At 42.5% G+C, this 71,149-nt stretch overlaps 4 protein-coding genes and 1 long non-coding RNA gene across 8 annotated transcripts; 4 read left to right on the top strand and 1 right to left on the bottom strand.

Moving 5' to 3' along the window:
• The first annotated feature begins 20,027 nt into the window (after nt 1-20,027).
• Nucleotides 20,028-28,259, top strand: asb5b (ankyrin repeat and SOCS box containing 5b). 2 transcript variants are annotated; one of them, XM_030418559.1, is made up of 7 exons: nt 20,028-20,324; nt 24,039-24,118; nt 24,858-24,965; nt 25,149-25,302; nt 25,624-25,758; nt 27,072-27,263; nt 27,369-28,259. In XM_030418559.1, the coding sequence occupies exons 1-7, from the start codon at nt 20,204-20,206 to the stop codon at nt 27,494-27,496; spliced, it is 918 nt and encodes a 305-aa protein (XP_030274419.1). In that variant the 5' UTR covers nt 20,028-20,203; the 3' UTR covers nt 27,497-28,259. The 2 variants fall into 2 exon arrangements, with proteins under 2 accessions (XP_030274419.1, XP_030274427.1); XM_030418567.1 differs by lacking the exon at nt 20,028-20,324 and adding an exon at nt 22,872-23,553.
• A 1,596-nt stretch (nt 28,260-29,855) lies between these two features.
• LOC115582570 (uncharacterized) lies at nt 29,856-30,678 on the bottom strand. Its single transcript, XR_003984189.1, has 2 exons — nt 30,538-30,678; nt 29,856-30,353 (listed from the first exon to the last, which is right to left on the bottom strand). It is a non-coding gene; the product is annotated as an uncharacterized LOC115582570 (long non-coding RNA).
• galnt7 (UDP-N-acetyl-alpha-D-galactosamine: polypeptide N-acetylgalactosaminyltransferase 7) lies at nt 30,304-49,565 on the top strand. 3 transcript variants are annotated; one of them, XM_030418502.1, is made up of 16 exons: nt 30,304-30,730; nt 32,346-32,457; nt 32,701-33,019; nt 35,312-35,478; nt 36,053-36,183; nt 36,389-36,468; nt 38,148-38,330; nt 38,599-38,781; nt 41,289-41,406; nt 41,500-41,622; nt 44,461-44,576; nt 44,844-44,946; nt 45,058-45,156; nt 46,445-46,573; nt 46,755-46,785; nt 47,605-49,565. In XM_030418502.1, exons 1-16 carry the CDS (start codon nt 30,608-30,610, stop codon nt 47,709-47,711), a joined length of 2,124 nt encoding a protein of 707 aa, XP_030274362.1. In that variant the 5' UTR covers nt 30,304-30,607; the 3' UTR covers nt 47,712-49,565. The 3 variants fall into 3 exon arrangements, with proteins under 3 accessions (XP_030274362.1, XP_030274380.1, XP_030274369.1); XM_030418520.1 differs by lacking the exon at nt 38,148-38,330 and having other exon boundaries at nt 30,308-30,730; XM_030418509.1 differs by lacking the exon at nt 38,599-38,781 and having other exon boundaries at nt 30,308-30,730.
• Nucleotides 49,566-50,238: 673 nt separating this feature from the next.
• Nucleotides 50,239-70,611, top strand: saraf (store-operated calcium entry-associated regulatory factor). Its single transcript, XM_030418546.1, has 7 exons — nt 50,239-50,465; nt 64,838-65,016; nt 66,444-66,642; nt 66,727-67,008; nt 67,245-67,398; nt 67,510-67,607; nt 69,646-70,611. The coding sequence occupies exons 1-7, from the start codon at nt 50,399-50,401 to the stop codon at nt 69,669-69,671; spliced, it is 1,005 nt and encodes a 334-aa protein (XP_030274406.1). The 5' UTR covers nt 50,239-50,398; the 3' UTR covers nt 69,672-70,611.
• LOC115582541 (uncharacterized) lies at nt 59,420-61,721 on the top strand. Its single transcript, XM_030418532.1, has one exon. The coding sequence runs from the start codon at nt 59,674-59,676 to the stop codon at nt 60,721-60,723; it is 1,050 nt and encodes a 349-aa protein (XP_030274392.1). The 5' UTR covers nt 59,420-59,673; the 3' UTR covers nt 60,724-61,721.
• Nucleotides 70,612-71,149: the final 538 nt, after the last annotated feature.

Below are 71,149 nucleotides of genomic sequence, written 5' to 3'. Positions count from 1 at the left end.
GCTACTGTGGCGTAGGCAGCACGTCGAAGCGGTGTGTTCAATGCCACTTTTCTGCCGAACGGGTCAGACAAGAGGCAACGGAGTGGTCGGAGAGTGGTCGGATAAGGCAGTTGGACGTCTGGGCGGTGTGTGGGGGCCTTAAAATCTTGGACTTGGAGGGTCGCAGCAGAAGGAACAACATACGCATCATCGGCCTACCTGAGTCAGTTAAAGGCACCCGCTCCACTGAATTCTGCTGGGCTGCTAGTGGAGGTATTGGGGGATCAAGTCCTTACTTCACCACCCGAATTAGACCGTGTCCATTAGGGGTGGGTAAAAATATCGATTCATCAATGCATTGCAAAATATTTTTTCCCAATTCAATATCGATTCATAAAATCCTCTGAATCGATTCGGACAAGCGACCACCTGCTGTACCTCGCCGGACCTCTCGGTCCCCGCCTCAAGCAGCTGGAAGCGTCTTGCCCGCAACCTCGCTCGAGGGTCGGAGGGTGATACGCCGCGGAAACACCCTCGGGGCTGCGGAGGCGGGTAGCCGATGTCTGACGCACCGCTCTTTCGGAGACTGTAAACTCCCAGCGCAGCCGCTCTCACCCTGGCCGCTGCACCGTGTGCCCGCGAGTAGCACTCTCCTCCGGGGAGGGAGAGGGGGGTCAGTGTCAACGTTTTACCCGTCGCGTCTAGCCGGAGGGTGGAGGGACGGCGGTCATGTCTATGTTTATGTCAGACAAAAATGTACCATGCAGTCCCAGAAACAATGGCACTTTCTCAGCTTAACTATGGTTGCACTATTTTATACCTAAACACATTGAGTACCTTTGTTTACATTTCAATTCGAACTAGAACTTCCTAGAGGAAAGATTTATAATTTAAGATTACTTTTTTTTTTTCTTTTCTTTTTATTGGTTTTTCACTTTTATAAACACAAACATTATAAAGACAAACACAAACAAACAAACAAACCAGACAGGGCACAAAACAAAATCAACCCTAACAAAAGAGCGACGCGATATATATTTTTACATATACATAAGGTAACTAAATAAGTAAAGAGATGACAGGAGACAGGTAAATGAAGAGCACATACAATAAATAAATGAAAGGGCAGACAGTCCTCATCTTCCAGGGACAGATAATGAATTATAGCTTCTGTAAAAAGGAATGCAAAGGTTCCCAGATCCTCCAAAACCTGTCCGATTTGTGATTAAGATCATGTGTCAATTTCTCGAGAGGAATAGAGCAGAGATCTGTGATATCCACATGTCGACTGTAGGGACCTGGGGAGTTGACCACCGCAGCAAGATACATTTGTTAGCCAAAAACAATAGAATTATCAACAGAGATTTGGTGTCCGTGTCCAAGAAATTGTCTGGAGTATGGTTAAGTAGACAGAAAGAAGGAGTCAACAGAAACTGTTTACCAGCGACTTCCTGAATTACAGAGTGAACCCCCTTCCAGAAAGTCTGAATGCGATCACATGACCAAAACAAGTGAATAAATGTACCCTTGTGAATCTTACATTTATAACAAAGGTTGGAGGTGCCAGGGAACATTCTCTGGAGGCGGACAGGTGTGTAATAAGTAAGGTAAATAAAAATTTAAAGTTCTGCTCATGTATAGAAATTGAAGTACATTTAGGGAAAACCCCGCTGCAGATCTTGTCCCAATCTACACGGTTGAACGTCACCTCCAGATCACGCTCCCACAACAACTTCAGAGAGTCATAGCCTGAAGAATCAGAGTAAAGTAGCAAAGTATAAATCTTTGAGATCAGTCCTTTGGGAGATTTGGCCAGAACTACTGTGTTTTCCAGCTCTGACAGTCTCATGCGGATCCTGTCTGCCCTCAAGAGAGACCCTATAAAGTGACGAATTTGGAGATACTTATAAAAATCTTTGTGGGGAATATTAAAATCAACCCTGATTTGATCAAATGACTTAACAGAGTCGGAGACCAGCAGGTCTGTAAAGTTTGACAGGCTTGTTTGCAGATGCCCACTCTAACAAACCAATACTCCTAATCTGTGCTGGTAGATCTGGATTCAGAGCCAAGGGAGAACAGAGAGAGAAGACAGGGGGGATATTCAAGTATTTCTTCACATCTCGCCAAACCAGTAGTGTGTTATAAACAATTATGTTGTTCTTGAGATGATTTAACTGATCAATGTTCCTCCTTGAACCGGCACCTTATCGTGGTGGAGGGGTTTGAGCACCCGAATGATCCTAGGAGCTATGTTGTCCGGGGCTTAATGCCCCTGGTAGGGTCTCCCAAGGCAAACAGGTCCTAGGTGACGGGTCAGACTAAGATCGGTTCACTCGCCCCTGATGAATATAACAAGACCAAGGACGTGCACGTCGCCCGGATCGGCGTCACCGGGGCCCCACCCTGGAGCCAGGCCTGGGGTTGGGGCTCGCAGGCGAGCGCCTGGTGGCCGGGTCTCTGCCCAAGGGACCCGGCCGGGTGCAGCCCGAACGAGCAACGTGGGCCCGCCCTCCCGTGGGCTCACCACTCGCGGGAGGGTTCAGAAGGGGCCGGTGCAGAGGGATATGGGTGGCGGTCGTGGGCGGGGGCCCCGGCGGCCCAATCCCCGGATGGTGACTCTAGCCATGGGGACATGGAATGTCACCTCACTGGGGGGGAAAGAGCCTGAGCTGGTGCGGGAGGTTGAGCGGTACCGGCTAGAAATAGTCGGGCTCACCTCCACGCACAGCCTGGGCTCTGGAACCCAACTCCTTGAGAGAGGCTGGACTCTCTGCTACTCTGGAGTTGCCCGCGGCGAGAGGCGGCGAGCTGGTGTGGGCTTGCTTATAGCCCCCCAGCTCAGCCGCCATGTGTTGGAGTTCTCCCCGGTGAGCGAGAGGGTCGTTTCCCTGCGCCTTCGGGTCGGGGATAGGACTCTCACCGTTGTCTCGGCTTATGGGCCGAACAGCGGTGCAGAGTACCCGGCCTTCTTGGAGTCCCTCGGAGGGGTACTGGAGAGTGCTCCAACCGGGGACTCCGTCGTTCTCCTGGGGGACTTCAACGCCCACGTGGGCGATGACAGTGTTACCTGGAGGGGTGTGATTGGGAGGAACGGCCTCCCCGATCTGAACCCGAGTGGTGTTTTGTTACTGGACTTCTGTGCTAGTCACAGTTTGTCCATAACAAACACCATGTTCAAGCATAAGGGTGTCCATATGTGCACGTGGCACCAGGACACCCTAGGCCGGAGATCAATGATCGACTTTGTGGTCGTGTCATCTGACCTCCGGCCGTATGTCTTGGACACTCGGGTGAAGAGAGGGGCTGAGCTGTCAACTGATCACCACCTGGTGGTGAGTTGGATCCGCTGGCGGGGGAGGAAGCTGGACAGACCTGGCAGACCCAAACGTATCGTGAGGGTCTGCTGGGAACGTCTGGCAGAACCCTCTGCCAGGGAGATCTTTAACTCCCACCTCCGGGAGAGCTTTGACCAGATCCCGAGGGAGGCTGGGGACATTGAGTCCGAATGGACCATGTTCTCCACCTCCATTGTTGACGCGGCTGTCCGGAGCTGTGGCCGTAAGGTCTCCGGTGCCTGTCGCGGCGGCAATCCCCGAACCCGGTGGTGGACCCCGGAAGTAAGGGTTGCTGTCAAGCTGAAGAAGGAGTCCTACCGGGCCTGGCTGGCCCGGGGGACTCCTGAGGCAGCTGACGGGTACCGGCAGGCCAAGCGTGCGGCAGCACGGGCAGTCTCGGAAGCAAAAACTCGGGTCTGGGAAGAGTTCGGGGAGGCCATGGAGGAGGACTACCGGTCGGCCTCGAAGAAATTCTGGCAAACCATCCGGCGCCTCAGGAGGGGGAAGCAGTCCTCCACCAACACTGTTTACAGTGGAGGTGGGGAGCTGTTGACCTCGACTGGGGACATCGTCGGGCGGTGGAAGGAATACTTCGAGGATCTCCTCAATCCCGCTGACACGCCTTCCATAGAGGAAGCAGAGGCTGGGGACTCAGAAGTTGACCCATCCATCACCCAAGCCGAAGTCACTGAGGTAGTCCGTAAGCTCCTCAGTGGCAAAGAACCGGGGGTGGATGAGATCCGCCCTGAGTACCTCAAGTCTCTGGATGTTGTGGGGCTGTCTTGGCTGACACGTCTCTGCAGCATCGCGTGGCAGTCGGGGACAGTGCCTCTGGACTGGCAGACTGGGGTGGTGGTCCCCCTATTTAAAAAGGGGGACCGGAGGGTGTGTTCCAACTATCGGGGGATCACACTCCTCAGCCTCCCCGGGAAAGTCTATTCCAGGGTACTGGAGAGGAGAATTCGGCCGATAGTCGAACCTCGGATCCAGGAGGAACAATGCGGTTTTCGTCCTGGCCGTGGAACACTGGACCAGCTCTATACCCTCCGCAGGGTGCTCGAGGGTTCATGGGAGTTTGCCCAACCAGTCCACATGTGTTTTGTGGACTTGGAGAAGGCATTCGACCGTGTCCCTCGTGGCATACTGTGGGGGGTGCTCCGGGAGTACGGGGTCGGGGGCCCTCTGTTAAGGGCCGTACGGTCCCTGTACTGCCGGAGCAGGAGCTTGGTTCGCATTGCCGGCAGTAAGTCAGACCTGTTCCCAGTACATGTTGGACTCCGGCAGGGCTGCCCTTTGTCACCGGTTCTGTTCATTACTTTTATGGACAGAATTTCTAGGCGCAGCCACGGCCCGAGGGGATCTGGTTCGGGAGCCAATGGATCTCATCTCTGCTTTTCGCGGATGATGTGGTCTTGTTGGCTCCTTCGAGCCAGGACCTCCAGCATGTCCTGGGGCGGTTTGCAGCCGAGTGCGAAGCGGCTGGGATGAGAATCAGCACCTCCAAATCCGAGGCCATGGTTCTCGACCGGAAAAAGGTGGCCTGCTCCCTCCAGGTGGGAGGAGAGTTCCTGCCTCAAGTGGAGGAGTTTAAGTATCTTGGGGTCTTGTTCACGAGTGAGGGAAGGATGGAGCGTGAGATTGACAGACGGATCGGTGCAGCGGCCGCAGTAATGCGGTCTTTGTATCGGTCTGTCTACGTTCCGACCCTCACCTATGGCCATGAACTTTGGGTCATGACCGAAAGAATAAGATCCCGGATACAAGCGGCCGAAATGAGTTTCCTCCGCAGGGTGGCAGGGCGCTCCCTTAGAGATAGGGTGAAGAGCTCTGTCACCCGGGAGGAGCTCAGAGTAGAGCCGCTGCTCCTCCACATCGAGAGGAGCCAGCTGAGGTGGCTCGGGCATCTGTTTCGGATGCCCCCGGGACGCCTCCCTCGGGAGGTGTTCCTGGCATGTCCCTCCGGGAGGAGACCCCGAGGAAGACCCAGGACACGCTGGTGTGACTATGTCGCCCAGCTGGCCTGGGAACGCCTTGGGGTCCTCCCGGAAGAGCTGGAGGCAGTGTCCGGGGAGAGGGAAGTCTGGGTGTCCCTGCTCAGGCAGCTGCCCCCGCGACCCGGCCCCGGATAAGCGGATGAAAATGGATGGATGGATGGATGTTATTGATAAAAGGAAGAGAGTTAAGCCTTCTGGGATAGCAACATAGGGATTCAAGGCCCAACCATAAGGAGTCTTTCCTGTTCATAAACCAATTTGACATAATTTTAAGTTGTGCTGACCAATAATATAATTGTAAATTGGGCAGGGACAAGCCTCCCAGATCAGTTGGCTTGGTAAGTAGAGAGAACTTAACTCTTTGGTGTTTATTATTTCAAATATAGCGAGAAATATGAGAATTCAATGACTTTAAAAAGGCAGGGGTCAAATAGCATGGGAGATTTTGAAATAGGTAATTGAATCGAGGGAGAATATTCATTTTTATAGTGTTGATTCTCCCAAGGAGAGAAGTTGGTAGGGAGGCCCATTTTGTCAGATCATTCTTAACCTTTTGGATTAAGGGTGAATAATTAATTTCAAACAGATTATTTAAATCAGGAGTGACAAAGATACCTAAGTATTTGAAACCCTTCCTGGACACTTGAAAAGGAGACTGTATTGGCATATCCTGGGGGATATTAAAAGGTGTAGCGACCGACATTAAGTTAATCTTAGACCAAATTTTTCTAATACCAGAAACAAAAAAGACCATTCCACTCGGTCAAAGGCCTTTTCGGCATCGAGGGAGACTATCAGTTCAGTTCAGTTCAGTTCAATAAACTTTATTTATCCCATACGGGCAATTCAGGTTACAGCTCCCAGTTATATTAAGTTAGAAAAGAAAGAAAGAAAAATCAGAGTATCAGAGTAAATTCACTGGACATGACATGGTCTCCCTGCTTCAGGATGCATTTTGCTTTCTGGACCACACGTTTTTTCCAGAGCACACTCAGATCTGATAACTGGACTCCAATAATTTTGGAGCGGACTATCAGCGCTGGGTTTTTGTGGGTGCCAAGATACTGAACAATATCAAGAGCACGGCGTACATTGTCTGTGCCATATCTAGATTTTACAAACCCTGCCTAATCTGGGTTTATTATTTTCGGAAGGATCTTTTCCAATCTACGAGCCAGTGTCTTTGCAACAATTTTGTAGTCCACACTGAGTAGACTAATAGGCCTAAATGATGAACAATCCAAAGGGTGGTCTTAAAAAATTCTAATGGGAACCCATCTGGGCCTGGACACTTCCCATTTGGCATAGACTGGATTGCGGCCAAAACCTCCTCAGGCGTGAATGGAACGTCTAAGCTGGAGCGATCCTCCTCCCCAAGGGTAGGCAAAGGAATACTGTTCAAATGTGAGGCGTTAGCAGCGGCGTCAGCTTCCTCTGCACTATACAGAGACTTATAAAAATCCCGGAAAGTGCTATTGACAATCACTGGATCACATGTAACATCCCCATTCTGTGTTCTTATCATGGTAATTGAGCAATTGTTATTTTGATTTTTCAGTTGGTGGGCAAGCAGACGGCTAGACTTATTACCAAGTTCATAATATTTCTGTTTAGTATAAAGTATATACGTATATAAGTAAGTAAGTAATAGTTTCTGGACATGACGAGTATGATCCATATTAAGTTCAGTCTTAGCAGCCACTAGCGCCTTTAAGTTTGCTGGTGTGGGTGACTGTTTATGTATTTGCTCCAGCCTAATCACTTCTTTTTCAAGGTTTTTTCTGTTTACCTCTAAGGCTTTTTTCTGATGAGAACTAAAGGAGATAAGGTTTCCACGTAAAGTGGCCTTAGCCGCGTCCCAGATTGTGGCAGAGGACACCGGAGAGCTTTTATTATCGAGCCAAAATTGCGATAGGTTGTTCCAGACAAAGGTGCAAAAAGAGTCGCTATTCAAAAATGACGTGTTGAATCTCCAAGTGGGAGTTTTAGGGATGTTAAATACTGGATTAATGTACAGATGTACCGGAGCATGGTCTGATAAAACAATAGGATCTATACAGCAGGTAAGAACAGACTGTAACAAGTTTTTGGGAATAAAAAAATAGTCTAGTCTAGAATACAAATTGTGAGGATGTGAATAAAACATGTATTCCCCACTTTGGGATTTAAGTGTCGCCATATATCAACGCATACATTTTTAGGAACGGCAGACGACTTAGGGTTAGATATGTTTGCAGAGGAGGATTTATCCAGAGAAGCATTCATTCTACAATTAAAGTCACCAGCTAAAAAGCCCAGGCCATTGCAATGATGGTTAAACATCAAAATCATTTGTGACATAAACTGGGGAGAATCATTATTTGGGGCATAAATATTGAGAATAGTTATATGTTGTTCAAGGATCGAACCCGTAATCAATATAAATCTCCCTTCTGAATCTTTTTCTTCGTGTTCCAAGATGAAAGGAAGGTTCTTATTTATGAGAATAGCTGTGCCTTTCTTATTCTGTGAATGGGAGGAAAAGTAAATTTTGCCTACCCAGTCCCTTTTGAGGTTCAGATGTTCTGTATCAGATAGCCTTGTTTCCTGCAGTAATGCTATGTCAGATTTTTGTTTTTTCAAATATGTTAAAATCTTCTTCATCTTAATTACATGGCCCAGTCCCTGAACATTCCAAGTAGTGAGTTTAAGTGAAGCAGACATAAAAGCCACGAAGCTGGAAAGTCACTGAGTAACAGGTACTGAGTGTAGAGGAATTAATCAGGGTATAAGCAATTATAGAAAAGAGTGAACCTGGACTCCGGTCATCTAGCAAAAAGAAACTAAAGCACACAAAACTTAAACAGTATCGCTTACCCACCCCAATCCTGTCCCCAAACGACAGGAAAAAACTGCCCCAAAAGAAGTCACTGGGCATTCCAAGCATAGTCCAAATCCTAACTTAACAGTTAGATCACAGTAACAATTTAGACACCCGAAACAGTGTCCATACTCCAGGCTAACTAATGAGCACCACGAGAAACACCCCAGAATGATGGGTTTCCGGATTATACTTGGACCACAACATTTGTGCAAGGTGTACTTTAAATTAAGATTACACATTAAATTGACACAAGGGCATATGAACTGTTAAAGCTAAATTAAAAATGCAAGTGCTATACTTGTAAGAAAACATCATAGAAAATAAAAAGCATTGTAAAGTGTGAGATCAAACTGAATACAATGCAAAATGATCAGTTTTTATGCATTCCGAAGAGGAAACTAAAATCACCTTATTTCTAAGGGAGAGAGCCACAAATTAAATCGGCACCCTTGTATAAACTGTTGTCTCAGAGCCCATGTGGTGGTCACAAAAGAGTGCACATTGTTCAATGGGGGCTTAGTGTAAATATGAGATTCATCCTTCTCCGTTACAAATGGTAAGAAATTACCTCATTTAAGAGTGTCCAGAAATGCAGCCGCGGACTCAGGGGTGTCAAAAAGGCGGGTTTGACCTTCATGGAGACACCGGAGGCGCGCTGGGTAGGCAAATCCATGATATTTATTATGACGAGCCAGCGCTTTCCCCACGGTGTCAAACTCTCGCCGCCTTCGAAGGACCTTCGAAGGACCTCTGCAGACAGGTCAGGGTAGAACCGTAACTGGGAGCCGCCATGATGGATGTCACGTTTCTTCATCGCTGCTCGGAGCACAGCCTCTCTTTGAGAATATCGTAGAAACTGGACCAAGACGCTTCTCGGGGGCTTGTCTGGAGCCGGAGTGGGAGCCAGGGCTTGATGGGCGCGCTCGATCTCCAGCGGGGGATAATCAGCAGGCAGGCCGACCAAAGTCGGTAATGTTGTCTGGAGAAAGTCCGCAAGAGGGGTGTTGCCCTCCGTTTTCTCTGGAAGGTTGATAATTTTCAAGTTTTTACGTCGGCCACGGTTTTCTAAGTCGTCGATTTTCAGCTGCAGCTGCTTCACAGTTTTTTCCATGGTGGCTATGCAGGTGCCGTGGGCGCCGTGGTTGTCCTCCGCCGCGGAGACCCTCTCCTCGACCTCATCCATGCGCTTTTCCAGGTCCGTCACTCGGTTAGAGAGAGCCGAGAGAGAGCTCTCCACCGAGATGACAGATACTTTTATTTTGGTCAGTGTACCGTCAATGATGTCCAGGCGAGCGCCAACTGATTCATCCATGTCGTTCACCGACACCCGGGAGGCCACAGACTTTATTTCAGCCACGATCTGCTCCATAGTTGCTTGGTCAGATAGCATTAGCTCCGAGGTGCTAGCATCACCTCGGTTAGCCTCGCTCAGGACAAATGAGGCCACTTGTTGAACAGTTTTCTTCTTAACGGCAGAGCCCGACGGTGAAAAGATAAGGATGTCCTTTTCTCGCTGCGGTCTAGGCATCTCTGAAGTACAATTTGGCTGATATTATTGAGTTTACTTGGAGAAAGTAAAGGATTTATTTGAAGCCTGGAGCGGAGAAAAGTCTCAAGCGTCCATCTTGATCCGGATCAAGTGACCGCCCCCTAAGATGACTTTTTTTAATAAAAAAATTATCAATCTTACTTTGAGCTGCAGGTAGGGTGCCCTGGTTACAGGTGTCCAAATGTCGAGGTGCGCTCTGGGGTCGTGGAGATAAAGTCTCTCATGAGGGGACGAATGTCCAGGGAGTTGAGAATGTCTGTTTGCGCATGTATCAGCAAAAGGTGTGTGAGTCTTTTCTGGGTCATGGTGCTGCGCACCCATGTCTTCAAAAGACGCCTCTCTAGTTTGGCGAAAAGCGAGCTGGGTTTTTGCTCACTCTAGGGGTGGTGGTGTTTGGCATTTTCAGGGAGGTTTGTGATGCGCAGGTTTCAACCTTGTTAATCAGCTCATCCAAAGCTGCATCATCCCGGAGTGTGGCTATTTGTTCTCTCAGCTCACCTGTGCATTCCAGTGCACCTTGCGCACTTGCTGTGGCACTCTGCAGGCTTGTGGCAACTGCTTCACAGGGCTCAAACAGGGCATGGCAGCATAAAAGACCGAAATATGTTCTCCCTTTTAAAGCCTGATTGTAGAGTCCCCCGATCTATGCTCTGCTGTCCCCCCTGACACTCTTGTCATCCTTCAGCTCGTGCAGTGTAGTCAGGAGAGTGGGATAAGCTGCAGTGACGCGTTTAATGGACATGTCACGGATACACCACCTTGTCGGGCAAAGGCCTTAGATGTTGACAGCAACCTCATCACAGCCGAAAAAAGATTGGTAGAGCTGTTTTCGCTTTGATGACTCTCTTATCACAGATGAGACACCCTGAACAAAGTTCAAAGAATCGGCCACAAAACTCACTTCACGTGCGGCTTCTTGGAGAATCAAATCCAGTGTGTGGTTGCTGCAATGCACATAAAGTGAGTGCGGGTTTAACTCTTTAAGTCGAGCTTGCACGCCTGAAAAACACCCTGACATATTAGCTGCTCCATCAAAACAAAATCCTGCGAAGCATTCAATGGGGATGTTTAGTCTTAAAAAAACATCCTTGATGCAACTGAAAGGAGTTTCTCCAATGCTGTCCCGGGGGGTATAAAATCCCAAAAACGCAGTGTGAGGCTCAAAGCTGCTGTCAACATATTTCAGACTGCAGGAGAACTGCTCAGTGGTGCTGATGTCAGTTGTACTGTCAGCGGTGAGGCCATAAAATCGGCAGTGAGATGAGCGGGCAACAATTTCCCTCTGAATAGCATGAGCAAACTTTTCAATGATTTCATTTTGTATAGTGTCTGTCAAGTGGCCCTCACTCTTATGAGGTTAAAACTGCAGCTTCCCCCACTTGAAAAGGCAGCTTGACTCAGAAGATTCCACTGGAAATCACTCAATGACCACGATTCAGCTTTCTTTCTTTTCTTTCTTTTTATTTGAAAAGTTGCCAAGGCCAATACCAGGTGAAAAACCTTAAACACAAACACAGATAGAAGGTCAGGAAAAATATAACCCAAGAAACCATAATCAATCAACATACCCCAAAATCAGATACTTAATTTTTAAAGTACTATAAATTAATCTTGAAAATAAGTGGAAAATACCCATATTTAAAAACCCCAAATTAATTAACTACATTTTAAAGCAGTATCTGAGAATGATTTTAACCTTACAAATTTTGTCAGCTTTTAGCTTCCATAAATACACACATTATTTATCAAATTACTTTTAGCTTGAATATTCTTTTCTAAAAATACACCACGTTATTGAATGTGTTTTCAACCCACTTGACATGAAATAACATTTAACTTGCATTTTAATCACATAACTTATTCACCACTTTACATTTTCACTTGCATTTCATAACATAATTAGTCCACAATGCAGGCAGCATAGACATAGCTGAAAGCTCACCGGCTCCTTCTTCCTTTGAACCAAGCCTTAGTCCTGCAGTCTCCTTCTCCAAAGTCCAAACCCACCATTCCTCTCACACTGCTCACACACTGCTCTCCCATTGTCCTGTGAGTGAGTGCCTTCAAACCTCCTGATTAGCAGATCATCTCCACCTGGTGCCCTCAATCAGCTGCCTCCAGGCTTAGAGGCGTACTCCAGCATGATGCACTCAGGCAGAGATGGGGTTGGCCTGCAGTTTACCTCAACATCCAGTTGTCTCTTCCTTCTATCCACTTTTTTTCTTCAGGCAGATCATAGGTGCACTCCAGCATCAATTCATAAAGTATTCCTTTGCGTGCTGTGTCGCCCCTGAAGGCAATTCGCTTGCTGCCAAGGAATCGGGTGGTCCTGAGGAGACGCTCCAAACAGTGTTGGGCAGTAGCCTGCTTTTGGCATGAGCGCTGGATAAGCGAGCATCTATGGCGACGTCATCCAAAGCAGCCAACTTTTGTATTGACTCGCTGCGCAATTCTGATCTCTCATGCTCGTTAAATTTTTCAGTGGCTTTACGTCAATTTGAAAAGCCGGCATTCATTTGCATTTTACATCTACCGAGTAAGTGTAAGGCCTGAGTACAAATGGAGTATGCCTGAGGCTCACTTAACCTAGTCTCCATATTATGTTCCCCCTCTCCCCCTACTCAAAGGCAATTTTTGATTAGTCTTTTATTCAGCACAAAGATGACAACACATGTACTGCATAGGAATGTGTGTGTGTGTGTGTGTGTGTGTGTGTGTGTCACGTGATGCCAGGTTATAAAAGATGGTTAGCTGCATGCAAAGACCCTGAGCCTGCATTTTTTTCGACTGCTTTCAGGCAAACAAAACACAAAATATGATCCGTCTCTTCCACATAATGCAACCACTGCCATCTAGCAAACCAAGCCGGTGCCACAGAACGTGAGAACGTTTCATTACCACAACGCCGTGCAGGAAATTTGAAACTTGATGTTGGCTGGAAGGGCTCTTCTAATCCAGTCAAGCTAGGTTGGGTTGCAGGTGCTGGGGCTGGGCCTGCCGGTGCAACTGCAGGCAGAGACGGGCGGACAGTCTCCTCACTCCAATTGCTCTCCGTTGTCGTGGTTTCGGTACTAGTCTTCTTCGGTGGCGGTGGTTTTCCAAAAAAATCCGAAATACGTTTCTGTGCCATATTTCCTCCTAGTTTCTGTCATGTAAAATTAGTCTGCTGCTGCCATGGATGTATGCTGCATGGAGCGAGAGGGAAACCTCTTTACTCGGCGACCACTAGCCCGCCTGACGTTGACAGCGTAACTTCCGTGAACCTGTGTTGATTAGGCCTAAAAATAATTAAGTTAAAATCCAAAATACACAATAGCCTTTCCCCAAATATTCATAATGAATTTATAAATTGTGCAAAATATTTTTAATAAATTTTTTAAAAATCTCACCCAGCACCCCAGCACCCCCACTTCCCGCGGCCATGGAGCGGTCCATTGGATGTCCGTTTCAGCGCCGCAGAGCCTTGACTGGAGTGCGGCGTTGCTGGCCAGTCGAGTGGTCCGTTGGTTGTCCGTTTCAGCTGCGCAGAGCCTTGACTGGAGTGCAGCATTGCTGGCCTGGCAGGCATCTTGGGCTTCAGCTGACTTAGCATCACATGCACAGTGCATTGCCTGACGTTTTTGCTCTCTCTTTGTACGATTGGTTTTCGGCATGTTAACATCCACCGGTAGGTGAATATCAATTGGACTGCAAAAGAAAAAAATATACAGGATTCAGTTTAATATTGGCATCTCAAATGAAAATAATGTTTTGTTGAGAGTTGATGAATTTTTCTGCTGTCTGCCAAGTAGTGCCTGTACCTGCTTTTCAGTGTAAAAATGACCACTTTCTGTCTTTTACACACACACACACACACACACACACACACACGTGAGGTTTTCCAGCCCAAAACATGCCCCGAAACTGTCAGAATGCACAAAAAAAAGCTCTCAAAATTGGATATGGTTCAATGTGTTAACATTGACCAGGGCAGGGGCATGTAGGGGTCTAGGTGAGGCAGTGAGGTTTTCCAGGCCAAAGCATTCCCCAAAACAGCATGAACAAAAACCCCTTTCAAAATTCAACATGGTTCAATGTGTTAACATACTTAAACACTCTGGTTGTCAGGATTCAAGCATTGGCAACGCAATAACCATTCAAAGTTGAAGGGTGGTAACAGCCATAAAAGCTAAGCAGGGTTTAGTGAATTCGAACAAAGAAAGTAACAAAGGGCCATAATAGTTCTGAAAAACCGAACAGTAATTGTAAGCATCAAAATAAAACAGGCCTATAGAAGCCCAACATGCAGTAAGAAAGCAAAAAACTTGAGAAACATGGCCATGATTTAGCAAATGCACCTTAGTTAGCTGCTAGCAACCCCGCCGGATGAACAACGTTAGCCACGCAGTAGACATGCTAGCAAGAAGACAAACCAAGCAAAACATAAGGCTAACTTTCGAACTGAGAAAGTAACAAAAACAGTTTAGAAAAAACGATCGGTAATTGAAAGCAAAAAGGGCCTATAGAAGCCAACATGCCAGTAAGAAGGTAGAAACGTGAGAAACAGCAATGTTTTAACCTTATCAAACGCACCATAGCTAACGTTTGCTGCTAACAATCCCGCCGGATGAAGAGCGTTAGCAGGCAGTGGCAATGGATCAATAATGTAAGCAAATTGTAAACGCACCAGCATAAAGTAAAGCCTGGAGAAACACTTTGAGACAACTTACAGATGTGTAACTTACAGATGAGTGAAGACAGTATCCAGACATCCAGAATGTGTAGGGCTAAGGGAGTGAAGATTTTATGGCCTATCGGCTAAAGCCGGCTAAATCCCGCTCCAGCACGCGCCGCAGCAGGTATAAATATGCGGTCACGTGATTTGGACGCATCGGCGCGTGTCAACTCAGGAGATGGGGTGTGGGTGGGCTCTGCAGTGATTGGCTCTGGTGCTCACGTGGCTATGGTGGCTACGTTTGACAATGCTAGTGGAATTGTTAAAGCATTTATTAAAGCATTTATTAACGGTATCTTTGTAGTCCAAACAAAGCCGCATTGCACACCCTTAAACCACGCAGCAGCCATGTTGAAACTCTCAGGTCAGTCTGATCCTGATCTGCAGAGATATTTGAGACATACACACACACACACACACACACACACACACACACAGAGACAGACAGAGATTCCTTGCTTTTATAGAGAGATAGCTTAATATAAAAGAGGTCATTGTGTCTGGCAGAAAAATCACAATTGTCTAGTTCATAGTGGCGGACACAAAATAGTTAATACAAACAACTTCAATGTCTATATATATTTAAATGTAGGATAGATTATAGTGTTTGCCGCAAAGTACCACAGTCGACTCCTTAGTCTATATACACAGTATTTAATAATATATATGCTGTGTACAAACCCTAGCTCTGCACAACACAACTGATGGTTTCAAGCAAATTAAGAAGGCAAGAAATGTATATATATGTATGTGTTGGGCCTTGCATTACACGAGGCCCAGTTAAAGAGTGTTTATGCAACAATAAAAGGGAGATTTAGGTTAAATTTGGCTATCAATAATAATTAATAATTATTTGGGATAATTATTAATTATGATAAATAATATGATCCAATTTGCATTAGATCACCCCGGGGCACCACTCTTGAAGAAGGGAAAAGATAGCAATTTTACTAAATCAGTCTCATAAAAGTGTACTCAACTGTTTATAACTCTGGTAAATAATTAACTACAACCAAATTTACCATAACAGCTAGAAATGGTTGAGGGATTTTGGAGTTCTTGACAGTGTAGAGATTGGCAACATTCACTCTTGTACGATATTAAATAGACAGCAAGAAGGTTCAAAAAGTCTTTTATTTAACACACAAATGAATGTACTATAAGTGTGTGTGTGTGTGTGTGTGTGTGTGACATGATGCCAGGTTATCAAGGATGGTTAGTTGCATGCAGAGACCCTAAGTCTGTGTGAAGCATCATTTGACTAACGTCGAATTAGCCGTCTGGGAAAGCAAACTACCAATAACTTGTCCTGAGGTCACAATAACACCAAAACAGTGAACAAACACATAAATTACTTTACATCAACCAGGGTTTAAAGTCCTGTGCTTAGCCGTGCTATGCTCTGCTATCTAAGCCCAGTTCAACGTTTCCAGTCTTTGTAGAGAAGGTGCTGGTGGTTGCAGGAGAAGGTTGGGATTCCAAGTTGAACAATGCTGTTCTTGCTGTGAAACTGGCCGCTCCTTTCCTTTGCAAGGATAGCAGCTCGGTGCTAACATGCTTAGTGTTCCTCAGATTGTTGCTGCAGTGAGGAGAAGTTCTTTGGGCCCGCTGCCAATGCAGCTTGTAGTCCTTGTAGTTCTGTTGGCCCAGAAGAAGAGATCTTAAATGCCCACTGGGGGAGGTGGAGAGGAGCCCTTGAAGATCCTGAGTTGAAGGAGTAGAGGGCGTCTGAGTGGGACTTGAACCGGCGATAGCGGACCGAGCTATCGCCGCCCCTAAGCACCAGCAGCTGCAACACAAAGCTTGCCAGCTAACTTCACAATCTGAGGAATACCAAGCAAGATAGCACCGAGCTTCTATCCTTGCAAAGGAAAGGAGCAAACCATTTCCTCCTCTGCCGACTGTCATCAGTCCTTGCACAGCAAGAACAACATTCAAAATTGGAGATCCAACCTTCTGCAACCACCAGCACCTTTTCCTCAAAGACTGGGAACATTGAACTGGGCTTAGATAGCATAGTATAGCACAGCTAAGCACAGGACAGCTCTGCTTGATGTAATGCACATGTGTTCAATTTATGTGTTTTTTTCACTGTTTTGGTGTTATTGTGATCTCAGTTCAGGTTATTGGTAGTTTACATGCCTAGACAGCTAATTTGACGTTAGTCAAATGATGCTTCAAACAGGCTCAGGGTCTTTGCATGCAGCTAACCATCTTTTATAACCTGGCATCACGTGACACACACACACAGACACACACATTCCTATGTAGTACATGTGTTGTGATCTTTGTGCTGAATAAAAGACTAATCAAAAATTGCCTTTGAGTAGGGGGAGAGGGGGAACATAATATGGAGACTAGGTTAAGTGAGCCTCAGGCATACTCCATTTGTACTCAGGCCTTACACTTACTCGGTAGATCTCTTTTTACAAACGGCCCAAAACATGTGAATCAACACCTCCTGGAAGAGACATTAAAGTTAAAGTTTTTTGCCAGTGACAGACGCTGTTTTTTTAGCAGAAATGTGAGGAAGAGTCAGTAGGACAGACAGGAGGACAGACGCTTCTCCACATACAGCTGTGGTATTTGTTTTCCTCATACAAGTTGCCAAAGACAGTTACAGTTACTACGTTACTTTTGTTCGGTCCTGTAACGTTGCTTTGTGGGACATTTCTCTGTATTTAGTTGAGTGAAGGACCTGTGCAGTTATCAGACTGCACGACTGACAAGCCTTCACTCCGTGCGTTCGGATTATCCGTTCACACTGGGACGGCACACCATAATGCGGCCCTGATACTACCTCCAGAGGCGGATCAGCGCCGGAGCCAAATTTCCCCCCTCTCTGCATCTGAAACTTTCACACAGAGGAGGGTGCGGAGAATTGGCACAGGATCCCCGCATGCAAACGGCAGTGTGAAAGAGGCTAATGATAACATCTTCAGGCCTTCTTTGGACACTTTCAGTTTAGTGTGTCTGAGTTCAGCAAGCAGCGCTCCAAAGTGTACGGGCTCTTACGGCAAAAGCTTGATCACCCTTTCTCACTAATCGTGAGTTACCAGCAGGAGACCATATGCAGATCTCACTGGTTGTGAGAGCACATACCAGGTTAGTAAATCCGAAATATATTTAAGTACGCCGTTCAAGGCTTTAAAACTTACGGGAAGCCAGTGTAGTGAGGCAAACAGTAATGTGGTCATTCTATTTTGTCCATGTCATGAGCCAAGCAGCAGCCTTTTGGATCAATTTAGGTAGGTTCTAAAATGAGTTAGTGAAATGGCAAAACAGCACAATGACTTGGCTGGAATCATGGCAAAAAAAAAACTTAAGTAGACACTTTGGGTCCAAGCGGTTGAAGTAGGCCTGTTAAAACAATGGCAAGTGCAAGTCTTTCTGGTTATATTCTTACAATAAACAAAGATATAATAACATGCTGTGCTGTATATGCTCCCCCTCTTAGTTACTGCCTTTGTAATTCCACTGTATTTTGCCTTTATCACAATAAGGTATACACATCTCAATTAACCATATAGATCTAATAACAAAACTTAATCAAACTAGATCAAGGCGAGGTTAGTGTCGAGCTTGTTCACTCGACAGAGAGAACTTTTTAATCGTTCACCAAAAATAACAAATGGGAACCTGTTAGATCAGAAGTAGGTTTCTAAAGAGTCACAGTGCTGAGGAGGTGAGTTGTGATTTGTGATTTAAATGTGGACAGGCTGGAGCAGTCTTGAATGTGTTTGGGGAGAGAGCTCCAGATATATCTAGAAGTACAAAGAGCACTGCCATTAAAATAAATATGAAACAATTAAAGGCAATTATGGGAGTTAGATTGCTGTTTTTCAGTGTGTTGATGACATTCAGACAGGGGCTGCTACAGTTTGAACTTCTTTAGGAAGTGGCAGTCAGTAGCTTGAGTCCATGTATACAGCAGGTGCTGCTCAAATTACACTGTGTTGCATATGTTTAGTGGGTGGCTACACCTACTACTTAACAAGGCTTGCTGAAAGAGAGACTGTTCAGTTAGACTGATATGTAGGGCTGATAGTTGTTCTTGGATCTGTGGTGTGTCTGGTTCAGTCAGTCCCATTTTATATTGGATCAATATATCAGGGACCAGATAAGAGAAATGATGTGGTCAGATATGCTTTAAATATGTAAGCTTTATGGGGTGATGTGGTAACATCAACTGCCCTGGAATGTGGCCAAGACCAAGGGGAGGTAAAAAGTGGGGAAAAAACAGACCCTAACAAGCCCAATTTCTATTCTAGTAGCTAAACAGATTCTTCACTCAATAGAATAAAGAGAAATGTCCCACATAGGCAACGCTACATGACCAAACAACAGGTCTTTGGCAACTTATATGAGAAAAAAATTACCTCTGTTATACGTGGAGTAGTGTCTGTCATCCTGTCTGTCCTACCAACTCCTCGTCACATTTCTTACCGAAAAGCAGCGTCTCTCCCCAGCAAAAAACTTTAACTCACCATGTCAGGATCTCAATTACAACACATTATAACAGCATCCATATAATTCATCCATATAAAAAAACAGTCAGCAGGTACATGTTTAGGTTGACAGGAGGACACCGCGGGAAACACGTTAAAAAAAACACACAGATCTCGTCATGATCTGTACCATCACGCCTCTTTTGGATCCACTGTGTTGGCACACTGTATGAATTGACACACTGGTGCGGCTTTATGCCAGGGCTGATGGTCGTGTGTGAACAAACAAATGTGGAGAATTGGCGTGCCTTTGCGGTGGAGATAATGCAGAGTCTCTGTGTAAAAAAGGGTTACTGTTAGACAAAGTGCCCGCTTTAATGTTCAATTGGGTTTAGGTCAGGTGACTGTGTTGGAAAGTCTATGACAGTTGGTCAAGTCACCTTTAAAAATCTATGATCACACCTAATATTGACTATATGAAAATTCTGTACAAAACTAAAGGTATATGTGTGTGATTAGCTCAACTGGAATCTGCTGATTAGTCAGATTTGATGAGATATAATCCTATGTGAAACACAAAGAGTTAAAACAGCAATATGTAGGGTGATCTGAAAGGTATTTTTGATGGTATACAATTACAATAAATTGGTAAATTTAATGAATAATTAAATGAATAATCAGTTCATCTGATTGTTGCTTACTGTTTTAGCTCTAAATGAGATAATAATAAAAACTCCGAAATATTTATTTCCATCAGTCAATGAACAATCTGTTCTTAGAGGACAATAGTTTCCAGAACACTGTTTGAAGCTGGTAAGGTGGCAGGGTCCGCCACATAAACAAAATAAAACGGTATAAATTGTGTTGTCCTTTAAGGTCAGTTTGTTTATTCAGTTTGTGTAGGCAGAAGAAAAATTGAAGCCAATGAAGATCTTTCTCTTCTCACTAACATTTCTTCACCTAAACAACAGAATGCTCTTTTAAAGATCAGACTGTGTGTGTAGTCTGATATGCTTTCCCTGCTCCGCGACACGCACGCACGCACGCTCGCGCGCACACACACACACACACACACACACACATAAAGGGCTGATAGCTGTGTGGAGCCCAGCTTTTGTCCACTTGAAGGACGAAAATAGTCTCCGTCGTCCACACGTGGGGGCGCATGTGAGATGGTCATGTGCGCTCAGAACAACATCAACAAAGCGGTTCGGCCAATCCGGTTGCTCCGCTCGCTCTCAGCCCTCCCTCGAGCCGCTCCGCTCTGCTGCAGTCGTGTTATTTGGGCGATAAGCGCGTGAGGTCCGGCCCGGGAAACATGCCAGAGGTTGACTCCGGAGCTCCGGAGATGTCCCGGAAAAGAGGCGCTGAGCCCGGACCACTGCCCGAGCAAGTCCCGGAGAGGAAGAAGGCCTGCTGGGGTATTCTGACAAGCCAAGGTTGGTACACTGCTGTGCTGTGATTAAAGCACACGCTGTTTATGAAGCGGGTAGAAAAGATGGTCAGAAGTGGAAAATATTGTGTTGTAGTATATGTTCTGATAAAGTAGGCTACTGTTAATAACATCACATTGTTTAGCTCTCGGCAGCTGTGTGGGCTAAAGCCTGCAGTGTGTCTGACATCTGATGCTCGGTTTGGGGACTGCTGACAGCCTGTTCCTCCCTCGACCCCCAGGTTTCCACGCAAAACTGAAACAAAATAAAAATAAAGATCAGGCCTCTTAACTCTCATCAGAACTACTTAGATTATGTCTGTAGTTATTCAAGCAATTAATGGTGCACAGTGCATTGCTTTCTCTTTTGAATAAGCATTATTTTAAATTGAAATGGGTACTTTTTAATCATAACATTTATAGTTATTAAACTTTAGCAAAAATGAAATTCTTTTTAAGCAGTTGTTTATTGTAAAGTTCCAAGTGATGTTAATAATACTTTACAATTGCTTGATAAAGAATCAAACATTTAATTGTTTGTTAATAGTAAGGTGGTTATTAATTTAAGTTAAATTCAGTATACATTTACCAATTATGAACGATTCTCGTAAAGAATCGGCTAAAATAAAAACAGGTTTCTGAAACTTTTTTCAGAATATTTGTATTCAGAAAAGTCTCTGACAAGAAGCTTAGTGCTAGTATGGCATGGGTTCTACTGACTGTTAATTCCTGTCATACTCCCTCTAATTATATCTTTTTCTGTTTCTCCTTGAGCATTTAAAGTTCACACTATCTGCAATCACTATCTGTTGACCTCGTGGAATATCATGATTAACAGATGCACCTTAACCTTAACCCTGCTGAAAGCTCTATAAACGCAGTGTTTCAGATTTAAACAATGTTGGACAAAGTTGTAATGTGTCTTGGCAGATTAGATTATGGTTGGGGTGCAGCCAGTACTGAAAGCAAATTTTCAAGAGTGCCTTGCCTGACAGCAGGCTCTGAATTGCCCTGCACTGCTGTAAAAGTTAATTCCTGGTGTATGATGTTTAATGAAATGTGTCTGCCAAAATGCAGACTAATAAAGTTCTCATAATAAGTTATTGGATTTAAGTATCATAATATGGTTAGTTCAGGATCATTTAGGTTAGACAGTTCACATGTTCTGACTATGCTCAAATATTTCATGAACAGTGAGGGGAAAAGGTGTGGGGGTGGGTTAGAGACAGAAGCAGAAGAGTTCACTGGGAATAACCAAAGGGAGAAAAGTAAAGAAGATAAGCCAGGCTGTGCTTCATGCTGCTGGAGCCCATTGGTAGATTACATTAATATATTATCCTGGGCTGGTACATGGCATTAAGTGGGCCCTTACTGTCAGCAAGCTGTGTTGTTTGCATTACTGTAGCTCGTACGACAAAGTTAGCTGGTCTTCTTTGTGCAATCTTAGATCCGAACAGTTGTACATTTTTCTTAAGAAGGCCATATTGCATGCCTGCCTCCATATTTGTGTCTACGAGCAGCTGCAATCTTCAGTCATGTTATAAATCATGTATGTCATCACTCAAACCTGCCCTGTCTTTGGTCAAAGTGCTTTTGAAGTAGCTGCATCTTCCTCCTGGTATAAGTTACAGAGACATCTCAAACTAAAAGAGGGTTTATTTTGCAGTTTCTAACTGTCTACTCAAAGCGTAAACAGACTTGTGTTTCCAAGTGGCATTGTTGTATGTGCTGCTTTTGCAAAAATATCTGTATCAGTTTTAATTTGAAACTGTAGTAGCAACTACCAGGAACACAGGAAAGAGCATGATATGTTTATGCATTTAGTCTATAATGGAGTTGTAAAAGCTGAAAGAAATGCAACTCTGCCAGCCTGACTGTATCGCCAGTCAACCTTCATTTTACCGGGCAATCTCTTACCTGGTGGTAGACACGGTTTCCTCATAATGCACACTTTAAGACAGAACCAGATATTTTCTGTCTTCGCTCCACTTTCTTCTTCCTTACCCACGACTACCGACAGTCAGGTGGGAAATTTGGGTGTGCAATTCTAGTAGCATTTTTTGCGGCCTACAGCATAGGGTTTAGGGTGCCAATCTTGAATTGCAGTGTCCCTGGTTTAAGTCCATGTAGAAGCCTTTGTTGCATGTTACACCCTGTCACTCCTCTCTATTGTCAGCTCTAATAAAATTCCCTCCAAAAATAAAATAACTCTCACAATGATCAGCTCTGAACTGTACTTACTTTCACAACATAACTAAATAATATAATAATAACTACAATGGATTCACAGGGTGTGAAATACTTACTCATGTGGGTTGAGAGTTTCAAAAATGGAGAGCAATCATCCCCTTAACTCTGCTAGGTGCAAGTTAATACTTGTCAATCCATTGTTAGTTGGCCTTTTTTTTAATTATAGCCCAGTAACCAATATCAAATCCCTAATTTCTCTCAATAGAGCCTTAAAAATTCCTAGATCCATCTATTTGGATCTATTGCCATAAGATGAGACTGTTGTTCACTCATGATGGACTAATATGGACACATGTGCATTTCTCCGAATCCACACCAAAAGTTAATGGGGGATCTATTCTGGGCCAAGACCCATTCTCCATCCAAGCTTGATGGATTCAGTACTTTTTTATGGAAACAAGGGAATTCATGACTGTGATCAGTGACATTGCAGACTTATGTAAAACAAAGCAAACTGAAGGACACAGTAGTTAATGTTTGGGGTAAAAAAGGGAAAAACTTTTCTTCTGCCATCTGTGTTGTTGTCTTTCATGACCTCTCCAAAATGGCTGCCGGAGTGTACCAGCCAGAGGAAGCTGAGGACGACAAGGACCTCACAGACCATCTAAATATGGCGGCCTGCCTCTATAACTGTCCACTGTCAGAAGATTAGATGAGCACGAGAAGGCTTTCTAACATGTCCTCCCTTATAGCTAATAGCCGAGTCAGTGACTAACAGATAGGTTAGGTTTAATCTCAACAAACTGATAATATTGTTCTCTCTGCCGCAGAGGCAGTCCTTCAGTTATCCAGCTAGTGCTCAGTTAGCTAGTAAGCTAGCTAGTAGCTATTTTTAGCATTTGCACTGAGTTGTCAGTGTGGCTGCTAAGGGGGTCTCTGACAGGCGTGGGGGCAGCAGAGGGTGTGGAGGTCCTCTTACTTCCATTTCATCAAGATGTCTTATATTTACCAGTGGCTGGATGTGCCATGGGGAGACGGAGATATGGGTATGTTATAGATAAGACTATGTGTGTCTCTGTGGTGTATATTGAGATGCAGTCACTGCTGTCACAGACGCTCAGTAGCACTAAATATAACCACATGGTCAATGCTGAAGGTCTGCCACAGATTCTGTTATGAGCACATACTTTCCTTTAAGTCAAAATGAGTGTGGCTACAGGTACTATAAATCAATACTAGATTATTTTACTTCTTTACTTACTGCTAGCTATTAAACGTACTATTGCATGTGATTAAAGCATCTCTCTGTTTTGTTTTATAGAAAAATAAGAAAATCCAGAGTAATTGAGTTCATTTGGTGTTTTGCTCTCAGCCCATTCATCTCAGTGCTAGGGTGCCCATAGCTGTTTGCTACAGTGTCTTGTGTCCTTGGGGTCCGAACTGTTCACACAATCTCTTTGTCAGAACACAACGGATTCTTCCTTTGTCTCTTCCTTGTCTTGTTTTTATCATTGTGTGTGTGTGTGTCCAGGGTCCTGGGCAGATCGATCCCCTCTCCATGAAGCAGCTTCCCAGGGTCGACTGCTTGCCTTGCGTACCCTGCTGGCCCAGGTAAGGCCCCAATATATTTTGATCTTTTTGCTTCTTTTTTGGCCTTTTCAGCACAAATGTCAGCACATGCACAGTGTACGTTGCTGGTTACCGTCCATATTTGTTTTTGGTACGAGAACATATGACGGTGTATTGTCCAGTCTGTTTTCTCAGTTGAAACTTTTGTGCTCCTTCCTGACTGTCAAAGAATAAAAAATTTGTGCAAACATTCTTTATGTTCACTTTTGTACCAAGCTTTATGTTTTATGCTTAAGTGATATTTCTTCTGACTTGTTAAGTTGAAAGTAAAGCGCACCATTGCATAAACATGACACCAGCTCAATCCATTCCTCAGTACCAGGTATTTCTGTCTTCAGCCTTTTCTAAGGCAGGGGTTTCTTGCAAGCCACCAACAGTATTCTCAGCAAATAATTGCCCTACTTCCTCCATCAGGTCCATCAGCTTTGAACTGAAAATATTTTGGTTTGAAAGATTATTTCCAGGATGCTATAACTCCAAAATACAATGAAAGCTGGGGACCATCTTGTGATGGGATCACACCCGCCACAACACTTATCAACTTGTTGAAATTCTGACCCATGACAAGTCAGTAGTAATTACTACATTGTTACATGAGTTAACAGACATAGACACACTTGGGAAAGTATCTAAAATGGCTTTTGCGGTTGTTCCTGGCTGATAGAATGGGTAAATCTTCTTAAACAACTAAAGTCATAATGTTGTGTACTTTTATTTCAAGGGATATCACGCCAACATTGTCACCATTGACTATGTGACCCCTCTCCATGAAGCCTGTCTGTCAGGACATGTGGCTTGTGTCAGAGCATTAATAAATGCTGGAGCCAATGTAAGTATACTTCTTATCACCACCAGTATTATATGTCCACTGCATGTGCACCATTAAACACATTAACACCATGTTCAAACAGCTGCTGACAGTGTCTCTTGCATTTATACAACAATGTGTGTGTGTGTGTTAGTAGAAACACTGACTGTATTGTGTCTCTCACCTGTATGTTTGTGTGCCTAGGTGAATGCTGCTACCATTGATGGTGTCACTCCTTTGTACAACTGTTGTGCCTCTGCCAGCGTCAGTTGTTTGGAACTGCTGCTGCAGAATGGAGCGCACACACACACATCACACACACACTACCCCTCGGCCCTGCACGAAGCATGCAAAAGAGGTAACGACTGTATACAGAGCAGGAACCTCATATGTAGTATATGATGTCTGTCTCTTATCAACACATGTCTAACATCTGCATGTTAGTGTTGTCAAACTAGAAATGACCAGGTGAAGGCTGCTCCACTATGTATGGTTCAACTAATGTTTAACTACAGTTGAAAGGTCATGTCGTGGTGAAAACATCTTAACAGAGCACAACGGCACCATCTAGTAAGATGTTACATTAAAATGACACTATACAACCACACTTCAGTTCAAACATCTTACTTCATCACTGAAAGTTTGTTCATTTTTCATCATTGTCTGTGTGTGTGTGCAGGTAGTAGCCAGTGTGTAGAGTCCCTGCTGTCTCATGGAGCTGATCCAGACTATGAAGTGTCCCACTTGGGCTCTCCTCTCTACATGAGCTGTCTCCACCAACACACAGCTTGCTCAAAGACTCTGCTGCACAGAGGTAATGCAACTTTCTGCCATTATAACTTGTAGCACTCCTGTGTTACTTCCTATACTGAGAACAGGTGCCAACAGTTTAATCTGATTTGCCATTGTTTTGACCTCTCTGGTCCAGAAAGTGAGCAGTTTTAGCCAGAGTTCTCAACGCTTTGTAGAGTTCATGTTGTAAAGTGGGCTCAGTCTGCACTGCTAAACAATTGTACTTAAATGTTTTGATTCAGTGTTGTCAAAAATATCAATTTTTCAATACAGATGGATTTTGAATATTTGAAATGGTTTCAGTCATCATTTCCCCCAGTATCAATGAAGCAGCAGAGCTTCAGTTGATGGAAACGGACTATGAATAGAAGTAAATCCAGTTATATGCGGTTCTGCTTTAAACACAGCACACAAGACACCTTACATTTATCTTTCAACGTTGCATATATTTTTATTGTGTATATCGAACATCAATATTTTTCAAGGTATTGTATCAATAGAATTTCCAGTATTGTAAAATGTTGATGTAGAAAGTATTGCTTAAAGATTCAGTGAGTAGCACTGAATGTCATCTAGTGGTGAGGTTGCAGATTACAGCCAACTGAATACCCATCTACTCACCTTCCTCTTCTAAGCCTGTATGTGACCCTGCAGTGTCCATGAAACATGCTAATTATTGCAAAAGGCCCCATTCTAGAGTCAGTGTTTGATTTGTCTGTTTTAGGCTACTGTACTCCCTATGTAGATATAAAAGTCTAATTCTAAGACAGCGAAAACACAATGACGCTTAGTTTACGGTGATTTACATAAATGTAAAATACAATTATGATTAATATATTCCATTAGAGTTCACTTATTCTACACACTGGACCTTTAGTGTAGTCTCATGTTAATACTAATGTGGTGGTTTTCCTGACCATCAAAAAAAATCCCTGGATCCCTCATTTTAGTGGGGCTGTGTCATTTGATGATTTTTTTAGAGGTCTGAAGAGATGAAAATAGGCGGTACTTGAATATTTATTTTTATCTCTCTTATCCCTGTAACCATCTTGTGACCTCTCAGGAGTATTTTGGCACCCCGTTGTTGGCTGTTGCCCTTAGGTATGGGAGCACTACTCTAGTCTGTCCAATGTGATGTTTCATTGTATTCTTCTGAACTCTGTGCTGTGGCATAAAGGGTGCAATTCTGTTCTGATATACTGAAAAGAGATCAAATTCTGTGATAGTTCCTAGATGTTCTATCTACACTATGACTACATTTATATTAAATCTAATTTATTACATTTCCCTCTCCTCTGCTCCTGCCCTGTCCTCCTCTCTCCTCTTCTTCTCTAGGAGCCAATGTCAATGTAGGCAGAGGAGGTGACAGTCCTCTGCATGCAGCTGTCAGACAGGACAGTGCAGATCAGGTGTCAGTGTTACTGGACTATGGAGCTGATGTAAACATCAGAGACAGTAACAATCAGCGACCTGTGGAGCTAGCCTCCCCTGGTGGAAAAACACAACAGCTGCTACAGACATTTGAAGGTATTGCAATATTATCTACTGTGGTGATTCTTAATGTGGGCGGATGCATGGAACCACTGGAAGCTTTATCAAACAGTTAAAGGAGACCACTCTGTCTTTCTGTAGTTTCTCCGAGGAGTCTCTGCCAGTTGTGTCGAATCCAGATCAGGAACCTGATTGGTCGATCCAGGCTGAAGCTGCTCCCTGTCCTTCCTCTCCCTTCCCTGCTCACCAACTATCTGAAGTACACGTAGGATGGTGGGCACACATTCAACATGCCAGTGAATTTAGATGCCATTATTTCAACATTTTGAATTTGGATGTGCAAAGCTCCTTATTAAATCCATTTCATGTTAACATATAACCATGGTTTAAACTATATGGTCGAGTTTGTCTATTACAACATCACTGCTACAAAATACACTCAAGAATTTTAAACTGTACTCTGGTACAAAGCACAGCCCTGATACCAAAATGTTGGGACGCTGTGTAATAATCAATATAACAGAGTGTGATAATTAGCTAATCCATTTTGGCAGAATTGAAAACGGCACAAGGACAATATATTTAATGTAATGTGGAATGGTCTGAGAACACTTGTTTGGAACATTCCACAGGTAAACAGGTTGATTGGTAACAGGTCATAGTATTATGATTAGGTATGAAAGCAACATCCTCGGAAAGGCTCAGTTGTTCACAGGCAAGCATGGGATTGGGGAACAATTACTGATTTACACAGCATCCAAACTGCTTTGGAATCAGGGTTGCACGTTTGTTTTTAGTGTTGATATAACTGGAACAGTCTCTGTGAACCAAATGTTTATTCAGTGGCATTTAGTGCTCCTCTCGCATGATTGTCTGGATGATAAAGACATCTGATCCACACTTTGAATTCATTTTGTTGGTTAAGCACATAATGTCATTTTGTAAATATTGAGATGTATTTACCATTGGCATGTGCTGGCTTTCAACTATCTGTATGTATATTTAAATACCAATAAATGATCCATGACATGACCTCAGTGACCTGTCCAACTCACCCACAGCTGTACACCTGGAGGAGGGTTACATTGTGAAACTGGTACTCTGCCTTTAACCCATCCTGAGGGAGGAGTGGACAATTCAATACTCCACTCCTGTACCTCAACTTGTTCAATGCACTGACTGGATATTTAACCTGGTGTGCATGTGTTTTGATGATTGGGGAAACTGCAGTACCAGATAAAGTTCAGACAAGGTAGGGGAGAAAACACACACTCCATACAGAAAAGTCTTGTGAATCCACTAACTTCTTGCTGAGGCAACAGTAACCACTGTGCTGCCAAAAGTTAGTTTCAAGGTCCAGTTTTTAACAAAAATGATTGTTGAGTCTTATTCCTCATTGAATAGCACTAGGCTTAGGGTAACAATATGTGCTTTATATGCTAAATGCTATATATTATATGCTGAGCTTTGAACTAAGAATTTGCAGTGTTAAACTTGATTTTAGGGTTATCCCCTGAAAATCGACTAAACACAGGGCTAAAAAGGTGTCTTTAGAAAAAAAAGGCTAAAGTAAACAGGAGTGGTCACATGGGCATTTTAGAATGTCAACCTTAGTTATAAGCTACAAAGGACACTTAAAGGAGAACTTCGGTCGATTTAAACATGCAGCTTCATTGCTCATTCTATCTATCTATCTATCTATCTATCTATCTATCTATCTATCTATCTATCTATCTCAAGCTACCCTTGACTTGCCAGTACCAAAGACGCGAACACATTTGGTCCAACCATTACAGAGCTCCGTGAACGGAGATTTAGCTTTTACAGCTAACAGCATGGGGTCAGATCTTCACACTGTGTTTTAAGCGTCTTAACATGCTCCACATCTCATACCAAAAGTTATGCAACATCAGCAGACACCTTACAACACAGCACTGTAGCGTGTATGACTCAAAATGAATAAAAAAGTAGTTAAATCAGTGTGTTTGTGCAAGCAGCCACTTACCTGTTTGTTGACATCGGCGTCTTCCGGTAGCTAGACCAAACTAGACGATCCGTCGAGCGTGCGCTTACTCCCTCACTGGCGGAGACGAAACCTTATTCCAGCATTTTCGTGTTTCTGTTCATCATGTACATGTCCATGTTACAGCCTGTCATGAGCTAAATGCTAAATCTCCGTTCACGGAACCCTGTAATGGTTGGACCAAATGTGTTCGCGTCTTCGGTACTGGCAAGTCAAGGGTAGCTTGAGCAATGAAGCTGCATGTTTAAATCGACCGAAGTTCTCTTTTAACACTAAAAGCACAGTGTGAATGTTATAGCCCAGAGCTCAGGTTAACCATCAGTGTGTGTGAAAAGGGACTAAGTTATCCTGGGGACAACTCTTACCCACAGCTAAGAAAATGGAGCCAGACAGTCTGAGTCAAGTCATAGTTTGTAGAAATAACCCACAACTTGTTTTGTTGTGGTGCTTGACAATGTAGTACTACCGAAAGCATGTGATTAATGAGTATGAGAGGTGATGCTGTGGAAAGAATTACCTGTGCACACCTACAGTATGATCCACAACTATCTATCACTTCATCTAACAATCTGACTACTATGTTGAAATTAGATTGGCACAGAATATTAAACATTTAAAACTCATTTATTACTATTATTAGTGTTTTTGTTTTTTAATTAATATTCTTCACTCCAAGCTGCCTGTGTGTTCTCCTTTAATCTATATTCAGTCTTGTGTAGGCTATCATTGTCCTTTCCGGCTTGCTGTTTTCTTCCCTCCATGGGAATGAAGACAGGGTGTTGGATCTACATTCCTTCATACGTGTGGTGTGTTGAGGCACAAGAGTGAGCCAAGCCCTTCACCCAACTAAACTAGACAGACCTGTAATCTCCGTGAGTGCATGAGCGATACATTTTGGGCCCTAAGCCACGTCAGGAACTAAGGGACACTGAATATTAACAATTGGGATGCTAACAAATAGACTGAAAATGTTACAACGACATATCAGGCAACACGCTCGTCAGTGGTGAGCTGTCGTTCCGCTACAGGCGTGTGCCTCACACAGCCACACTGCGGGGGGCTGCCGAGCTGGAGCTGTGTCAGTAGCAGGTCAGGAAGACGAACTGTCAAGGAGGAAACGGGGATCAGAACCGGAAAAGAGAAGTTCTCGGCACCCTGGTGGAATACAAAATCTGTTTTTTGACAGAATTGCGGCAGTACCGCTGCCTGTAGTCGAGTTGGCACCAAACCTATTATTTCAACTTGCAACGTCAGCAGATAACAAGTCATCAACGTTAGCTACCCTACCAGCCGGTTAGTCCCTCCTAGGTGCTGTAGCAGCTAACCTAGCTTAGCTGTTCGCTGCCCGGCTTCCAAGATGAGGCTGAAAGTAGGATTCATTCTACGGAGTTTGCTAGTCGTTGGGACGTTCCTCGGTCTAGTGGTGCTCTGGTCTTCTCTGTCCCCGAAACCCAGCGAGGAAAACCCTTTTGGAAAACGGGTGAGTTGACAACAGCAAACCAGTCAGTGTCCAACAGAGGGAAGTACTGGGAACAGTTACCGGTGCTAGCATATCTCCAACCCTACACGTCATAAATTTATGATACATTTAGAAAGTGTGACTTGACACTGAGGGGGTCGCAGTAGCACATTAGTATCTTCATCAGCAAAATAATAGCTCCCATTGTACCTTGGTACGAGACACGCTTTCGTTCAGTTGTTGGGCTAGCTTTACTACATTGGTTGTCATGGAGATTGGTTTCTAGCTAGCAACAAACGCTAGGTTAGCTGTCTTGCCACTATATGTTAATAAATTGACCCATTTGGATGTAAGTTACAGTTGTATCGTCCCTCATTTGTCATCTGCATTGTTACCGTTTACAATACTCTCCTATATCATAAACCGTCATTCCATGATACATATCCGCATATGTCACCACAGTGGTGCCATGCGTCGCCAAGGCGGAACTGTATTGTAAGATAACAGGTTACATGAGTTCAGTCAGGTTTTTGATGAAAGCCCTGTATTTCGTGATTCTTCTTCTTCTTTGTTGTTTATTGGCAGTCGGCATCCTTAATGTTGCATATATTTCGTGATTCAATATTGCTACAATTTTTGAATGTTCAGTGATCATCAACAACTTTCTTGTTGGATCAATGAGACCGTCAGATTAAGTTCCCTCTCGTTTTTGCTGCCGAAAACATGTCACAACTATACCCTTTAACAGTTACACTATACAATATGGAAGGTGCTGTGAGGTGTTACTCAAAAGAGAAGTAAAATAATTCAGCAGCTGACTGATGTTAAATGGAAGATCAATAATCGTTAATAATTGAAAATCGAATCAATAATCGTTAATAATCAAAAATCGATTTGTAATCGAATCGAGACTTCAATAATGTGTGTATGTATATATATATATGCGAACGCTCGTCAACGTCAGTCCGGGGGGGGGGGGGGGGGGGGGAGAGAGACACGGACAGACAGTCATCAACTCTGTCTGCCGGGGACGGACGGACGCTCGTCACCGTCACGCGCGGAGTATAGCGGCGCTGACCTAGCGGGGTAGCTCCGCTGTTCCACCGTCTGAGGAGAACCCTGCTTAGGCGGGAGGCAAAAATGCTTCGGCGCTGCGCCTAAGCCGTATAATGGCAGGGAAAACCCTGTATATATATATATAGGATTCATTCAACATAGTAGTCAGATTGTTATATATATATATATATATATATATATATATATATATATATATATATATATATATATATATATATATATATGTGTGTATATATTATTATGTGTGTGTATATATATGTGTATGTGTGTATATATATGTGTGTGTGTGTATATATATACGTGTATATATGTGTATACATATATGTGTATATATTAACTGTATTGAATAAATATGTAAATCCGTGACCTTTTTAAACAAACAAATGAAAGCAAAATAAACCTTTAGAATTCCCATAGGTTTGTTCATGATTACAAACCCACAGAACATGATATGCACTCACTCCTTCTTATCCCTCTCATTATTCTAGGATGTGATGTTTCTTGCTGTTGTTTATCTGTGTAGGATTCTAATACCCTTGGTTTGTAACCCTCCAAACAGGATGACATTTTGCTGCCCAAAGGAGACCTAGCAGATCAGTTTAAGCCTGTGGTGCCATGGCCTCATGTGGAGGGGGTGGAGGTTGACCTCAACTCCATCAGACTCAAACATGGTGAGACACACAGTTTCATTTCTTAAACTGAAGGGAAGTTGTTATGTAATTCTCCTGAAAAATACTGTTATTGACAGTGGCTAAAGCAGGTGCAGGTGCACAAGTGAAATGCTATTGTTATATGTCTTGATACACATAAACGTTTTAATTGCGTGACTTTTACAAGCAAAACGGGTTGGTAAGCTAGTTATTCTATTGGTCACATTTTTTGGGCAAACTTTTGTTTCTGGTTATCATCTTCAGGAGGTGCCATCAACCTACAGAACGCTGACCAGCAGCCCAACCAGAAGCAGGTGATCCAGCAGCAGTATGTGACATTCAGACCTCACACTCACACATACAGCAGCCCTATGCTGAAGAAAGGTATCCTGGGAAACTTCGAGCCAAAGGAACCTGAGCCTCAGGGTGTTCCTGACGGTCCTGGAGAGGGGGCCAAGCCTTTCGTTCTGGGTCCTGAGTACAAAGATGCTGTCCAGGCTTCCATCAAAGAGTTTGGCTTCAACATGGTGGCTAGTGAAATGATCTCACTGGACAGAACCATCAGTGATATACGCCATGAGGAGTGAGTTCGTACTGACAAATTCACCTCATTTACTTCGTATAAGCCCTAGATTAGGGACTATAGGACCACTTTGCCAATTTGCAACTTTATCCTAACTAGTTCAAAATGTGCTGTTTGAAACAGTCTCCTGAAGTGCTAACAGACTGATCGGGTCTGCCCCGATCATATAAAGCACATTTGATATATACAATTCAAAATCTGGATGATTACATCAGTATTTTCAGAACTGGACCTCAGCAACCAATGAAAGAGACTTCCCACAGCAGCTGATGGTGCTGCCAAGCAAAGGTCAATATTGTAGTCCTTGAGGCTAACGTTAGCTAGCATACTGCTATTGACAGAAACTTAAAATCTCAACTCCAGTTCTCACTGAAATATAGAAAACCTGTGTTGACCCTGTCTCCTCATTCATCCAGACTTGTTAAACTTCTTCCCTCATTTTTGTGTCATTGCAATGCATTACTACTCTACATGAAGCCAGAGTGCTAAAGCCTCGCCCGTACTGCTGCACAGAGCGCTGTTCACTGTTTATTCAAATTGTTTTAATACTGAACGTGTCGCTAACCAAACTGCACCAAATTTAACACTGCACAAAGCAATCCTGGATATTAGATTGACTGGGAAAAAAGTTAGTTCAGTAATAACAGATTCAGTCAAAGTAAGGAAGAAAAATACATGAACTCTAATTCATTCATCAAACACAGACACACACACATACATACTCAGTCACCTATTGTGCAATATGTGGCACCACACCAGCCCAATTACCTGATGGTTAACTTGTTGTGTAAGCACACACAGAGACACAAGGAAGCCATTAGGATGGGACTCCTATACACCCCACTGAACAAACCAGCTGTATCTGGTTTGACAAAGACAGAGTAAACAAGACGATCTAACTGGTACTTTGTACACGTGTGTTTTGTACAAGCTGTTTTAAACCTTACAATGCTAAGACTCCATAAGTGAATGATACATGAAACTATGTCCAAACACACCTTCCACTGTAAGACTAACAGCCAGATACACATTCATTATCACTGTGTATTAAGGGTGTGTCCATATCTATTGATCCTTACAAAATTGTGTGTTATGTTTCATCATATCACTAACAGTGTGTGTCAGTAGTCTGTCACTTAGTAGATGTTGAAAAAAGGAAAAGGAAATGTTTTATTAAAACACTGGACAATTATAACAGCTCTAAGATACACATTTACTTGTGACACAACTTCCATCATCTCATGGCAAGTCTTGAATTAAGTGGTAGTAGTTTTTATACAAAGCAAATATAAAGCAAGTCTTGTTCCGTATCTTTATATATTTGATATTGTTCAATGATTTAATTATGTAGGTCTGTTGTTGTGTTCATTGACAGCTGTTTCTGCCAGTTAGAGAGACAGTCAACCAATCAGAGCTTTGAAGAGTAAGTGGGGATCTTCCTTTATAGCTAGTAGTTTGGTATCCCGCTGTACTGATGAAAAGTAACAACAGAAAAATGGAAAGAGAACTGTAAAGAAGTGTGGATGAGATTGATTGTTGTATGAGTCAACTAACAAAGTTGATGACTCTTGGGTAACAATAACACAGCGATTGCTGATTTTAGGTGATTGTATATTAATGGAAACATCCAACTATAAAACAAGGAATGTCTGTCTGTCAGTCTGTTCTTAAGTGTGAACTGTTCATCCAGTCAGCTTCACACTTCGCAGGTTTGTTGCTGATGACCCGAGCAAGTGAAGTGTCAAATTTGGTGCAAATTTGTGTATGCAATATTCAGTATTAATATTGATATTATTATTTTGAAATAAATGTGAACACTGCTCTGTGCAGCAGCGGGGTTGTGACTTTAGTGCTCTGCAGCCGACTGGGTTTCCACAACATGACTTTCAAATTCTTACCGATACCACAGATTGTCTTTCCTAACCTTAAATATGCATGCACTACAAAATTTTAAAATATTAGCACATCACACACTACAAAAAGGTTATGGCACCAGAGGGAGTAGTGCTCCACCTCACATAATCTAATGGAGAAGCATACATAGACAAAACAAATAGTGTGGTGCAACAACTTGCAGGAACTGGATTCAACATTTTTCATTTCTGTCAACGGCAGAATGCTAGCTAATGGGTTGCCTTTGACTTCGAAAACGTTAACTAGACCTCACTGAAGTTCTACTTATATCTGCACAGTGACATCTGGTTACATATTTGCCCTTTTCAAATGGGAACCTGTAACATTTTCAGAATGAATGTAATGATGTGCTCTTCGCATTGTGCCTTGTCTCTCCAGGTGTAAGTACTGGCATTATGATGAGAATCTGCTGACCTCCAGTGTGATTATAGTCTTCCATAATGAAGGCTGGTCCACACTGATGAGAACCATCCACAGTGTCATCAAGAGGACTCCCAGAAGATACCTAGCTGAGATAGTCATGATCGATGACTTCAGCAACAAAGGTTAGCTTGCCTTCCTCCACACTGTGTACGGGTTAGAAAAAAAAAAAAAAGTTTTGCAAGCTGATAAATACCAATTTAGCAGCTCCAGGCATTCTCATGTTGCCATTCTAGTGTTTGATTCTGTGTACCAAGACAGAAGCTCAGAGAATGGATATGATTTTGCTTGTGATACATGAAATGTCGAGTTATATTCACATTTATTTGTTAACTGTGCTGTCGTCATTTAATAGTCCAATAGACCAAATCTATTAGAGGATGTTGTTCTTGACTGGAGAAAAAGAGTCATGGTGTCTCTCTAAATCTGCAGTTTCTCACACTAATACAAAGATAGATATATATATTAGTAAAGAAGTGTTGATGAAGATGAGTTTAAAACAGTAGGATAAGCAGAGATAAGCTGACCTTGTTTGAAGATGACAACTCAACTCATTTTATTAAATCCAAATATTGTTAGTTGTGAAATATTTACCTCTGTCTGTGGTTTGAAACATAATGGTGTAACATGTAATGTTCATAAGCTGTGTGTGTGTGTGCGTGTGTGTGTGCGCGTGTGTGTGCGTGCGCGTGTGTATAGTCCATCTGAAGGAGCGTTTGGAGGAATACATCAAACAATGGAATGGTCTTGTCAAAGTCTTCAGAAATGAGAAGAGAGAAGGACTGATCCAGGCCAGGAGTATAGGAGCCAAGAAGGCCACTAAAGGACAGGTATCATGTGATCTTACTGCTGCTGCTTCACTACCAACCTACAAAGTTTCATATACAGTTTTCTACCTCTGGGCCCTCAACTTGAACCAGATGTGAAACACTATAATCCTCATTATTTGGTAGCCTCATTCAGACTGACACCATCACATTCTCCTTTAACAGAGCGGAACACCAACATCAGTGTTTATGTACACCTGTTTTCTAGGTGCTGATCTACCTGGATGCCCATTGTGAAGTTGGAATCAACTGGTATGCTCCTCTGATTGCTCCTATTTCAAAAGACAGGTAACACACATGCACACACACACACACACACACACACACACACACACACACACACACTGTCAGGCCTCACAGATCTGATAGTAGCTGTCAATGACTTTTGAGTTTATAAAGGGTGGCTGTCATCCAACGGAGATTGTTTACAATTTGGTTTATCGGTCAATTACAATCCATTAACCATCATCATGACTTTCCGTTTTTATGACTTTTTTATACATTGGGTACTTTTGTCATTAGTATGATACAAATAAAGGCAAAATGAATTGGTAGCAGATTACATTTATATTATTTTTGGTACACTTTCTCTATATAGTTTTTTTGTAATCTACTGTGGAAGCATGGAGATTGCAGTTTTTACACATGACATCATCAACCTGTTTCCGTCATCAAACACTCAAATTCAGTTTGTGATCTTACCTTTATTATAAACTAATGGGTCACTGTGCAGCCCATTAAAGACATGATAATCCCTATGTTACATATAGTCCTGATCGATAAGAGATTTACAGGTTGCTTGTATTTTACAGATGTCTAATTCCAGATGTTACACTCACAAAATTTGACACCAGTTATCTGTGAGTGTATTCCAAGCTTTGTGGGACACCGAGCCTAAATTGACTCCCCACCAGTCCTACAAATTGGGAATTATGGGAAAATATTATAATTATTTTTTATTTTTTTGGTTGTTATCTTGTTTTTAATATTGCTTAGTAAGGTTTTGATGATGGAAGGAGAAAAGTGAGGAAGTGCAGCATGTGAACAAAATGTGCACACGCTAGATCTGGCTTGTAATTCATCTTCAAAAAGTATTGTGATACTGTTGAATTGTGAGATAAGCGTAACATAGGCCTCATTTTTGATATGTTGTTTTAAACTACACTTATAATGGGGCAGCTTAACTGAAAATCTCACCAGCAACATCTGTATGTTTCAACCCACATCAGTCCCCCATCAAAAGATACTTGCCACCGGGCCAAATAACTTTGCCAGTGGAAACCCTCTCTGTTTGTTATCACTACATTAAATCTGCTTTTGCTTGCAGCTCTGAAACCTGAAATATTTTTTATTTTAAAGAAAACATCTACATAGATTTTGTTCATATGTTCATCAACAGCGATTTAATACACTGTGGTATGTCTGACCACCTGTGTACCATGCATACAGTGTATTTATGGATGAAAGGGTCAGATCACAAACACAAATTAGCGCCACTCTTCAAAACACTCATAAGAGATGTCTCCACTATCAATATACTGCTAATATTTATCAATACCACAGCATTGAGTACTGTATCTGCGAATATCTGAGAATAATCAAGGTATTGTATGTTCATCAGGAATTATCCGGTGATATGACATGCACCTCATTTGCAGTGCATTTACCACCTCCTGCAGTGCTCTTACATTGTTTTTCAATCCCTCAATAGTGTACCAACCACAATTGTTAAGTCTGCATCACTTCTTATTCTAATACGGAACAAAAATGATGTACTATCAGATTTAGTAATGACTAAACATGCCAGAGCTCTATATCCCAGCTGTGAAATGAATCTCTTTTTAACAGGGCATCAAAAGGAATTCACTCATAGTGTTTAATTCATCATCACAGCACAATACAGACAAAAGTGTGTGTGTGTGTGTGTGTGTGTGTGTATGTGTGTGTGTGTGTGTGTGTGTGTGTAGGACAGTGTGTACAGTGCCACTGATAGATTATATAGATGGTAATGAGTACAGTATGGAGCCTCAGCAGGGTGGAGATGAGGACGGTCTGGCAAGAGGAGCATGGGATTGGAGCCTGCTCTGGAAGAGAGTACCACTTAGCGAGAGAGAGAAGGCCAAGAGAAAACATACCACCCAGCCCTACCGGTACACACACACACACACACACAGCAGTCAGCATGCTAACATTCATCCCTGTTCTGTTTGTGTCTCCATCTCCCATCCCTTCATCCCAACTGTCCTATCCTTCGCTGTGTCTCGTTCTGTCTTGGTCTCAAACACCCCACCCCATGTTTTTGTGTTTTCACTGGCATTGCCATCCGTATTTGCCTGTTGTTTTTCCTGCATGTACACCATCCCTACAAATCTTCCCCCCGTGTATCTTGTATGCATGGTCCCTGCCCTACTCTGTCAGAACGGTGTGTACGGTGCCTCTGATCGACTCCATCCACGGCCAGAAGTTCACCATTGAGCCCCAGGGTGGAGGAGACCAGGACGGCTTCGCTAGAGGAGCCTGGGACTGGAGCATGCTCTGGAAGAGAGTTCCTTTGGGAGACAGAGAAAAGAGACAAAGAAAATCTCGGACTGAGCCATATAGGTACAGAAAAACAGATGTCTGACTAATCTGGACAGTATCAACACAAAAAAAAAACACGTCCCTACTAACTGTGATAGATTCTAATGTGGTAAAAAAAATACAGAAAACCATCTCATGTCAGCAATAGAATTACTAATAGATGATACTAAATGAAATTATTAAATATTATTTAATTGTCCTAGTAGGGATGTCCCGATCCGAACTGCAGGATATGGGCATTTTTCCACTGATATCGGGATGGGCGATTTTGAAGTTGGACCCAAGCCTGATTTTTAATTTTTTTTTACGTCAGAACACAATTTGTGGCAGAACACAGACATGCACGTAACGTTACTCTGGCAAACCTGTGGATTAAATGTCTGCAGTGTGGAAATAAATTAAAGGAGAACTTCGGCCGTTTTTAACCCATATCCCTGTTGAGCGAGGTTACCGAGTGCTGTCACTAGGAAAAATAACATTTGGCAAAATATTTACAGAGTATCAGAACGGCAGCTAAAGCGATCCTATGGGGGCAGACATAACCGAAAGTGAAACTTAAGGATGTCTGCCCCCATAGGTTCACTTTAGCTGCCGTCCTGATATCTGATCAATATTGTGCAAAAAGTTCACGTTATTTTTCCTACTGACAGCACTCGGTAACTTCGATCAACAGGGATATGAGTTAAAAACGGCCAAAGTTCTCCTTTAAATTAGAAAGCGAAAGCAGTCCAACGATGACCCTAACCCCTAACCGATTCCTGAGGGGGTAACAAAAGAGCTGCATTTAATACTACTCATTTGGTACGATAAAAAAATGACAGAGAAGGTCATTAAATTATTCGTGCAAAAGTTGCAATAGCATATGCATAATAAGAAAGAGCCATATGAAATACTTTGTTTCAACAAAATAAAAAACCTATTAAGGAATAGCTTGGAAGCAGGTACTTTTTTTTCTTAATGCAGCTGTATTATCCAGGAACATATTAGTTAAGTCTAAGTATCGGATCAGGACTCTGTATCGGCATTTACTAAATATTAAAGGACACAGATCAGGATCGGGATAAAAAAAAACCTGACTGGGAGATCCCTAGTTCCTAGAATATCTTAATTAATGTTGCTCCAGGAATCATTTTAACTTAAAAAGTGACAAAGTTTTCATCAGAACAAACAGTAACCATTGCTTTCAAATGGGATATAAAACCCAGTCCCTTGGGTGAGAGTCCTGTATTTGACCCATCCAGCCAACAGCTTGGGTCAAATACAGGGCTCTCACCCAAGGGACTGGGTTTTATATCCTATTTGTAAGAAATTGTTACTGTTTTTATAGTCAATGCACTTATCATTTCTCCTTTTTCAGTTGTCAGTTTATTTAGGCTGATGCAACAAAAATACTTTGTTAGATTTAGGCAGTAAAATACCTAGTAAGGTTTGTGAAACCATAGATCATTTTACAACGTTAACCATGTGCTACAAATGATAACTTCTCCCATGTGGATATGTTTCTGGTCTATTTTCGGTGTCACAAAGCGATGACAGTACAAAAATGTGACTGGTCAGTTGCTTTGATGGTGCTTGAGCAACATTAATCATGACGTTGCAGGAAAAACACCAAAACGGCATAGGGGTACCACCAGTTGATCTTTAATACCAACTCTTATTATATTGACATTTGGGAAATTTCACATATATAAATAGTCTAACCCTTGCTGCATAACACACTTAACCAACTATACCAACTAAATGTGATGGGGAGTAGCTTACTACTGTCCTGTCCACTGACCGCCTCTGTGCTTTAACGTTTCTTCTATTTGGAGTTGATATATGTTTTGTGGTCCCAGTTTGTTTCATTTAGCGTGATTTATGGACGCTGATTTTAGACTGACTTTCTGATGTTTTCAGTTGACACTATTAAGGGCAATTTGGCTAATCATTTCCAGTGTTTCTGTTAGCTTGCTTGAACCACAGGGGGTTGCTCTATGGCAACTTAAAAGCCTCCCTAGAGAAATGACAGGGCCTACTCTAAAAGCTGTGGGAGTAGCTGTTTTGTGTTGGGACATTTTTTCAGGTCTACAGGGGTGCTTCTGGTGTGAATCGGTTTGGAACGGGGCACCCTCATCCCCACCACCCCTTAATTACTTTCTCATTCATCATGTCTCCCTGTCAGTTTTTCTTTCTCTGCGTTACTTTCACTAATTTCTCATCATGCTTGGACTTTGTTTCGCTGTCAGTCTGAACTCATGTGCTCCGTGTTCTCATTGTTGTTATTAATACAGTAACTGACTGACTGAATGCTTTGTGTAAAGGCAATGCCAGTGTTTAGGTAGAAACAAACTGTTACATATCTGAATTTATGAACAAGCTGATGGGAATGGATGAGGAGATTATTGACTTTTACAGATCCCAGGAAAACAGATTAACCTTTAATGTGAAGAATAATGTTGAGCTACACAGTGATGCGCATGTTTTAGTGTGTGTCTTTTATGTATGTTTCTGGATGTGGATGTGTGTGTCTGTCTTTATACCTGTAGGTCTCCAGCCATGGCGGGTGGTCTCTTTGCTATAGAGAGAGACTTCTTCTTTGAGCTCGGTCTGTATGACCCTGGACTGCAGATATGGGGAGGAGAGAATTTTGAAATATCATACAAGGTAGGCAAGGAGTAGTCCAGTTTGTACACTGTGAGACTGAATGATGCCACTCACTGGTTAATCATGTATTTACATTTCTGTGTGTTTATATAGATCTGGCAGTGTGGTGGACAACTGCTCTTTGTACCATGTTCTCGTGTCGGCCATATCTACAGACTTCAAGGATGGCAAGGCAACCCTCCACCCGCACATGTTGGATCGTCGCCCACTCTTAAGGTAAAGTAGCTCACGACTACAACTCTGAGTGTGACTAAAACATTGGTGTAAGCGTGGTTCTGTCTGTGTCCAATTATTCTATGAAGTGGGCATGTTCACAGGCAGTGTCTGAAATTCTCTTTTTGACTCACCAGCCAAATTTACTGGTAGATGGTTAAGCAAATCAGAATCAGAATTTCCTTCATTTGTCCCGCAAACAGGGACATTTCTTCATCACAGCAGACAAAGGACAGTGGTATTGTAATAAACAATAATAATATTACAAGAATAAACAATACAATAAAAAAGTAAGAAATAGAAAACTCATATACATTGTTGATAAATAATATTTTACACTGTTAACAGTCTAATTGTAAGCAGTGTGGCAGTGTATTGTTGAATAATAATAAGTATGGGTGTGTAAAATTGTCCAGTTAGTACAAAAAACAGAGAAATTGGTTCCTGTGACACCTCTCCTTCACACACTTGGGGTGTATTAGCCTATCGCTGACGGAGCTGCCCAGTGCTGAGATTGTGATATGCAGGGGGTGGGACTCCTTCACCAGCAGCGATGCCAGCTTATCCATCCTCCTGCTCTTTCCTACCACCTGCACTGGGTCAAGAGGGCATCCCAGGATGGAGCTGGCCATCTTTTTAAGTTTACCCAGTCTCTTCCTACCTGCTGTTAGGATGCAGGGCTCCTGTGCCAATTCTCCGCCGCCGCCTCTGTGTGAATTTCTCTGAGGCGTCGAAGGGTGAAATTTTACTCCAGCGCTGATCCGCGTCTAGAGGCAGTATCAGAGGCGAAGTATTGGCGAATCAAACCAGTGTCAGTGGAGTGTCAGGGTTGTTTGTGCATGTGGAAATCCACCACCAGCTCTTTGGTATTCCCAGCGTTGAGCACGAGGTGGTTCTGCTGGCACCAGTCCACAAAGTCCTTAATAAGTTCTCTGTAGGCTCTGTCGTCCCCGTCCCTGATGAGGCTGACAATAGCAGAGTTTTCTGAGAAGTTTTGTAGATGGCTATGGGGTGATTAGTGGGAGAAGTCTGCAGAGTGTTGTAGGGTGAGGTGCAGCAGAGCATGGTGGAAGATAAAACATCACACTGGTAAGGGTTGTGCAGGAAAAAAAACAGGAAGACTTTTATTTATAGTCTCAAAAACAAAGAAAGAAAGAAACTTTTCTTATTCAGCTTCTGACCGTTCTGGTCGCTCTCTTTCCAAGGAAAAAAAACTCCTTGCCCTCTCCCATTCCACTCACATATATAGCAGGAGAGTTCGCCTTTCCAGTTCAACTGGGGCCTATCAGGGCAGATCTCTATAATGGAGAGCTGAAAAGGTTAACAACGAATATACATAGTTTTCTTTACTTGCTCACGCTAACAAGTTCTAAATTAATTCTTCCTTAGACTAAGATACCTACTGCACACTCACAACAAACAAATGATTTATATTTTATTCAGTATATTACCCTTAATTACCCTTCATGACATTACACATCCATTATCCAGTCGAAACTGAGAACACGCCTTCTCATACTCCACCAGCACAAGACGGCTACCACAAAGGACTCTAACTCTGACAAGTTATCACTTTGATTACAACAAGTGTCTTATATACATTTTCAGTAATAAACTTAAAGTACAATTCTTTGTAATTAACAAATGTTAGTGGAAACATGATTTAATAATAATTAAAAAAAAAGATTGTCTGTCTACCTCTGTGAACAAAAAACGGGTTAGCAACTAGTGAGGGAGCTGGTGATTTATCACACAGTGTACAGGTTGAACAGGAAAGGGGCCAGGACTGTTCCCTGTGGGGCCCCTGTGCTGCAGATTATTGTGTCCGACACGTAGTCCAGAGTCCTCACATACTGTGGCCCGTTAGTGGGGTAGTCGATGATCTAGGACGTAAGGTGTTGGTCCACCCCCGTGAGCTCCAGCTTGTCCCCCAAAAGTGCGGGCTGTATGGTGTTAAAAGCACTGGAGAAATCAAAGAAGATGATCCTTACAGTGCTTCCAGGCTTCTCCATGTGAGACAGTGATCTGTCCAGGAGGAAGGTGATGGCGTCGTCCACTCCAAGGTTGATAAGCAAACTGGAGTGTGTCCATAAAAGGACCCACCAGAGGGCGTAGATGGATGAGGACCAGCTGTTCCAGGGTACAAAAACAATAGAAAAGAGGGGGAAAAAAGGCTCAAATGTGAGCGAGAGCTGCTGTAACATCTTTGTCGCCATGTTTATTTCTGGCCAAAATAAAGAATGCTTTGTTTGTATGATAAGTGTGTTAATTTCAATACATTTCATTCAGATAAGTATGAGTAAGGAATAATATTGGATATAAACTTAAAAAAGAGGCCAGAGCAAAATTTGAAGCAAAATTATTTTCAGAAATGGAGCACAAAAAGTAATCGATCAACAATAATTCATAAATGTTGCTCTGATTGGAATGTTACAGTTCTCTACTGAGACTGCTGTAAAATCACACTCTCAGTGAACATGGTGATCAGCCCAAATATTGAATTAATACATTCCATCTCTCAGCTTATTTTCCATCTTGATGTTTCTCCTTCACCCCCTGTGGCTCTAGTAGAAAAATGTGTGCATGGTGGGAAGCAAGACAGAGGTGTGCACACATTTTTACATAAATATCAGTTAATGTGTGAATAACTGTATGAATGGATTGAGTGTGTATGCATCATCTGGTGTGCACAGTTTGAGAGCCACTGCAGCACCAGTTAGGTGTACTGTATTGTCTTACATGTAGTCTATACCTCTAACACTTGATGTATATTTATAATTTTCATGATGCAGCTCCAAATGCAAAAATGTTTTTCATGTTGATGTGTGTGTCTGTGTGTAGAACTATGTTCGTGTGGTGGAGGTATGGTGGGATGACTATAAGGACTACTTCTACGCCAGTCGTCCTGAAACTCTCACTCTAGCCTATGGAGACATCAGTGAACTGAGACGCTTCAGGTATGACATACTGTACATACTACATATGTATGCTTAATTTTTTAATTTTGGGTAGATATTTGGACTTTTAATCCTTTGCCGTACCTGATCACACTTTTCCATGTCACTGACATTTTCATTTTACTACTACAATTATTTTAGTAGTTTAATGCAATTCCTTCGCTATTTTTATAATTCTGAAACTCATGTATTATTAGCTCACAATAAAACTAAGTTCACTGGTTATAAATGATTGTTTTGCTGCTTGATGGCTGAACTTTTTGTCAGGGAGGAACATCGATGCAAGAGCTTCAAGTGGTTCATGGAGGAAATAGCCTATGACATTCCAATGCACTACCCTCTGCCTCCTAAAAATGTAGAATGGGGAGAGGTAGGTAGACACACACACACACACACACAAACACACACACAGAGCATGTTTCATAAATGTTTCTTTCATTGTTGTTAGATGAGTCGTGTGTGTATCCTGTTCTATGTGTAGATTCGGGGCTTTGAGACAAGTTACTGTATCGACAGTATGGGACACACCAATGGAGGCAATGTGGAAATAGGACCTTGCCACAGGATGGGTGGTAACCAGGTAATGAAACAATGGGGCTTCAGCAACAACAACGGTTCTGGTTCACACTCCAGATTTTGCATTCTTACCAAAAGCCTATTGGTTCTCAGCTAGAACCGAGCAGCTTTACCTTGACCTGAAGTGTGGTCTGAAATGGAAAGTGATATCCTTGATAGAAGGGTTCTGCTCAAAACTGGTGGAAGAGTGGGCTAGTTCACTAGTCCATGGTTCCAAGAATCTTAATCAGAGCTGGTTTAAGAAGCTAATTAGAAAGGTGTTATCAGTGTCTCATTTGATGTGATGCTTTATCTCCTGTAGATCTGTTCAGTGCAGTTGAAGATGATGATCTTGAACTTTCCTTCCTGGTTTAAATATGTCAAACAAATTGTAGGTTTTGTAAGAGTCGTTTTTTGTTTTTGTCTGACAGGTTATTTTCTTCTTCTCTCAGGTCAAAGTGTGCATAGCTGGCAAGGGTCTACCACCTAGTCTTTTGGTCTTACTTGTTACTACCACTAAGAATCACCACAGTCGCAGCCCTTTCTTTATCTGACAGATTGCAGCATTTCAAACATGTCGGTGAACGAATGATTTAGCAAAACCACAACAGACAAATGTTGTTTTGCTTTGCTTAGTTTATACAAAAAAAAGCAGCAACCAACTCTGAGGCTGTTTCCGAATTACTCTGTGTTGTTTCATGGTACGCTACATTCACTAGTGGTTACCGTTTAGCTGTTAGAGTTAACATCATCTCTGATGTGCTATGATAATTACAATAGGAATGTTCCATCTGTGTGACCAATCACACCATGACAGATAATTATTCATGGATCAATGTCATGTGTCTAGTTTAATACAGATTTTTTTTTGAGAGATCACCATAGTAATGTTATGTTTCAATGCACTGGACAACATGTCACACTAGCCCTTTTTAGCTAGAAAAGGCGGCACATTTGCTCCAAGGTAAGGACGGCAATGTGCAGGCCTGTCTTTCTAAAACGGAGGCATAATATTCCTCCTTTGCCAAAAGCCGCCTCTGAGGTAGGCGTAAACATGTGACGTGAGTGTTTTAAGGCACACTTCCACTTGCAAAGAAGACAGGCACACACCTGATTTCATTCTGAGCTGAGGGTCAATTCATGATGTGCAAAATTTGAATGTGAAGGCAGAGGTTGTTGTTCAAAGTAACTGATTGATGTAATGTTAATAAAACAGAGGTTTTTATCTCTCTTTGTGGATGTCAACCTCTGCAAATGAATGTGCTTATATATGGACTGTGTGTGTGTGTGTGTGTTTGTGTGTGTGTGTGTAGTTGTTCCGCATCAATGAAGCCAACCAGCTGATGCAGTACGACCAGTGCTTGACCAGAGGAAGTGATAATTTAGCTGTTATTGTCACACACTGTGATCAGAATCAGCACACTGAGTGGAAGTACTTTAAGGTGAGACAAACGCACACACACACACACACACACACACACACACACACACTATTGATCAAAACAACAAATCTCTTCTTGTCCTCTGTTCATCAGCACACTGATCAATCTGAGACAGACTAGACAAAAAGTGAAATGAACAAGAATAACCCCTCTGCCACTTTCTCTCTGTCTCTCTATGTAGGATCTACATCGGTTCACTCATGTGCCAACAGGTAAATGAATACATAATTTTTACATGGAAAACTGTAGCTGACAACCATCATGTTTCCAGTAGAGGAAAGATCAGGAAGTCTTCATTTTGATAAAGTTTTTTCAGATAACTAAAGTAGTCTGCACACAGTCTGAAAACTATCAGTCACTGACTGTCACACACCTACTAATGTGATCTGTAGTACTGTAGTTTGAACAGCTAGAGGGGAAAACTTGGGAAACAAAAATGTTCAGCCTGTGCGTAACTTTTCAAACTAGATTCCTGGCATCTAATTCAATGTTTATCCATGTCAGTGACAGCTGATTAGCAACAAGTGCAGCAAAGGAATGTCAAATATACAGGCGGCTGTGACACGGGGCTAGAGCCAGTGTCATGATATCAGAAGGTTGCTGGTTCGATTCCCCTGGTCTGCATGTCAAAGTGTCCTTGGGCAAGATACTAAACCCCAAACTGCTCCTGATGCGGTACCTTGCATGACAGGACCTGCCATCAGTGTATGAATGTATGAATGTATGAATTACTGTAAGTCGCTTTGGACAATAGCGTCTGATAAATGCCCTAAAAGTAAATGTAAATACAGAGTGGCGTACAGTTTGCTGTTGTGTTTGGTGTAAATGTGTGCATGCAATGGTACTAATGGACACATTGTGCGGTTGCTTAAACTAGATGAGCTCCAATATCGAAAATAGATCTGTATTGGAGGCCCCCTACCACTTAATAAGGTTGTCCTCCAGGGATCTGTAAGGAAGGAGATGTAATTTAAATGGTATATTCCTATAACAAACACTACTATTAATGTTCATCTGTGTTCTCCTAACAGGAAAATGTCTGGACCGCTCTGACCTGCTGCACAAAGTGTTCATATCAGACTGTGACACCAGTAAAACCACTCAGAAATGGGAGATGAACAACATAGTGGCTGTATGAAGATTGCAGGGAGCTTGGAGAAGAACATGGTGACTGTATGAGAACATACACACTGACTAACATATGCCAAGAAACACATCCATGCTGTAAGTTTACAGATATCTCAAGCTAATACTGTCCTTTTAAAGAAAACATGTTTTCAATATGAGCTAGTCAGTATCAGTTCTCCTCCGACATAATTAAGCCAGAATGATCTAATAAAAAGATAATAAGTACCAGCAGTTAACAGTTTCAACCCCAAACTGTTCTGTGTCGGTATTTGGTATCAGCCAAAATTTGCCTTTTGTCAATCTCTGGTCCATATGCTCATGCATTATACCAACACATACCCCCCAGTAATAAAAGAAGAACTGTGGCGGCTGAAGCAACTAGTCCTCAGAATGACCTGTTGGACAAATACTGAACTGGAAACACGTTGGGCTCTGTCTCTGTCTTTCATTTTTTACATATCTCTCTCTCTCTCTCTCTCTTTCTCTCTCTCTCTCTCTCTTATTGGTCTCTCAGGTCTTTTCTGAACCACTACAATGATTTATGAAATTAATTACTTAAATTCAAACTATTGAACAGTCATGCTCTTATTAGACATTTTCAATCAACTGTTAGCCAAACTGATTTACTCACTCACCAAAGAGTCCTTTTTATTGGTGGAGGATTCAATCACATCATCAGTATGTTTAAACAGGTACAGTGTTGGTACATACACTGGCTGGCATAATGTTTGCTTCTGTCTGTGAGTCAAGGCCAGATTCAGGCTAAAATAGTCAAAAACAAATTATTTGTTAGATGTATTAAAGAAAGAACACTTGGCATGTAAAACTGACAGCCTGTCATTCTGCCATCTGCTTCTTAAAGAGCCATCAGGCAAATGTTACAAACAAAAACGTGACCAAAGTGATAGAGGCTATCCTTAGATCCCAGGGAGGTATAAGTAAAGCTCCTACAGGCACATGCTGAACAATTTACCAAGGACACATTGTTTTATATTTATTTTTTCTTCACATTTGCACTCCAGAGTCTGTTAAGGGAATTTAATAACTCAAATTAAAGTGCCACTTTTGGCTTGGAGCTAACACAGTGATCAAAAAGGCTGAATTTGGTTGCTGAATAAGCAGAATTTAATCATCACACTGTATCAAAAGCCTGACCAGGAAAAAAAAAACATGGAAATTACAAAGCCAGCAATGCCTATGTCTTCCTGCATCAAACTTCATACAGCGTTAGTTTGTCATTCTGAGTGGGTCATGACTGACTGTGTCATGCCCTCCCACAAAACACTTAAAAATGGACAACAGCATGGATAAAAGTAACTATATTTTCTGAACTTTAATTGGTTGCTGGATACTTCTGTTGTCTTCAACTGACATGAATCCATCTTCATCAACTTCTTCAAACACTAAGATGCTTTACAGTTGCTTAAACATGTTGAGAGAGCAAATCTGTGACAACAGTGATCTGCCTACCTTACTGACAGTCTCGATGAGTATTTCAGTATCTGACCAGTTGACTGTGAATTAGTAACTGCCTGTCTGAAAAGGGGGAGGGATTAAGAAAATATATTGGATCATTTGAGTGGGGAATGACACCAGGGAGAAAAAATGATTTATTTTTGGGAAACAACAGATGAAGAAAATGTGACTGCTTTTTTGTTTGTTTTTTCAAGGGAAAGGGTTTGGTGTATGGGTTATCATGTATGCAATGTTTTGTACAATGTAAATATATTTCTTTGTAAAGATGATCATGATGCATTTTGTGAAGGGCCTTGAATGATATTGTAAATATCTAACTTATAGCAGAGTTTTAATATGGGCTGAACAGTGGGTGATGGAGCAAATAAAACACCTGATTTTATCACTACTATTGTGTTTTCTTTTGTTATTGGGATTTCAGAGCAAGTTACTGCTCCTTGAGATGGTGCTGGAGTGGGGTCATGCATACTATCACACCACAGTGTCCCACGGATAAGTGTATACTCTATATGTATACCAGTCTACAACCTGTCAGCGGTCTGAGATGCATAATGCTTATGTTTGTTGTGCTTGTTCTCGGCTCTAGATTTAAAATCCCTAAAGCCGGAAAAGGACAAAATCCAAGTGACAACCTACAGCCTCCAGTCAACACATCTGGATGTAGCCATGCATTTCTGTTCTCAAACAGTAACAGGACATATAGGCTACCTTCAGTTATGAGCTAAAAGTCCAACTGTCCATGTAAGAAACTTAAGTCTTCCAGTAACTCTTAGTTGGATTTGCCTCTTGTAAGTCTCTAGCAAAAACAGTGGTGAAGTAACTTAATGACAGTATTCCTAAATTTTTTGACTTGTACTCATATTTAATACCAAAATACAGCCGAAACTGTGTTACATCAACCGTATATCTGTATAGAAATGCTATATTACATCAGCGCAATGAGTGACTGTTTTTTTTTTAAAGCCCCTACTTATTACAGATTTCATACATTTACATCATGCTGCACTTCGTGAGTTCAGAGCCTGTCTCAACACGACAGTCGTGCACGTTTCCCATTGGTTGTGGAAACAGGAAAAACAGATGACGCAATACGGAAATGAAGGTTGCTTGTGTTTCGCTTTCAGCACAACTCAGACGTAACGCCGACATTTTATTAAACGCTTTAGTCGTTGAAAGAAACAACGACTGTCGGGAGAAATTGTTGCAGTACACAGCAAAGTTATGAAACAGTTATTTATAGTTATATTGCAGTTCCTACTGCTCGTACACACCAGGAGTTGGGATGACGGTAAGTTTGGCATCCGTGGACTTTTGCTACAGCACCTTTTGAATGTGATGTCGGAGTTGTGTTTTTATTCACAGACAGACGAAACACACAACTTCCGTGCAGGGGTATAGAGCTGCTAACACAGATGTCTCACAGTGATCGCTAACCTGACTGGTCCTGTACTACCTGTCACGTCCTGCCAGTTTAGCTCACATTGTGACCCACCCCTGTCAATATTATAATATCAAATACATTTAGATAAGAGATAAACATACACTGTAACGAATTGCTTATTTACAGTGGATTTCCAACAGTATCCTACTGTATTTTATAATATTTGTAAAATACGGGCTTATGTTTGTATTTCGATGATAGCACTTCTTTACTGATCAAACTCCTCAAACTACTAATTTTTGAGTGACAATATGTAACCTAACTGGTTATTCCTGAACTTGACTTTGGAGAGCACAGCTCTGTTATATCATTCCAGCCAGAGAGGTCCATTTGGAGTTCAACAGAGCAGGTAAAGTAAAATTATGCTTATCTCCCGAAATAGGTAGTGTCCAGTGTTGTTTTGTCTGCATGATTATTGAACTGTTGACATTTCAGAAGTTGCATTAGGTATGTTTCATTAGTTCAGCTTGCTAAATAGGGCTAAGTGAAGCAAGCTCTGTAGCTAGCTTGAGCTCAATTAGCCGTAGGTGTTGCTGACCTTCATAAAGTTTGTTTACTGCAAAAATTATGTCATTATCTTATCATTTATTAATTTAACTTAACTAACTTAATTGCACACTAATTTTCCAGCCTTTCAGTAAATAGTTTAGTAATAAGGTAAGGCATTGTGCTGTTCTCTGAACCGTTTGTCGCCGCCTGCTGGTGGTCTTTGGTATAGTTGATTTTCTTAAGTTTCATTTTCTCACCATGTGCTCAGTAGTGATGGGAACGGCAGTTCTTTTTACTGTACTTATTCTCTAGAATCCATTCATTAAAATGATTCGTTCAAAAGATTGGTTCACCAAATCCTTCAGTGCTCTCCAACTCCCTGAACTGATAAACAGCCAAACGATCCGTCATTCAGTTCATCATTCAGCCCTGAGGTTCACGTTCACTTACTGAGGGATGGGGCGTTCACGGACTATAGTACACAATCATTCGCGGGAGACGCAGCACTGCTTTGAGTGGTATACATGCACTAAAATTATTACACGGTGAAAGTGTCTTCAGTGCACAGTAAAATCATTTAACATGATGCTACACGGATGTTAGGAACACAGCGCTAATTTTAGTACGGTTACTGAACGTGAATCAACTCCTCTACCCTGAGTGAGTGAGTGACACAGCGCCACTTTCAGCACAGTACGTGTGAGAATCACGTCCTCAGCGACGCTAATCATGAGTGAGTGACAGCGCGAACGTGATTCACGTCCTCAGCAGGTCGTTCAATGAACGAACTGAGCGACGCCGCGAACGTGATTTGCATCCTCAGCAGGTCGTTCGCGAACGTGAGTGACTTTTACTGTGCAGTAAAATCACTTAAAGGAGTCATCACCCGGAAATCGCAATTTCTCTCGTTAAATCATGCATATTGGTGTTGGACCTCTGTTGAAACTTGCCTGAAAAGCTGGAGTCTGAAAGTGGCTTATTTTTTTCGCTTTGGCTCTTTTTCCGAACAGGAATAGCGCACAATAGTGCGCGTTCCTAAAGCAGGAGATTTTGACTCTGCTCCTGTGGTGACATTACCACAGGAGGCTACTTGCATAAACATCAGCTCACAGCCGTCCTCAGCCATAGTGAGCACGCCGAATCTGCTTATTTCTCTGTCATTTTCACGCCATACATCGTGACCGCCAGCATTAAACCTCAGGTCTTACATGTAAAACACGAGTGTGAAAAGTAATAAGGAAAAAAAAAAGAATTTACCATTCAGAGACGTCCTGCTGTAAACGTGTCTCTTCCACCCTCTCTGCCTCTTCACTCTCCCATTCGGTTTCCGACTCTGGCTCGTACATAAATGCTTGAATTCCGTAAGGTTCGTCATTTAGTGCGTGCGCCATGACAGGGGGCTGTTTATGTTTTGGAGTCTGTGTGCATGCAGGCTCGTCCCCCATTCCGGCTCTGTCCTTCCTGCGGCCAATCAACGTGCGCCTCATTACATATTAATACAATGCACATCCGGACCGGTCAAAACCTCGCGCATAATCTCGCGTGAGAAAGTCGCGGTATGAAAAAGTGTCAGAACAAGCTCGATGTTTGATTTTTAAAAAAAAAAAAATTTCTAATAAGTTTTAAGAATTGATCCAAAGCGATCCAAGAGGGACTGGATATGTAAAAAACCAGGTGATGACTCCTTTAACATGATACACGGATGTTAGCAACACAGCGCTAATTTTAGCAGTACAGTTACTGAACGTGAATCAACTCCTCTGCCCTGAGTGAGTGAGTGAGTGACACAGCGCCACTTTCAGCACAGTACGTGAACGAAAATCACGTCCTCAGCGACAGTTCTCTGTGTGCAGTAGGTTCACGAATCATGAACGAATCACAGCAGGAACGTGAATAACATCCTCACAGTTCTCTGTGTGCAGGGCAGTTTGAATCACTCAGAGTCAGAGAGTGTTGCGTTCACTGAGTGATACATGTAGTTCGTTCGCAGTGAACGAATCACGAGTCACGTTCGCTCAGGCGTCAACAACAGTCCCTCCCCGCCCGCATGCTGGCTGCGTCGTTCGCCAAAGATTGACGAGTGAGTCGCAGCAGTTCCACTCCCAGCCGGCATGCTCGCGGCTGAGCTCAGCTGAACTGAGAAAGGAACGAATCAGTTCATGAAGTGATTCCGTTCAGTTCGTTCACTCAAAAGATTTGTTCGTTTGAACGGTACGTTCGCGACCGAGACAACACTAGTGCTCAGTTGATGAGCTAGCGGCCTAGTGTGTGCAGCATTCTCTTTGTGTTACAGCCTTTGGAAAGATTTGCCCTTGAGTATAACTCAGATGATCAAATACTCAGACCCTATGTACCAGTGTCATTGTCTTACACTCAAAAGAGAGAGATGTATCTTTTCAGATGCATCTACCATGGCTATAGCAGCTGTCGCATACCTCAGGGTTACAGACACCGATGGTCAGTGCCATGTCGGCTTTATCATGGGCAAAGCTAAGCTAACACCATCCTCTGCTCCGGGCCCGGTTCTAGGCATGGGCACGAGGGGGCAATGACCCCCCAATTGCTTCAGCTGCCCCACCAAACCGACCCCGCTTCATTCCGAAAAAAAAAAGTATATTCAAATATATAATATTGTAACATATTCCCATAAATGCTGCTCAGAGTAATCACAGTCCACAGCTCTTCTGCCAACAGAGCTGGTGTCTCTCTCTCTCTTGTACTGTACCGTCAGTAGCAGCTTCTCTCAGTTAGCATCACATTAGATACTATGGGCACTCCAGGCTTGTTAGTTGTTAGCATGTCGGTTAGCAACTGCTAGTAGTAGCCTAGTCCCATCGGCGGCTGCTGCCGAGTTTGTCACTGTCCCGCTCCGTGGCATGGGAAGCGTCACACGGGCAGGCTACGTACCGGTTGTGAAGCGGGTTTCGACTTTCAACCCTTGCCAGCCCCGCTGTTAGTCCTGTTGGCCCACGAGCCTCACCCACCCCCGCCGACAGGATTAAACAACACACGTTAGTGAGAGGGGACATCATAACCTGTAAATTCAGGTTAGCGCCGCCGGCCACTGTTTAACGTTACTTCCTGGGGCCGGAGCCTCCGACAGCGGCTAGTCTGAGGCTGCTGGCATCTGGCAGGAAGAAACAGGGAACCCAGGCAGGCACACACGACTTTCCAAAGCGCGAGAAAGTGGTGCACAATAATATAGCATCAACCAATTAGACAAGATTTATTTATTTATTTTTATAGCGCTGTTTACAAAATTGCTTTGTCACAGATTATAAAGAAACTTAGATTTTGCCCCACCACTAAATTTCCCAACCTCCCTTCATATCTACCACGATGAATTTGGGAAATTTGGTGGTGGGGCAAAATGTATGTGACAAACTGACAATCTTAAACCTGGGCGGATGCCAGAGGAGGAACTAGTGTTGTGAACATGCCGTTCGAACGAACAAATCTTTTGAGTGAACGAACTGAACGGATTCACTTCATGAACTGATCGTTCCTTTCTCAGTTCAGTTGAGCTCAGCTGCGAGCATGCCGGCCGGGAGTGGGACTGCCGCGACTCACACAGAGAACTGTGAGGACGTGATTCACGTTCGCGCTGTGATTCGTTCATGATTCACGAGCCTACTGCACACAGAGAACTGTCGCTGAGGACGTGATTCTCGTTCATTTACTGTGCTGAAAGTGGCGCTGTGTCACTCACTCAGGGCAGAGGAGTTGATTCACGTTCAGTAACCGTACTGCTAAAATTAGCGCTGTCTTGCTTACATCCGTGTAGCATCATGTTAAGTGATTTTACTGTGCACAGAGGACACTTTCACCGTGTAATGATTTTAGTGCATGTATACCACTCAAAAGCAACGCTGCGTCTCCCGCGAATGATTGTGTACTATAGTCCGTGAACGCACCGTCCCTCAGTAAGTGAACGCGAACCTCAGGACTGAATCATGAACTGAATGACGGATTGTTTGGCTGTTTATCAGTTCAGGGAGTTGGAGAGCACTGAACGATTCGGGGAACGAATCATTTTAATGAGCGGATTCTAGAGATTCAGTACAGTAAAAAAGAACTGGCATTCCCATCACTAAGAGGAACCACAAATTCTTCCGGGACGGTTGACTAATCTCTCTGTTCCTTGTCTAGCGTTATTCAAAGGCTAAATGATAACTTATTCTCTCCAATTCCTTTACATCTGCTAAACTACAAATCTGATCAGTATTTATATACCACATACAAGTCTCTATATCACAGTCATGGTTACCCTCTACAGTCACAAACTTTTACATCAGTCTGCATTCTTTTGTAGTGAATTTCTTATTTAGATGTTCAAAAACGTGCATGGTTTGAAATAATACAAATCTACCTCCATTTTTTTATTTGATTATTTGTTTGCAAAAGTTAAAAATGAAGCAATGCCTTCTGGGAATTTCAAGACTGAATCGAGTGGACCGCGTCTGCGTGGTTGTTGAAAGTTGGAGATTGAAAATTGGAAGCCGACTGAGATTAAGCTAGCAAAAAAATTAATCGAGGCATCAAGCGACACAAGGGGTGAGCGGAGAAAAGAGAGAGAGAGAGAAATCTGAGAGCACTGTAGGCTGACGGTGAAAAATGCTGCAAACAGACTGATTTCAGTGTTTCCTCTACATTCATTTGGGAGTGGCGGCCCGCCACTCCTAAATCCTAGCCGCCGCTCCTTCAAATTTCTTTTTTTTTTCTTTTTTTTTTTTTTAATTGTTGCAAATACACCACCGCCGCATCATATCTCCACCTTCACAGCAGAGTCCTGCACTTGGTCGGATGTCGCGAGTGCTGGGGTAAACTGGATAACTATCTTGCTCAGTATCTATTCTTCGGAGTAGATCCCCCCGCCCTCCCCCAATAACTTACCAGTGCCATCGACGTTAATTACTCGCGAGAGCACGGCCTTGAAAGTGACATCACGTCAAGCACCCAGGCACCAGGTCGGAGAGTCAGAGGAGTGTCGTCTTGAAAATAGGGCAACGACTCACCGGAGAAAAGGTAGACTTATTAGCTTAAGAAAACTTATAATAGATTTTATAAATTCTATAGACATTCGCAAAATATTGATGGCCAGGTAAGGTTACGTAACATATCGGTAGCTTAATTAATTGGGCCCGGTGCCAACTCAACTCAGTGTCGCTAACGTGAGTAAACTAATTGATAGCATTAAGCGAATATATACACGCTATGATGTATCTGCTGACTGCATTTTCAGATAAGCTTGTTCAAATATTTCTCAAAGCCCAGAAAAATTCATTGTTCTGAGCCTGGGTGCAATCTTTGCCACTGATTCTACAGCCCCATCAAGAAATTATTATTTATTGTTTTTTTTTAAATTATTTTATTGTTGTATTTTTGTTATTATTTTTTATTTTTACATTCAGCCTTTAAAAAGCCCTTTTCCATGCCAGCCATTCGATAAAAAGGGGGATTATGCTGGGCATAAAAGTAAAATCTGCAGTCAAGTGTCATTCGTTTACGCCGCCACGGCTCCCCGGAGAGCCTGCCCTCGCTGCTGAAAAAAATCTTAGAGGAAGCACTGGATTTGTTTTTAAAATCAAGTGCAGCTTCATCTAGAAGAGATAAAAAACGGATAACGAATGATGGCAAGACATTTTTATTATGGAATGGCTGGCTCTGATGATTTAGTTTTTTTTATGCATTGGGGTTGTGCATTGATATGTCCATGTTTTGGTGCAGTTGTTTATAGCATCACTGGGGCTCAAAAGTGTGTGTTCTTTCCGTGCGTCAAAAGTTCTATCTGCCAGTTGCGCAATATTTAGGTTGAGATTTCATTTAATATTAGATAACTAATTATAATTGGGCATTGATAAAGTTGTCCTACATCGGGGAGGTGGAGGTGGGCTTAAAATGTAAAATGCCAATTACATTGTAGCTTCAAATTTGAATTGAAAATATGTTAGTAGACTGACATCAATAATTTGTTGGCCACAGAATTAGTTTTCTTCGTCAGTCCAGAAAAAGAATTCCTGTTAGAGCTTTGCCGATGGAACCACGGCGAATCTGTGATGCTTACGTCTGGGTTGGCATCATAGACTGGTAGGCATACAAAAAAACGTCATCCGTATGGCACTCAAAACAGTAGCAGTTGGTGACCCATCAACATTTCTTACTGCCCCCCCAATCAAGGCAGTCTAGAACCGGGCCTGCTCTGCTCACACAGTTCCACGCTTGGAGCTATGTGCAGCCGTCTTAGCAGTCGAACTGACGGAACTGATTACAGAGGAGAGCGACATTGATCTGCACAGAGTCACCTTCTACACAGATTGTAGAATCGTCCTTGGATACATTCACAACAGCACTCGTCTATTCGTGGCAAACATATGTGTACGTGGCAAACAGAGTGACCAGGATCTGGAGGTCCTCAACACCAGACTAGTGGCATCATGTCAGCACTGATCAGAATCCAGCTGATGAAGGAACAAGGTGCATTCAGGCAGCTCACCTACAGCACAGCCTTTGGCTCTCTGGCCCTGGGTTGTTAAAGCAGGCAGATTTTGATGTGTACGAATCGGCTGAATCCTAAAAACTTGCGGAGCCATCGTTGGATGCAGAGATCCGTCCTCAGATCACATCTCTTGCCACAAAGGTTACGGAGCAGATGCTAGGGTCACATAGATTCAAACGTTTCTCAAATTGGAAATCTCTTGTGAGAGCAATGAAAATGCTCATCCACATTGCAAGGTCATTTTCTAAGACTTCTCACACAGGAAAGTGCACAGGCTGGCACTGCTGTAATGGTCTGCACTAGGGCTGAACGATATCTCGTTATTGTATCTATATCTAGATATGAACATTCAAGATATTCATATTGAAAAAGCAACGATATAAACGATATAGATTCCCCCCTGCTCGTCCTGCATGTACAGCTCTGGCAGTTACAACAAACGTCGTTTTTACGATTGCCCTTGAACGCAACGCTAAGGCCAGCCAATCACAAACCTTATTTCATGCTTGCTTTGGATCGACAGCTGAAGCCAACCAATGACAAACATACGAGGGCGGGAGTGAGGGAGATGGAGACTGAGACGCACACCAAAGTCCTTCTAGGCAAGTCATGCCACTCGGCGGCCATCTTGGCGACGCCTCGAAAAGCCCAAAGAGACCAGACCCCTATCTAAATGAATGGAGGCATGGTCAAATCCACCCTTTAATGTGATAGCAGGACGGAAAAAAACATACAGACATGCTCGCCAGTGAAATAAGATACAAATAAAAACCAAAAAACATCGACTTTACCTTAGAAATTATGTTTAAAACGCTCTTTTCCTACAGGGAGAACTTCACTGCGCATGCGCGCGGATTTACGACACCGAGGTCCATCATACGGCTGAATCTGTGCCGGCTGCTGTGCTCTGGCTCTACTCTACCTGACCATTGATGTATGGACCAGAAAAAGTCTAATACATCATTTCTTATCATTCACTCTATAAATTAGATAAAGACAGAGACGTGAAGGACTTTGATGGTCTCTGTTGTAAAAACTACGTGAGCGCATGCGCTGGTGAAACAACATGATTGGGCTATAATTTTCCCGGTTCGGCTGTGACAACGCAGGTGATTGGCTGTTGGTGAAAGGGGCGGGATATGCGCCATCTTTGGCGTCGCAGATCTCCCCATTCAAAATGATCAGAGTGATCTGTCTCTACAATAGTAGAACGTCTCTGCGCACACACACACTACAAACTAGTGTTGCCAACTTGGCAACTTTCTCGCTAGATTTAGCAACTTATTCAGATCATCAGGGGAAAGACGAGAAATATATTATATTGTAATTCACATGCTGCTCAGAGTCATCGCAGTCCACGGCTCCTCTGCAGCAGCGCCGGGGTCTCTCCCCTCTCACGCGGCTGCGCAGGCAGCAGGCTGGTGTGTGTGTGGGGGGGGGCTGGCTGGGGCAGCAGGAGCGGACACTGCGGCCGCTCGCTCTGTGGATTTGAGCCCGGATAGCTGCCGTTTACTCTGTTTTGATCCGTTAATTCTCTGACTTCATAGTCTTTCTAGATTCCACTGGTACTTTACCAGCGATAACCTGAAGCTGCTGAGTCTCGATCTTCACTCTCACTCTTTCTCTCCAGATTAGGATGTCATCGTTCATCTTGTAAAAATGCACATAGTTCGTTTAATCTTCTCCCTCCCTTCACTGTTGTTACTTCATATATATTTGTCTCTGTAGTGAGTTTGTGATTATTTGGTAAAGACTTCTCTATCAACCATTTGTATATGGCTTGACATAATCTCTTTATTTTTCTGAAAAATGCTTGGTTTTCACCGAACTCGTAGTCATATCGTATCGTATCAATATCGAGATATCTGGCATGAATATCGAGATATGAAATTTTGTCCATATCCTTCAGCCCTAGTCTGCACGCTATGGACCTCTCACAAGCAAAAACAGTAATTATACAGTGTGTACAGCATAAAGCTAGTCGGGCATTACCACGACCAAGTAGCTCACCAAGGCCATCAGTTCTCCGAAGGTGCCTTACGCACAGTAGAAATGTGAATTGTTGAAGCCATGAGACTGATTTCCAGCGTGATCCATAAGTGTGTTACCTGTAGGAAGCTGAGAGGACGGCTGGAGGTACAAAAAATGGCTAACTTGCCTGCAGACAGAGTCAAAGTGGATCCACCATTCACACATTTTGGCCTGGATGTGTTTGGGCCATGGAATGTCACATCCCACCGCACAAGAGGCCACGGTGCTGAAAGTAAAAGATGGGCTGTGATGTTCACTTGTTTGAACACCAGAGCAGTGCATCTGGAAGTTGTGGAGACAATGTCAACTTCAAGCTTCATTAATGCCTTGCAACGCTTCTTGTCAATCAGAGGACCAGTGAAACACCTCCGGTCAGATCAAGGCACAAATTTCACTGGAGCCTGCAAGGAACTGAAGATGAACATCAGTGACCCAGAGATCAAAGAGTACTTTCAGGATCAAGGCTGTACATGGAAATTTAACACACCTCATTCGTCCCACATGGGCAGAGTGTGGGAAAGGATGATCAGTGTGGTGCGATGCATCCTTGATTGTCTGCTGCTGAAATCCTCAACAACTCGCCTCACACACGAGGTATTGACCACTCTTATGGCTGAAGTCATGGCTATAATGAATGCAGGACAATTGGTTCCTGTCTCAACCGACTCTCAAACTCCTGAAGTTCTCTCACCGGCGATGCTTCTGACCCAAAAGTCCAGTGTGGTGTCAGTGCCACCTGGAGATTTTGAACTCAAAGACCTTTACAAGAGCCAATGGAGACAGGTCCAAGGTCTTGCAGACTGCTTCTGGAAGAGATGGAGGATAGAGTATCTTGCAGCTTTGCAAATGAGAAAGAAATGGCAGGGTGAGAAGAGAAATGTACAGGAAGGCGATGTCATCCTACTTAAAGATGGTCAAATCGAACGCAACGAGTGGCCCATTGGTCTTATCATGAGAACCTTGCCCAGTGCTGACAACAGAGTAAGGAAAGTTGAGGTCAAGATCATGAAGCAAGGAGTTGCTGAAACATATCTCAGGCCTGTTACTGAGGTGATTGTACTCTTATCTGACAGAGAACAGAAGAACTAGTTCAGTGATTCTTAACCATAGGGCCACGGCCCAAGCTTGGGCCGCAAGCGCCACCTAGAGGGCCGCAAAAAACTGTCAGTTTTGCACCTGTGGACCTCAAGGGCCGCGGGACTGCATAGGTTATTAACTGAAGACACCAGAGAAAAGCTGTTATACATGAGACGCTCAGTTACAATGCAGCTTCCGACCACACGGTGGCAGTAATGTGTCAGTAAGTTGTTTAAGAAGCTCACAGAAGAACAGAAGAAGACATTCAGCTTGCCGCTCACCTGTAGCAAAAGGATGGAGACGTTTTTAAAACGAAAACATTAAGACAAAAGTGGTGTCGACCCCCTCTAAAGGACTAACATTTTGCGCAAGTATAATCCTGACTTCATCAAGTAGGGCTTTGTAAACGGAGGGAGCGAGACAGAGCCGAGAGCCCAGTGTGTGGAGTGTGGTCTGACGCTATCTAACGAGGCATTAAATCCCTCAGACCGGAGGAGCGCTGATGTCGCAAAGACTCATGGGAGTGAATTCTTAAGTGTTGATGAGACTGTTGTTGTGATGTGTTTCGGTTTGATGCTTCCTGTACATGTTCTGACTGTTGTTGTGTCCTGTTGTGTTCTGAGGATGTTTGATGTTGAATTGGCATAGACATTGATTTTGCAGTGTGCCACCATGGCCAAGTATGATGGGGCAGGTGGTTATATTCATGAAACGTTTCTGTCTGAAGCGATGAGTAAAATTGCAGTCACTGTACATTACCATTTGGGCAATTCGGGACCTGTGTCGAAATTAAATATCTGTCCGGTGAGACTTGCTTCTGCTCATGCCCGCCACAATATGTTGACAGAAGTTCAATAAAAATCTTTTTGGCTATCACGGTTAATCACGTAATTGTATTGTTTATCAAACTTTATTAACGTATTACAATGTTAAACTGTAAGTGGATTTGGCTCAATATTGAATACAAATCAAACCAAGAGTGAGATCAATTAAACCTATACACAGTGTTGGGGAGACTTAAACTACATGTAGTTGAACTACATAGCTTAACTACAATTTGCTGTAACTTGCTGGTAGTTAAACTAAGTTCATATTTTGTGCTGCGTCAAGTAATTCAACTACCTTTTGGGTAATTTTTTGTAGTTTAACCACTCAATTTACAAACTACAATTTTGCCCAATAACATGAGATATTTTTTTAATAAAGAAAAAGATCTATATAATATAATATATATATATATTTTTCTTTGAAGAAGTTCAACACTGGTGTCCCAGCCAGTGCAGCACATATATATATATATATATATATATATATATATATATATATATATATATATATATATATATATATATATATATATATATATATATATATATATATATATATATACACATACATATCAAATCAGTGTTACACTGTTATTGATGCTATTTTAATTCAGCGCCTGAGGTTATGCTTATGAGTTCAGGAAAGCCTGTCACTAATGATTATATTGGAGATGTCATTTTTGTAATACAAATGTTCTCAATGTTACTAATCTTACAAAGTCTGCTGTACAAATGAGCACTTTGTAAGAAACTACAGCTATGTTTGGAATGTATATTCTCTTGTGTTCTATACCAGGGTTCTCGAACTTATTACTTAAAGGTCTGCATCTAAGGCAGAAACAGTTCAGACAGTTTGGTAGAAGTTATTAAGTTAAATGAGATATTAAGTGAAATAAGTTATCGGTTGAATAAGTTTAAAGTGAGAGCTCTGTACTGTCAGTTCTGGGAAACGGTGTTAGAGTGAGTGCTCTGCTCTGTGAGTTCTGGTTCTTGGTTCTTAAGAACAGTATCAGAGCGAGCGCTCGTTGTACTGTCCAATCAGTGCTACTCTTCTCCTCTGTGTCCTCCGCTAGCTTATCCTGCTACTTTTCTTCAGTTGAGCAGAGACAGATGAACAATGATGAATGCATGTTCTTGCTGAATGTGTTTCTGATCCGCTCTAAACACTAGAAGGCAAGAAGTTAGTAAAATACAAGAAAAGTCAAGCTGTGTGTTTATTGTAGGACTTTTGGATGTTGACTGGCTGTCGGGATGAATGTGGTAGCCGAGGGCTGGGTATTTGAGAAGCCCTGCATACTTTGTTTTTAAATTGGTGAGGATTTATATGAATGCAAAAATAGCACATTTATAACACACTGGCATATACTGTAAAATTACCATAACCCACAGTTCTCCTACTATAATGTACTGTAATCCAAAATACGGTAATATACTATTAAATAAATTACGGAAGATGCGCTGTAAAATTACCATAACCCAGTTACCCTACCGTTATGTACGTTAATCCAAAAAACGGTATTATACTTTTAGATAAATGATGGTAAAATAACCACAACACCAATCATTATTCTATGGTCATATACCGTAATCCAAAAATACGGTAATATACTGTTAAGATAAATAACAGTGGTTGCATTGTAAAATAACAGTAAAATACTGCCGTCCCTGCTGCCAGTATTTTACTGTTATTTTACAGTGAAATTCTTTACAGTGTACCACTTAACGTAACTACTACTACTACTACTAATAATCATAATGATTACGACTTACTAATATTTATATCTCTTTGATATCTTCTATATAGATCTATCTATTTATCTATCTACATTATTGATACACTTAATTTGCCTAGTGCAGCAACAATATAGAATTTTTATAGAACTTTTGCTCGATTATGTAAAAGAGGTCTTACAATATTTTTTACTCTTCACACCAATTTTATCCATTAAATAGTCCCACCAGGCAGGGGCGGTTCTAGGGGGGGGGGCCAACAGGGGCTAGTGCCCCCGTAACTCTGAGTCTGGACCCCCCTGACAGTGAGTCTGCATTAATAATACAATGACAGATTTCTTGCTATGAGTTTGTTCTGAAGGGAAAGGTAGAAATAAAGTGTCTCAGCAGTTTACTACCCAATCAAAATTGCTGAAATTGTAGACACTGCTTTGTCTGAATGAGGGATTTATCCTTTTTTACGGGTTGTATGTGCCCCCTAACAAAAAAGCCGGCCCCAACCTGGCCCCCCTATTAAAACTGGTCTAGAACCGCCACTGCCACCAGGAATCCGCGATTCTGCGATCGCAGAAATTACCGCCGATCTCTCAGCTGTCAGCGGATTCAAAGACCTTCCGCGGAATATCACATTTTGCATGTAGTTCTCATCCAAGCCACTAGATGTCGCTGTCAGATAGACTGGGCTCTAGACTCACAGTAGAAGTACACTACCCACTGCATCCGGTGAACGTGGGAAACGTTTACAAAAGAAAAAACTGTTTATAATTTGGACTTGATTGCACATTTTATGACAGCATTTCATTGCTGTTACTGAATGTTTACATTTACTATCTGCACTATGCAGTAGGCACTTTCTGTTCCTAAACCTTCACCCATTTTTATGTTGCAAATAAATCTGCCCAACAAAAAGAACAACAAAGAAAATGTTGATGTTAATTATTTTAAAACCAGTAATGGTAGGTTCCACAATGTTTTACAGTGTTCTGGTATTGCAATTAATTTCATAAGAGAATATTTAATTCATTATTATTTTTTAATGTTTGCAGAATTTTAATTTATAAGCCGTGGAATCAAGAATTGCTCTCCGCAGAATCAAAATTGCTCTTTGCGGATTTCAAACTTTTTCTCTGCAGATTCTTGGGGGACTAATTAAAGTGTGTTTACAGGTCTTGGAGTACTACCACATATGTGAACAGAGTAGTATCAAGCCTTTCGTGGCCCCAGAGAAAGGTGGATGTAATCTGTTAATCTGTCTCCAGTGATGTCACTAAGCCGCTCTTTTGAGTTGTGGGTAATGTAGGCATCATGTCTCAAGAATGTGTGGAATAAAAAGGTGATATCTAACAGTGTTATAGAGGTGAAATGCAGACCAGTAGACCGCTGTTTAAAACCTGGTGTACATTTCCCATAATGCAACATAGCCACTGAGTGGCAGACTCAGGAGGTTTGTCATTATTCTATGAATGTGGTACTAGTCATTTTGTTGCAGAGCAGGCGTTTTTCCGTGTTTCCAAATTGACTTTTAATCTTAGAATGAAAAGTTTTTTTTTATCTTCTCCCCACTGCAGGCAGTGTGCTGCTGCGGGATGTCCAGGTGTTGACTCTGTACAAGGGGCGCTACACCACAGCGAGACGTTCCCGTCCTGTTTCTCAGCTTCAGTGTGTTGGAGGCTCCGCAGGCTGCCACTCCTTCACCCCGGAGGTGGTCCAGTGTCAGAACAAAGGCTGGGACGGAGTGGATGTACAGGTGAGGAAGGAGATAAGGTGAGGTATAAGATTTGGTAGTAGGGCTTGCAACTATTCATTCTTTTGAAGATTATTTTCTCCAATAATCATTTGGTTTACAAAATGTCACAAAATAGTGATTAATTAGCATCACAGTATTCCGAAGTCCAAGCTGATTAATTCAAACGGCTCATTTAATCAGACGACTGTCTAAAACACAAAGATCTTCAATTCAGGGTTAAAAAAATAATAATAATTCACTTTAAAGAGGCTGCAGCCAATGAATATTTTGCTTTTCAACATACAAAAAGCCTTAAATGATCATTTGTTTGTCAAAATAGTTTACTGTGTCAAATAAAATTCTGGTGCGAAATCCCTCATTCAGCACCAAAGAAATCTGAAAAGAACAAATCAAAACAGATGCCTCATACTTTGTCATGCATTGTAACCAGAGCCTGACTGGTAATCTCCCAGGCAGATATATAAAACACAAAAGTAGTGTAATCAATAACACATTACTCTACAAGGACAGTAATGCTGTAAAGTAACTAATTACTGTCAAGTTAAAGTAACTAGTAATCTCTTTTTTTTCTGATTACATTTTGGAAATAACTTGGCATGGCAGCCTTTAAATAACAAGAAATGTTAGTTGAGAATTGCCAAAGGTCAGTTTGAGGTCATGTAGAAACAGTATGTCCATTAAAGAGTTTGTCCATCAGAGGGATCTGATATGTTGATAATTACACTGTAATGTGTTATGCTCAGTACACAGCTTGGTCACAACTATTCAAATGTTAATGCAAACATATTTTTTTTGCGGATCAGGCTACAACTCAAAACTCAACTACAAAACAGATGCAATTGCCTGGGAACCCAATCGGGGATCTTTTCCTTGTTGCCACGCCAATACTTTTATTTTGTCGTGGTCTTCATTATGTCAATCATGGCTGCCTCTTGGTTACGCTGGTCCAGACTTGTTTTCCCAGTGTCAGAAATTAGCTGATGAAAGTTTGAAGTAGTTTGCTAATATGCTCTATATTGTATGACATCACACAAGCTGTAACTTGCAAAAGTCCTAAACCCAATGAAAAACACTTGCTTAAGGTAGCACACATACAAAAAGAGTACAACTATCTACCTATGAAATAAAAGCTCTGAATCTAAAATTATAGCCTGTGAAAAGTATGAAAAATATCTATTTTAAAAAAAAACCTAAATGATAAAGAAGTACCATGACATAACATTTCATATGTCTCCAATGCAATTAATTTTTTATCACATCTAAGAATGTGAAATAAATTAATATAAGACTTTTGGGGAAATGAAATGGTTAGAAACTATATATAGTGAGATCTGTGGAACGTCTACTTGTGACAGTACAACAGTGCAGTTAATGAGGTTTTGAATATTGTGGTGAAAGGTTTTAATTTCCCTCCTCTTCCCTCACAGTGGGAGTGTAAAACTGATATGGACAACAAATACAGATTTGGTCGCATTGAGGTGAGCTGTGAAGGCTACAGTAACCCTGACGATGCCTACATACTGAAGGGCTCCTGTGGGCTGGAGTACACACTGGAACTGACTGAAGAGGGCCGGAGGAGGACTCAAGACAGCCGGGGTTCCCAGAGTGGATTCAAGGGATTTGGAGGTGATGGAGAGATTCATTAAGCTACATCTCCACACAAGGACTACGTATTTTAAAACACATTCTGTTTCTGCTTGTCCGTCTCAGGTCTTGGTGACTTTGCCTCCAGTTTCTTCAGTGGTTTCTCTGGAAAGAAGCATCAACATCACCAACACCACCAGAGCTCGTACCCATCAGGCGGTGAGGACTCAGGAGGCCTGCTGGTGGTCGCTGTGCTTCTGCTCTTAGCCTACGGCATCTACAAGCTGTTCCTCAGCGGAAGCATGGCCCAGCAGGGACAGGACGATGGTCAGGCTGGTTACCCCAGAGATAATCACTACGGCTCCAATGCAGGACCTCCACCCCCAGGATTCAAACCTGATTACACAGGTAGCTGATGCAGAATGAAACAGTGTGCATACAGCAACAACAGGTGTCTGGTTTGCACTGCATATTCTGCTCGGAAAACAAGCAAATTTAGAGTATCCCTTTTTTAGTGAGGTTGTGCAAGATTATTTTTTTTCCCTTGTAGAAATTGCTGGATGCTTGCTGTACTATTTTAATATATTAAATAAGTTTACAGCTACCTTCCTGAAGCCTTGAATGTGTTCTGCTTTTGTGTTCAGGCTATTCTGGTGCCAACCCTGGTTACGGTTTCCACAGTGACTACACACATGGACAACAGTACCCAAGAGGACACGCTTCTCCCGGCACAGGCAGCAGCTTCTGGACTGGCATGGGGACGGGTGGGGTGCTGGGATATCTTTTTGGTCGTCAGAGGTGAGTGAAGAGATGAAGAGAGAGAAATGCATGAAGAAAGCCCAATAAACCAAAAGTGTACATGATTCCACTCAGAGACTTCAGGTTGTTTGTGCTGTTCTTGTTTTCTAGAAGTCAGTCCAACAATTACAACGACTCCAGTTACAGTGGCAGCAGAGCTCCTCCTGCTGGAAACCACTCCTCTTCCTCTGGGACACGCACTGCTTCAGGTAGAAAGAATACATATTCGCTAACAGAGCCACACACAGACACATGTATGACACCAAATGGTCAATCTGCACACACCCAGATATTGATGAAAGGATTGTTGTCAACACTAAACGTCTAGTTGTGTTATTGCCTTTAGATTATTTGTTTGAGAAACCTGAGACTATGAGAAGACTTTATTAACATCACCCACTCCTATGAGCATTACTATTGTGTCATCCAATAGACATCCTAGAGACCTCCCTTAAATAGTGCGCTGATGTGATAGGTCGATGGTTCCTAAACTTTTTCACAAACAGACACACACGCACCTATGCTTGCACCTATATAATTTATTTTTGAACACTGAATGTCATTAATAGAGAACTGTAACTTCAGTGTGAGGGGCGCACACCATAAATCAATTATATTGACTATAAAATATATATACTTTATAATATATATTATATAATATAATAATTCGGTCATTATTGTAAGTTGAGTTTCGTTTCACGCCGTTCTTTCTTTGCAGGTGGAGTTGGCCTTTATATTTGGTAAAGGGTAGTTCTTCCTTGGCAATGAAAAAGGCCAGTTAAACTTCAATAATAATTCGGCCTCCTCAGTGCAGTGATTAACAGCCTCTTGCCTTCTAAATGCAGCTGAAAGTGGAGTTGCATTTTCATTGGAGTACAAGTCACGGCATATTTTATGCCTGAGACTAGCACTGTGTTTGACCAGTGTGTTATGTTTTAGGTGTGCAGTGCCAGCATTACCTGCAAATTTTGTGTTCCCCAAATGTTGCAGGTATCGACAGCAAAATTTGCAGTTCATGGAATTCGTCTCTCTGCCATTCTTCACGAAAACAGTATTTTCTGCCTTTTTTCGCCACATTTGTGTCTTCAGACTCGGACTCATTCTCTGGGTTAGGATTTGACTCTGGCACACTACTAGGCTCAAGAAATCATTTTTGCCATTGTTTGCTGAAAGTGAACCCTTCTCCTTCCGCGCTCGGAACAACTTTAGGACACTCCCCCTCGACATATTAGCCACTTACAGTGCCATTCCCCATTCTCTGCCCCTCTTAAACACATTGGCCTGCCACCTGTGATTCCGGATTCTTTAATTCGCCCCTTCCACGTACCAGTGTAAAAAAAAAATAACACCGGCAAATTCACTGTTTACACATGTGCAACTAAATAAATTTTTTTTTCGCACTGTCTCAAATTTTGGTCACAGTCTGGAGCCCTGACTGGGTCAGAGCATCTCCAGAACTGCAGCTCTTGTGGGTTGTTCTCGGTCTACAGTGGTCAGTATCTATCAAAAGTGGTTCAAGGAAGGAAGGAACAGTGGTGAACCGCCGACAGGGTCATGGGCGGTCAAGGCTCATTGATGCACGTGGGGAGCGCAGTGGTCTGATCCCACAGATGACCTACTATTGCTCAAATTGCTGAAAAAGTTAATGCTGGTTCTGATAGAAAGGTGTCAGCACACACAGTGCATCACAGTTTGTTGTGTTTGGGGCTGCATAGCCACACACCAGTCAGGGTGCCCATGCTGACCCCTGTCCACCGCTAAAAGTGCCAACAATGGGCACGTGAGCATCAGAACTGGACCATTGTGCAATGGAAGAAGGTGGCCTGGTCACGTTTTTCTTTTACATCATGTGAATGGCCGGGTGCGTGTGTGTCGCTTACCTGGGGAACACATCGCACCAGGATGCACTATAGGAAGAATGCAAGCCGGTGGAGGCAGTGTGATGCTTTGGGCAATGTTCTGCTGGGAAACCTTTGTGTCCTGCCATCCATGTGAATGTTACTTTGACACGTACCATCTACCTAAGCATTGCTGCAGATCATGTACACCCTTTGATGGAAACGGTATTCCATGATGGCTGTGCCCTCTTTTAACAGGATAATGCACCGTGCAACAAAGCAGAAATTGCGAATGGTTTTGCAACAATGAGTTTGAGGTGTTGACTTGGCCTTATATATTGGTTTATAATACTGCAGCGCATTGAGGATACAGATGTTTAATATTGTTTATAATCAACTTTGTTTTCAGGTTTTGGAGGAACCAAAAGAAGATAGGAGCTGTGGACGTGGACAGATTCTTGACAATGGATGGCGCTGCCAGAGTTTGAACTGGTGCAGTACTAACAGCGAAGCTGAAAAGACCCTGTCTTCACACTGAGATGATCTTATCCAACAGTAACATCGCTGCTCAGTTCTGTGCTCCTTCTGAGGTCACTTTGATGTCAGCTACTGACAGGAAGCACTTTTTTTTCTGTGAACGTGTGGTTTGAGCTTGAGTCTGGAGGCCTTGTTTTTGAAGAACATTGTATGACAGCTGTTCAGTTTTTCATTGGCTTAGTCAGATTTTTCAGCTAGGATAGACATATTTCCAGTGGGAATCCACTCTGTACATTTTACTCTGTTTTCTTTCCGAAGCCTCTTCTCTGTGGACCTGTTAGTCTGGTCAGTGCTTTAATTGCCTTCACCTGCAGGCCCAAACTGTGCTTTCTGTATCATCATTGAATAAACTCAGTTTAAATTTGCAGGAGCATTCTGATGCTAATTAGGAATCTTCTTATCTGCAACAAGAGCAGATACAAAATGGCAATGAATGATAATCATGCATGATTCACTCCCACATCCATTGGGTGTGAAGTGAATACTCATTGCACTATTGATGCAAACAACAAGATACAAAACAAGGTGTGGACACATGCAACACACAGACACACAAAAGCATAATTTGTTTAAAATGTTAGCTTGCACTAAGAAATGTTAACTCACACATAAGGAGGCTTTGCTCTCCATCAAGGCCTGCTGAAACAGGCTGCAGCAAATATATTTTAACCAAGGCCTACAATAAACTATAAAGCTAAGCGACAGTCTACAACATGTGCAGGGAAACTCTTATTATATTAATATTTATATTCATATATTGTTCATTAGATAATAGATGTGATCAGCATACAATGTAAAATCCGGATGTGATGCAATAAATTGACTGACTGCCAGAATAGCCTGAGGTTTGCAAACAGGTTTGCAAGATCATTGCGTCTTGTTTGCTGGATTTTACAGTATCTTCCATAAATAGACAGTGACTTACAGGTTTTTCTCTTGGACATGGTTCACTTTGAGGTGCTGTAAGTCAGACTGCTACACAGTTGGCATAGGAAGCTACTATAATTTTTTTTAAGTGATTATCTTGTGCTTCCTATGCTCAGTATTGTCATAATTCTAACTTGTTACCAAGTTACCAAGATTATGTCATATGGATGCACCATTGCATTTTCACCCCCAATGTATCTCTGTATCTTACTTCAGACTGATCTTCACATTACATATGATTAAGGCTATTTTTTAACTATAAAACTATTTTTTTCAGCTGAGCCCTGATGTTTCCAAAACTTCTCAATACAAAGTCCAATGATGCCTAAAATGCTGGAGTGCATATCAGCAAGTAGCTACAAGAGTACTGATCTGATACCATGTAATTTATCTATTAGAAACGCGACCCAGCTTCCTGTACACCTGTTTGTGCCAAATAGATTTTTACT

The sequence above is a fragment of the Sparus aurata genome, chromosome 1, assembly GCF_900880675.1.
Source record: "Sparus aurata chromosome 1, fSpaAur1.1, whole genome shotgun sequence".
Taxonomy (NCBI): domain Eukaryota; kingdom Metazoa; phylum Chordata; class Actinopteri; order Spariformes; family Sparidae; genus Sparus; species Sparus aurata.
Note: the sequence above shows the minus strand (reverse complement) of the source record. Positions and strands in the feature narration are given on the sequence as shown.

Bases quoted from the DNA above. Each gene is read 5' to 3' on its own strand.
- asb5b (XM_030418559.1), top strand. From the start codon at position 20,204: ATGCCAGAGGTTGACTCCGGAGCTCCGGAGATGTCCCGGAAAAGAGGC. The intron at 24,119-24,857 runs GTAAGGCCCCAA...TTTTATTTCAAG, and splicing joins TGCGTACCCTGCTGGCCCAG to GGATATCACGCCAACATTGT. The intron at 27,264-27,368 runs GTATTGCAATAT...GTCTTTCTGTAG, and splicing joins GCTGCTACAGACATTTGAAG to TTTCTCCGAGGAGTCTCTGC.
- galnt7 (XM_030418502.1), top strand. From the start codon at position 30,608: ATGAGGCTGAAAGTAGGATTCATTCTACGGAGTTTGCTAGTCGTTGGG. The intron at 35,479-36,052 runs GTTAGCTTGCCT...GCGTGTGTATAG, and splicing joins CGATGACTTCAGCAACAAAG to TCCATCTGAAGGAGCGTTTG. The intron at 36,184-36,388 runs GTATCATGTGAT...CCTGTTTTCTAG, and splicing joins AGAAGGCCACTAAAGGACAG to GTGCTGATCTACCTGGATGC.
- saraf (XM_030418546.1), top strand. From the start codon at position 50,399: ATGAAACAGTTATTTATAGTTATATTGCAGTTCCTACTGCTCGTACAC. The intron at 50,466-64,837 runs GTAAGTTTGGCA...TCCCCACTGCAG, and splicing joins CACCAGGAGTTGGGATGACG to GCAGTGTGCTGCTGCGGGAT. The intron at 66,643-66,726 runs GTGATGGAGAGA...TGTCCGTCTCAG, and splicing joins TGGATTCAAGGGATTTGGAG to GTCTTGGTGACTTTGCCTCC.
- LOC115582541 (XM_030418532.1), top strand. From the start codon at position 59,674: ATGAGACTGATTTCCAGCGTGATCCATAAGTGTGTTACCTGTAGGAAG.